Here is a 71774-nt window from a genome sequence, read left to right as displayed (position 1 = left end):
TTTAGACAACATAAGTATGATGGATTTATTCTACGAGTTTAGAATTTGTTAATGGGTCATTAATATTGGATCGAACTTTGTCCATTTATTTATATAACGTTCTTCTAAAAAAGGGTCGGTTGCACGTTCAAGAAATTGACAATATGTTTAGTGAGAAGGAATGTTACTCAATCTTGAATAGTGAGTATCCTTCAAAGGTTTTGGCAATATAATCGGCAAGATTTTCATTGTCTATTGAGTATTTTATCACATAATCAACTAAGTAAACCCTTCTTTGCTTATCTCATTAAGTGATGTCAAACTTAAAACGACCAATTTTTTCAGAAAGAAATTTAAACAATTATAAAATGAGAGAGTAATTCGATTTTGGGTAGTAAAATATTTGTAGAACTAGTTGAAAATCATAGTGATCATTTTAAAGAATGGTGTTTGTCAATTTTGCGATACCATCTCATTCAATACATCTCAATAACAGAAATGGAAATCTAATCAAGTGCAAAGAGATAGTGAAGAGGATAAATCAGAAATATAATAAAAGAGTATGTAGAGATTATGATCTGCCTTTTCCAATATAATTTTACTTGCTGTAAAAGTAAAGATAAGAGATTTATGGACTACTTGACAATTATTTAGAATTCAAATTTATTGAATAGGAAATCCATCGACTAATTATCAATTTATTATGAATTACAATTTTGTCCATCTATAGAATGTGTGGTCATATGACATAGGTTGTTTTAAACATATTCATGGGTTTTTCGGGTTAAAATGGCCGCTGAGTTTCCCAAATTAATGGAACTGAATTTGAACATTTCTTAGGGTGGTTGTTATGGGATAGAATCTATAAAAATTACCTTCTTAATTAAGGCTTTCGACCCAAAATGCGAGAGGAAAATTAACCAAACTCTACTTACTTCGGAGAAAATGGACCATTTAGAAAAATAATTCCTCTCAAAATGATCTATTAAAATAATCGGTCAGTGAAAAATGTTTGCATTACCGGCGATAATTTATTTCTAAATATTTTTATGGACGATGAGAATATTATTCCTTTATTAATTTCTGTTAGTCATACCATCGATCATTTTCTGAAAATTATCTTTTCAATCCTTCGTTATTCGCGAAACAAACGGAGCTTGCTCAGTTAGAACGGTACGACCTTAATGGTAACAATAAACCTTTTTTTCCAATTAGAAAGGGGAAAGTACCTTGCAAATTTTGGAATGGGATTCTTATTGAATTTATTGCCGATATAAGAAATAAGATTTTAGGTTTTGGGGGGAAAAGAAACTTTGGCGCCTCTATGCAAGAAAGTCCTAGAAGGTGACTGCTGCCTATATATATATACTCCCCTTAGGACGTCGATTCTCCTCACTGCAAATCCATGGCCTAACCTCAACGCGTGAGCCGTTTCGCCCTCAACAAAGAACCCGTCCATCGGAAGCGGTCGAGATCACCCCGTCGATCTCAAGCCTCGTCATTTTGCTCAAAACGGAGAATCCCGTATCTACTTTCTTCCCCGTAAACGGCGGACGTTCAGCGCAAAAGAAGATCCGAAGAGAACGGCCGAAATCTTTCCGGGTCAGCGTGCCATGTCTCGCTTTTGTGCCGAACGTTCTGTGGTCAGGCGAGGAGTAGATTGGGGATTCCCGTTTTGGGCAAAATGCCGGAGCTTTCTTCCCTTCTCGGGGATCCTGAGATCGATGGGGTGATCTTCGAACGTTTCGACGGGTGGGTCCTTTCTTTGGGGCGAAACTGCTCGAGCGTCGAGGTTAGTCCACGGGTTGCAGCGAAAAGGCCTCGGCGACCCACATTAGAAATTTCAGCAGAAAGGGATTTCGCATCCCCCAAAGAAAGCCGGAAGGCCATTGTCTCGTCAGATTTGTTTATCTTGCTATTTGAAGTGGACTTGTACGGTCGCCATTGTTGGTGTCTTTCCTTTTCGGCATTTTGCCTCTGGTTCAACCAAAGTTGCCGGTTCGGATGTTGTGGGTGTTCGATGGAATCGGTGTTTGCTTCGGCGGTGACAGATCTGCTGTTCGGGTAATTTGTAAATGAAATATGAGGGAATAAGATGAGGTGCAGCCTCTCTCGGTTTCCGTTTTGCCCTGTTGTTCTGCTGAACCTTTCTTGCACATCCCAAAAAACTCGCCTTCTCATATTCAAATTATTGTTTTTACTTTTAATTTTTTATAGGATTGATTGGTAGTGTAAAAGAATTGATTTTTATGTTTAATGCTGGATTGGCGTTTGAAGAATTCGATTAAATTATCTGAGGTGCCCATGTCAATCATGTGAAAGTTTTGCTACACCTTTAGCATACCTAGCAATGACCCTTTTTAATTTTTTGGTGAAACCCAATTCATATGAAGCCCGATAAATGAGAAGAGCTTGAAATTGGCGTTTTAAGGAGAGGGAATAGTTGTCCGAACAATTTCCAAATGAAGCTGTCTATATTCGTTTGAGGATGTAAGGAAACTTGACATAATTTTCATTCCACTTGGAAATTCAGAACTACATAACAACAAATCGCTAAGCATTATTTCCAAGAAATTTCTACAAGGAAATCTAATCTAATATCAAAAGGCGACATAAGATATAGGATAACTAAACTGGGAACTAGCTTCGTCTCCGAGGAGAATAAACTGGCAGGAATTGGATGAGGCGGTGACGGAGGCAGCCGTGATGAAATGGTCAGATAGAAGTAAAGTGGACCAAACCAGTGCCCCCCCCGTGATACGTCTACAGAGCAAAAGGCATTATAAACACAGTATGGTCATGCGACAACTTCGCCTCTAAGGCCATACTTTCCCAACTCATGCTTCGTCACGACATTTAAGCACTCACTGATCTTGGCAAAGCAAAAAGCCCCGCATCGGGGCAGCCAAATTGAGAGCACTATATATGTTCACCTAAAGGTAATTGAATTGAGAGCACTATCTGTAGACCTTGGAGAGTCGCCGCTAAAAAGAAACTCTAGCGCATGCAAAAGGGATCTCAAGCCCACCAAAGGTAGTCAACACAGATGAGCATGAACATTGAACCTATATAAGTTCATGTGGAAACATAAATAAAGGAACCGAAGAACACAGAAGGATCATTATGGTAACTAAAATCTGTACAAGATACCGCATAATGCTATTACCAGACAAGGTCGTATCAATCCAGCCAATCATAACATGTGGCATGTGTAGAAATTGCAAGGCGAATCCCTGATTCTAACATCTAGAGAAAATGAAAAATGTATTGACTCGTCTCAAGCAGGAGATGAATTGAAGAGCATTGTGGCTTAAGTGGGGAACTTCAGAATCTCAGATTAGCTCATGAATCCCCCGCCGGGAATGTTGGGTAGCCCTTGCGATGAAACAGGGCCCTGGGGCATCAACTGTGAACGCCCTGGACCTTGAACGTACCCTTGCCCCATTCCTGTTCCCATCAACTGCTGCGGTGCATGCTGTTGCAACTGCTGAAGTTGCTGCTGCTGTGGGTGTTGAGGCTGCAGCTGTTGGAGGTGTTGCTGTGGCTGCTGCTGCTGCTGCTGCTGCTGCATTTGTGGCATCTGCGGCTGGAGTTGCTGCATCTGCTGCTGTTGTTGGGGCAACATCTGCATCTGTTGGTGCTGGGGCTGCAGTTGTTGAGACATCTGCTGCTGCTGCATCTGGGAAAGCTGTTGCTGCTGCATCTGCGGATGCGGTGGTGCCTGCAATTGCTGCTGCATCTGTTGCTGTTGTTGCTGCATTTGTTGCTGTTGTTGCTGGCTTGTTATTTGCGGCTTGAACACAACCATATCCTGAACACATCCGGAATCTATGGTTCGGACACTTCGGAATATTTTAGGGAGGAAAAGGAGTAGTAGTTGCTTAAAAGAAGACCCCCTTCTTGAATTTTGAAACATTCCTTAAAATTGGGTAGGTAGCATTGTTTTGGTCTTTGTTTTTTCGTATACTTGGCACAAATCTAATATATCATACAAGATATATAGTTACAGATCCTTTTGTTTGAACAAAAAGAGTGTGATTGCTTAAAGTAGGAACCCCAGTCTCTTTGATAGATTAGTACAGCATAGATTATCATTATTAGTTAATTGTAGGAGCCTTGATATTTGCTATGCTATCAAAGACTTTTGGTGCAGGCACGATTTCACTGATATAGATTATGCAGGACCTGTATATGGGAGTGTTTGAAGATGAAATCATTTAGTTCTAACAAGTATGTATCTTTGCTTTTAGTCGTGGTACATTTTCATTGCACAAGAAATTATTATATCTATCTTAAATGTTGTGATAATAGATCTCTATCTCCTCCTATCCACTTCTTGAAGACTTTTTCAAGTCCTAATGCCTAGACGTAAATCCTCTTTCCGTTTTCTTATGATTTGTATATATTTGTAGCTCCAATCCTCCCCCTTCTCCAGCAACTGTATGATTCAACAACTAATCAAATCTTTGTATTTATCCCACATCTGACCCCTGTATTTTGCGGTAAGTTGTCATAAGGCTTTGCGGCTTTGCTTTGAACAATATTCACAAGTTAATTCTTTTAAGCACTTGAGCACATTGATTTAGATTCTTTGTTTTCTTCCGTCTCTTTCAATGACATGGGTAGGGCAGAGACTTTGCGTATTTATGGAAATTACATGTCCGATACATATTAGTTTGACAAATTTGTCTACAGAAATTAAAAATTACACTTGATATACCTCTCTGTTTATACAACAGTTTAATTCTACTCTGTTGTAGAAGTCAATAATATGATTCTTTAAGTATTCATCTAGATGCATATATATTCGACAAACACGACTCCACTGATAGCACTATTCTAAGCCAACTGTCTTCTTTAACTCTATGCTTTTGCTCTTTACAAAGTAAAGTCAAATGGCATTCTAGAATAACTGGAAGTGAATTGTTATTTTGTGACAGATATGTAATTTTCATTCTCCTGTTGCAAATAACACTCTAATCAATAAGTAAAATCTAATGATAGGCTTATTCTTAATTATTGTAATGTTCTCTTGTTATAGTATTTTGTCATAACTCCTGAGAATGAACATTTGGCATTAGAAAAAAGAGTGTTGCCTATAATTTTTTCTTCCATTAACCATATAGTAGAATAAGTACAAAAATATGAAAACATAGGATGGCAAAGAAAATGTCAACTATATAAGGAACTACTACCCTTTTTCTTCCTATAAAATTTACAAAGATGAATTCATTTAAAAGTCATTCCTTGATTATCCTTGCATTGTGCAGGCAATAAAACTAGTGTAGAGCAAAACAGTTTTTGTCCGGTCCCATTGATTTGAACCTGTTGGCAGAAGATGGATTCAAGTTCAGACATGACTCACCCCAGGGAAAAGCATCCCAATCAAGCGGCATGCCTTGTCTGACACAGAAAGCAGCAGCGTCTGAGACGGTAATTGAATGACTGCACACTACAGAGAGAGAGAGAGAGAGAGAGCCAGAAGCTCAAAGTCAGAATATTGGATCAGATTAACATTGGAGAGCCCGGTAGTAATTCTGCATTACACAATCAAACAGTAGTCAAGCAATATCTTTTGGGCATGTGCGTGTGTTGGAACTGCAAAGCCTGACCCATTTTTACTGGTTTCCTAGAAAAACCACCTCTTTAAGATGTTGCTTTAAATTTACATATCTAAAGTAATGGCCCAAAATAACCTAATTACACAGAAGAGCACCCTAAGACTATACGTATTTGCAACCAGTGAGGGCTCTGACACTGTCCATGTTCATGTAATTACACCACTTAGTTTTGTATCTATCAAATTTATGCATCTCTCAAAACTATCACATTGAAAGATAAAATAAAATCTCCTAAATTACTTTTTCAACCGGGCTCAAATTAGCTGCCGTCCGGGCTGCTGACCACTAGCTGTCACTCGCTTATTTGTTTGTCCCATTATGTATTTGGACCTACAGCCGCATACTAATATTTTCCAAATGAAAATAGCCTGGACCTAGTCAATCTAATCCCATCTCTCCTCTCAGGGTTAATGACTTAATCTTAGCAAGGCCAGCACCTCCTCACCAACACCTCAGTCCCAGACACCACCGCTCGCGGCCAGCGTTGCTCACGGCCGCTCCGGCCCTCCCTCTATCTAACAGTTGTGTCACTAACAAACGTGACCAGCACAGATTCATCGCCAACACGATGCCCTCAGCATGCAGCCATCCTTGTGGCCTCAAATTGCCACAACTCGCCCACCATCAATGTCACACATCTCTACAGTCTCCGAAGGTCCATGACCACAGATCGGGCTCTATCTGAGGTTATGGAGCTCAAATCACTCGATTATAGGACTCAAAGAGGCAACCGTGGGCATGGCGAGTGAGAGAGAGAGGGGTGGGCGTTGGTCGCATGGGGGCTGAGAGCAATCATCGTGGTGGTGAGGTGGCTGTGACGCTTTCCATAGTGGCAGTGTCAAGCCGTCTGCAGAGAAAAAGAGAATTGTGGCAGCTCTGCTCCTGCATGAGGGAAAGGGAGAGGTAGGGGAGGAAGCAGGAAGAGAGTAGGGTTTCTTGGTCTTTGTAATTTAAATCACATGTATGTAGGTTTAAGATAGTTCATTCCACCAATGAGAAAATGGGCAGCAGCCATGTCTGCAGCTAATTTGTGCCCAAATCCTCTGCAGTTTTCCGCTATTTTACTCTCCTTATCTAGCTTGACCCTCCTTTATCATTTTCTTTGTTAGCACCAGGTGAAGTGGGAATGGGGTTGGCATTGAGCATAGAAGTAAACATGTAACAAATTGAAGCATTACATACTCCAATTATCACCATATACTCCAATCATGGAGCAGGACAAGCAAAACTACCTTATGCATCGCTCCCTAGCGCTCCATGAATATAAGCACATTAAAGTTGCAGCAAAGAGCATCATACAGGACTTATAATCTGCATAAATATACTTCTGCCTATGCTTCCCATGCAAGACCAATGTGTGACACAGTAAAAAAAATAACACTTGCACTCTAATACTGACATAGTGGAAAGACAAAATACAAAGGAAATAGAGAATCGGTCGACTTACAAGTTTTTTCTCTTGGAGCTGCCCAAGAAAACCATGTTGATTCATTGCCCGAAAAACCAGGAAATCCGCCTTCCCAACGTATTGCCTGCATAAAGTTCTAATTGAGCAAAGTGCAGCAGTAACCTGCTCGATCCAGTATAAGCAGTGGCAATCAAAATTCCACACAAGGTTGGATTTCCATAAGAAGAATTACTTGTTATTCATGTGGTCCTGAGATATTAGACGAACAATCTGCATGGTAGGAGGCCAGTTTGCTGCAAGCCTGAAAGAAGCAAAAGAATGTTCAAGCAGTGAAAGATTAATCTTGAGACAAACTTAGTGAGATTCAAGATGCAGCCGACAAGAATGAATAAATATCCAGATTCCATCTAAATGGCCGAAAATTGAAAGGCAGATGTAACACAAAAGCAATTTCACAATTCTAGCATTTTCAAGAAAGGAGAATATAAATACAAGCTTTCTGAAAGTGACAATAAGATCATGATCAGCGATTCAGTAACTGATTTGACACTATATAAGAGAATTTTATAAGTGCTATCAAATAAACAGCCATCGGGAGAAACAATGTCACAGCAAATCTTTCATTTGCATTGCAACGCCCAGTAACTAAGACATGAATGATTAAACGAGAAGATAATAAGGCCAGAAAACTTAATGAAGGGCATCAGATAGATAATGACAACATAAAAAAAGGTTTCCACAAAAATTGTGCTATGTTTGGGAGAGCAAAGGGAAAGGAGAATGGAAAGTAAAACACCTATAACTATAAATTGTCCCTCATTTTCCAACACACAAAATTTCAAATTTTTGGAACTTTCCACTCAAACTTTATCCTCCCCACTTTCCCCACTTCGACAAACATAGCCTTGGTGATCTTCCCCGAACCACAAGCCCTTATTGCTAGTGCATCCACAATATTTTGCCATAATTGCACTGCCCCTAATACGCATGTCATCCTCCACCACTGCCCCTAGTGCACATGTCAACACAAAAGGAAAAAGGAAGAAGGAGCCATAATAGCATATCCACATTTTTCAGTGGAGAACTCCAGGGGGCAGAAGAAATGTACATAATCCCAAAATATAATATAGCAAAAGGAACATGAAATTGCTCTTCTATCTCTCCCTGGCTTATGACTAATGAGCATTTTCGGAGGTGGTAATCCATGTTGGATTGAAGTGGTCATTTACTAGCAATGCACAGGGCACAGAATGGCAGGAGTAAGGCTTCTGGAGGAACATAATGCAATGTACTTTTCTAACCTCCAGTATCTATCTTCATAATCTATCTTCTCTTATAACCTTCACTCTGTGATCTTGTCTTGATTTATCATGAAATCAATTTGGTGAAAGATTCCAGTTAAGTATTCAACCCCCCATCTAAATGAAGTTCATAACATCGTCTTAAGTTAGACAAAGGAGCTTCAGGATATCTAGGTTTCAACACAGAATTTCTTCTACCTTAAACTACCACATAATCAACCTTTAGATAAGTTCTATGCAAAATTTAAGATACTTCTCCCCTACAAATAACGGAAAAAATATGTCTACTCTTTTGAACAAAGAAAGAGCAAAAGATTAATTCCTTCCAAGGGGTTTATCTTGACCTAGAAAGAATGCCATCCATGTCTAATTCTCACAGAGACCCTTTACGTAATTGATTTGGACCAACTAAGAAAGTTAATGTTAGATATCTGTGCTTTGCAGGGAGACAGTGCTTTAATTGAAACAATGGACAAAAAAAAAAAGCCATCTATCCAGTCTCTGTCATTGTCATAGTAAACTCAGATTTGATGGAGCATAATTATAGCAGATATTTTTGTGGAAAAAACGAACACAAAAGCCAAAAGCATCAAATGGAGCAGTATTCTTTAGTTGTTGAAAAACGAAATGCCAGATCAAAACGGATACTGTCTATAATTCCACAATAAAGGCAAAATGGTTTGATACTTACGTCTCAGAAGCTGATGCACTCCTGTAACCCTGCCACAAAACAAGTCCAGCATTAAGGCTTGTAAAAGATAAATAAATAAACCTTGTAACAAGTAACGAGCAGGAAAAACCATAACATGGGTGCTCATTTTACAAAACCTCATCAGAGAATGAATACATACCTCCAATCTGGTGATTAAGACGGGCTGTCCTTGTCTTTGCCCAGATAAATTACCCTGCTCACATATTTTCAATGAAGACAAATCTCAGTCAGCAATCTTTGACTTTACAACAGTCAGCATTTTGCAGGCTAGAGAAATTATTATGGAAAACCAGGTAAATAATCAAACAAACAAAAAAGCAATCAATGACAACATTCTCTATTAGTAAACACTTGCGACAGAGTATTAGTTTCATTGCAAAGTTCATAGTTTTGGCACATTATTGATTGGCTATTGAGTTTTCTTTTGATTATGTGCCACAGTTATAGGAGAGAACGCTCGGAAAGTTCTGTAAATCTTACTCCACTTAGTTAAGACATTTTCAAGCACCCAAATGCCAGCAACCCAACCATTTTGGGACACAAGATTTGGAAAAGAATTTGGTTAAGAGCCTCCGATAGAACAGTAATCTAGGCTAAAGAGGCCAGATGATTTGCTTGGCGAGAGTTGGCCACCTTTCTAGAGCTTGTCAGCAGCAAGTATTAAGCTCAAACCTCATCTTCTGGAGAGAGTAATATCTATCTCACTTATGAAGAGAGCCCGCGTAGAACTTATATTCGTTCAATCTTAAAAGACAAAAGACACCATTAACAGATGATTCCCCCAGATAGAGGAGCAAATCATCATAACTACATATTAGACAACAAATGCAGAGCCAGACTTTGAATGATTCTTCCCATCTACGTTAAAGCGCACGCTCTGTGAAAATACACCATCATTTGAAACTACCAAAGAAGAGCCATTGTTGATTTGCAGTATGAAAGTTCAGAAACAGTCAGAATCACAGCAGACAACAGAAATGGTTAGGATCCTAATCGAATCGCAGTTGGTTTCTTTTCTAGAGACTAGTTTTAGGAGAAAGGCTTTTGGATCATATCTGGAGAGGAACAGTGAACCATGGTATAAGCTCCAGCCACATGTATATGACATTTATATGTGAACCATGGTATAAGCTCCAACCACATTGGACAGCAGAACACTAAAGTGGAACTGGGAACAAAAATAGAACAGCCAAGAAAGAGGACCATTGCCAAACCAAGACCCAACGCCTTATCGTGTTGTAAGCGGATAGAAGACAAAGTAAGATTACAGAGAAGGAATGACATAAAATTGCAGATAAATGATCTAAGTAAAATCGCTAACAAGACATACTCCATATAAAGAAAAAAAGAAAAGAGAAATCTCAGCAACATGCGATGGAAGTTGACCACATGAAATCCATAAACTTGTTGTGAACCAAACAAACTTAATCAAGAACCTGAGATCCTCCAGCAACAATCAATGAAGAATGCAAAATGCAAAAGGTTTGTAATCCTGTTGTCCATATATATTTTCCTAGAAAGAACATACTCTTGAGTTCATACCTCCCAAACTTTCACATATTTGGATTGTGCACTTTGCAAAGCACTTGATGATTGCTGTGACAATGGCATACTTGCTCCTGGATTGTTGTTACCATTAATTGATGGCATGCCAGATTGTCCTTGTGAAGGCATTCCTGGAGTAGGAATCATTGTGCCAGTTCCAGAAGAGGGAGCTGTTGGACCCAGGGCACTCATCATATTAGGATTCATGCCAACTCCATTCTGCACCATTTGCGATCCTGATAGGCTTCCTTGGCTCATGCCTGGAGTAGGTTGACCCATACCAGCACCAACTTGAAGATTGCCAGTTGGTTGGGATATTCCAATGTTTGAATTTCCAGTAATGCTGCTAGTTGCTGGAGCAAATGAACCAAGGCCTTGGTTTTGTCCAGTTGGTATGGTCCCTGTGAGAGAGCCAGGACCTGTCACTGAGGTCATGCCCGATTGGGCTGAAGAATACCCTGTCTGAGCTGCAGGGACAGTAGACTGCATCCCACTAGAAATCATATTTGACATATGCATGGCCATTGGATTTTGACCAATCGATTGAAGCCCTATTGAAGTCCCTCCAGTCAATGCTGCGGAATTGACCGCTTGCCTTACTTGAGAGAGGTGGTTTAGTATGTTTGAATTTGCAGGACCTCCAGGTCGCATTGATTGTGGAATGCCACCACTCACCACCGGCTTCAAATCCGGTACGCTTTCATTGTTCGTTACCATGTCTTGAGATGCAGAAGAAGGAGAGGAAGTCTGCAAGGCAGAGACTCCTTGAGTAGTAGGACGCGGTACGGATGGAATGTGAGGAAAGGTGGGGCCAGCTACCATAGAAGTCACCGTAGTTGGTTCCTGGAAAAGCAATATCTAAGTTCATGCGGCAAAAAAGAAAAAGAATCCTTCATTTTGTAGAGGCATTAGCCCCTAGCATTTAACTGGAAAGAGATAGAAGACTCACAACTTTGACAGTGGCAGGAGGGCCATTTCCCGCAGAAACTGCTTGTCTGTTCAGTAAGGGTCCATTTACTACAAAAAGATTGTTGGGAAAAATCAAATTACCATTGTGAACTAACTGTCCTGCGCTTATAATGCAAAACACAACCTCATGCAGGATAAACTGCATTCCTAGCATAAAGATATACTACAGACATTGCCCCCGGTGACATTGAGTTCCTTTCATCAACTGAAAATCAAGAGCTTCAGACTCACTCACTGATAGCGACTCCTTCCTCGCTACTACATTTTGTGCAGCGACAAATATCACCAGAATTACAGTCTAATTACTGAATATTATGACTGAACAATCCTATAATCTGAGAGAGAAAGAGAGAGGGATATATTATAGAATTAGCAACTTCCAGCCTCCAGAAACATAGGAATATTTTCAAGAGATTCAGGCTCCTTCATAGACCAATAGTATTTTTACTACAGTTGCCATGATTCAGGAGCATGTCCCAAAACATGCAAGCTCTACAAGTGGCTAGATGACACCTCAATTAGGACAGATGGTAATAAAAAGCTACAGAAAGAAGAACGTGTAAAATAACTAAATCTTTGGCTAATCCAGCAATAAGGCCTCCTAGATGCAAGATAGTATATCTATTCACAATTTACCATTTACTGAACAGACAGCAGTGAATTGTATTACCATAACTTTCATTCTGCAACAAATCCAGTTAAATACTGTCCAAAGAAAAACAGTTTGAAAAGGATACTGGGATGGCAACTAAGGTTCATAAGATTATATCACAAACAAGGGAAAAAACTAATTAAGTAGTGCTAGTGCATAACAAACCAGGTGGAACAGAAGTAGGAGGTTGTGCCGTGACTGAATTAACTGGAGGTGGAGCTGTGTCCATCTTGACAGGACTCTGATTTGAAGGCAAACTAGATGTTCCAGGACGACTCAAAGCTGCCCGTGCCTCAAGGAAATTCTCCGCAATTAATACAAGAAAATGGGGATTCTTTACATTATCAACCGGTGGATCTACTGCACGCGGATTGTGTTTTCCCTACATTTTTTAGTAACTCGTGAGCACCACGAACAAATTCAAATGGGTGGTACAAGCTATAAAGTCAGCAAATCTTCTCAACTTCCATAGAGAATGCATGCACTGTAGTGAACATACATTTTGTAACCTGTGAGACATCACAATTTTCATTGTTGTATGTTCTTGGGTATCTAACTTAGTCACTGTTCATTTCATGGCTAAAGGTGACTTAATTCGAAGTCTATAGACTACACTAAAGTCCAGGGTCCTTGTCTGGAATCCCATTTTAGCAGCAAACTATATCCTTCCCAGAACTCGAAAGAGCACCAGTTGAACAAGGAAGAGCTCAGTTGAGATGCTAAACAAACAACTATAGCAAATCAAATAATAGAAGCAAAGCAACTTCCTTACAGCATTGTAGATTGCCCGAAGTTTTGGAAGCTGCTTTGGACAAATAACTGAGAGAGAAACACGGCACTGCATCACAGAAAAAGGCCAGTCACATGGGAGTGTAAAGTTCTCAGAAGACAACACAAACCCAACCACCAACTACTGAACTACAAAAATACCTGAGGGAAAAATTTCGCAACACCCTCAGCATCACATAAAGGTCCTCCAGTGTAAGTTTCAACATGCTCCTCTTCCAGCTGAAAAGTTGGTCGATAAACTGGAGTTGACAAGGGATAAGGATTGGTTGCAGCAACAAGAACACAGTGCCTTTTTCCATCTAGACTTTGCGGAGGTAGGTTTCCGTTCAGAGGTAGGGGGAACATCTGAAGAAGAAGAAGAAGACCAGAGTCAACATGAGTCCCCTGGAACCAAAGTTAATTCACTCATTGCTTCAAGTATAGCAGATTATATGAGTTGTCACTTGAAGAAAACCATAATTACCACATATATGACTAAAACATTTGTGGCAAAAGTAATTACAGATGAACTAATTCATTTCAGGATCAAATGGACAACAATGGAACAAAAGTTCGCTAACCATGTTTGCCCCCATGTTTGTGGCCCCCTTAAAAAAGGGATAGAGAGAGAGCACATAGAGCTGAATGAGTAAAAGTGAAAAAACATAATATCTTCGATCAAATGTACATCGACACAGATAAAGCCGAGATGAGGCATTTTATCCAAATTGTGTTGATGCACAACGCTTAGAAAACCTTTTTTTTTTCCAAGAACACAATGGGGGTAGTAGAAAAAGAGCACCAACTACTGAAGGTATAGGTGATAAACAGGAGATAAAGAACCAACTCTATGGACATATCTTACGGAGAAAAAACTGTACACAAATTGCATCAGTAGTGTCATTTAGCAGCTAAATATAAATCAATAGATTGCCATAGGCTTTGTAAAGAATCGATGGCCAGTAAAATGAGGCCTCAAAAGTTGTTTCATTCCAGTCAGTGCACAACTAGACCATTCACAAGCTCTCCGAACACACTACATCAGGCTAATATTTGAATGCCCGTGCTTAAACCAAACTGATAATATATCAGCTACATAGCCAGCTTGGGCTCACATATTGAATCAGCTAGTGAACTAAATAATTCAAATTCGGTGTACACAAGTAGTGCAATATACCATCAAAGCTTCAGAAAGACCTTCTGCAATAGCAGCATCATTAAAACCACCACCACTAAAAGACATTGCTGAGAGCCAATCCAGGAAACGGCTGACATCTTTTGTCCAGGCACTTCGCTGAACCATGCAAGCTGTAAAAGGATCACAGACAGAAATCCTCATTTATTTAACTGCACCGAAGGAAAATGAAAAACCATCGTAAATCACAATAGCAATCACTGAAGTTACTACAAGAACTTTCTAGCATTATAATAGCTCCAAAAAATACATTTTACCTTGACTTCATAGCCATAATCTACACTCTCTAAAGACTAACATATTTTTTGTTGACAAGCCAAGGTTGTCACAAGAATGCAACGCAATGATAAAACAAGCCAGTTGAAATTATTGCTTTAACTCCTGCTTATTTTCTTCAATTTTTCACAATCTGCAGCAGTTTTGACAATAAACTTAATAGTTACTGCAGGTCCACCAAGCATATCTTTTCAGGGGAAGGCAATGCAATTTGGTCAACGTAGCATGCGAAAGAACATACCAGACAAATTGCCATGAGAATTGAACATGACCAGAGAGAGATCACATGATTTCTGCAGGGAAACAAAGCCGAGAAAACAGCTCAGACATTCTGAAAAATTATGCGACTGTGATTTGCAAGCAAAACAGAAGGACTCAGCAAAAGTCACATACCTGTGCAGTCACCTCATTCCCCACGAAAGCCCTGCGCAAATACCCATCTTGTCAAATTAAGCGCCCACAATATAGCAATCGACACAACATTTCTCTCTGTCACAAAACAAATGACGCATTTCTTTCAAGTAATGTGGACTCGATTCATTATATAACAAGGAGGATAGAGAAATTATCATAGTCAGTGCAAAAAGAGAGCGCAAATGGACCTGACGATCTTCTCGAGGTAATCGGAAACAATGGTTTTCCAGTAGGACCCCATGGCTGCAGTGCCGTCGACAGCCACGATCAGCGATCTCTCCGTAGACATCGGGACACTCGATCCTTTGGCGATGTCGCCGAGCGCCATATCAGGGCTCAATGACTGCACAACCATTTCTCGGGAGTAGGGAAAAGGCTAAAAACGAACTACCCGGGGACCAGATGCGACGATCGAGAGGTGCGAGTCCAACAGGTGAAGCGCTCGAATTCGACTGGACAGACAGCGAAGAGATTGCGCGATTCGTTCAACCGGGAATCAAGAGAAGGCGCACGACCCTTCAGAATCGAGCCCGTTTCGCCAGGTCGGAATCGGAGAAACGGGACTTCCGGGCTGGCGGAGAGAGAGATGTGGGGGGGGTTGGTTGGGGGGGACTTGTGCCACCGCCGCTGAGACGCCGTGTGCGGACGACTGTGCAAGCGAGTGAGTCGCCGAGCTGATCGTCCGACCGCGTGCGACGGTTTACAGGGGTTTCCGGCTTGTGAATCCTTGCGCCATCGACCATATAGGCATAGATACGTCCGTGATTTGACCCGTGCAGCTGACTCTCACGTGTGAAAACACTCAAGGCGAAAATCATAAAAGGGTATGATTTTTCAAGAAAATGTTTTCTCATCTTCAGGTTAAAATATATATACGCCAGTATTGACAAGGTTACATAGGCCGTCCGGTCTCCACGTCAACAATATTTAGACAAAATTAGCCGAAAAAACTGAATTAGCTCTAGGTCGATTGATTTATGATTAAATTGACATTATTAAAAAGTTTAAGATTAAATTAGCGCTAATATTATAGGTTTATGATTTTTTTAACACATTTTCTGCTATGGAAACCATAATTATAAAAGCACAGGCGAATTTGTGAAAGCATTGGTCCACGCATTCCTATTAGTCTCGACTATAGTACATGAACCATAAAGACTATACAAAAATTGCTTCATCTATCGGACTTATGCGTAGCACGAACATGGTGATTGGTATAACTAAAATGTACGAGCTTAAATGAACTAACAGTAAAGCACGGCATGCTCCTAGTCTTATAAAGTAAAGAACGCTCAACAAAAGGGTCTTTCGATGTGATAGGTCAAGACCAACATTTTGATGATGTTTAGACTGAGACCGATAAATAGTAGCAAATTGATTTAGTAGCGATAAGAAATAGATTTATCTTCTCTAAAGAATTAAGACCGGCACCTTCATTGTTAATTGATCGATTTTTTATCCTGAAGTATGGGGCGAGTAATGTGCCGGTCCTATTGAAATTAGTCATTGAATTGATACATCATGAGGGTTGGGTTACTGTTTGTTATTAAATGAAGGTTTTTGAGTTAGACCCGCCCAATAGATGAGTATGGTTGAAAATGAACCAACCCAAATTGACCCGTCTTGACATATTTATATGCAATATAAATTTGACGACTAATATTCGATCATACTAGAATTCGTAAACATTTTTTTTCCTTCGTAAATTGTTACCTTCAGAGAATAGACAGCCCCATGAACTAGCTCGTCAAGCTAGTAAGGGAGCTCGAGTGTCAATTGTGGGCTGGAGCGTGAAAGTGATGAAGAAAGTTCGGCCCGACCAATGCAAAATTCATGAAACGGGTTCGGGTTTTGCACTCATTTCCACTTATTTGTAAAACTTTGAGTAACCCATGTTCAATCCCGACTCGTAGAAAGTGAGTTTTTTTTTGGGCTGCCATAGAAAGTGAGTTGAAAGAAAGGGTTTTGCACTCATTTCCACTTGTTGTTTCAGAATGTCTTGCTCCAATGCAACTTAGGGTGCGCATGGTAACCATTCTATTCCGGAAAACCGATTCTAATTAAAATGACTTTTTCCGATTCCGTTTCCGGATGAATTTTAGAGAATTAGAACGCGTTTGATAACTGCCCAAAATTTCTGTTCCTAGAATAGAAACGCATTTGATAACTGCACAAAATTTTTGTTTCAAAAAACTGTTTCTCTTCCTAATTTTTTTCATTTAAGTCAAATAACTATGTAATTACTTTGTAAAATTTCATTCTAAATTGAAGACTAATTTTCAATACACACTAAAATAATTTAAAATACATTATTTTTTTAACATGTCATAAATGAAACACAAATTTTAATACATTAAGTTTGAAGTTCGATTGAAGCATGGGAAAGTTCCCATATTAAGAACTCATTTTTTCTTTAAATGTTGCGTTATCCAAAATACATACAAACATAGCAGCCGAATAATCAAATTATTCACTAAAAACAAAAAAAAAAACAAATTATCCTCCTTGATACGAAGTACAAGTTCTTCACTATCATTTGGCGCCTTCTATCCTAAATCCAAGCGGGTGTTTAGCTTGAGCTCTACGTACAAATGTTTACATTTTGTGACACACGACCACGAGTATATATGTTATCATCCACATGTTTGATGCCATCATCTTCCGTGACATTTTTTGCAGAAGAGTGAAATCTATGAAATCTCGGAAATTTAGGCCCAAATTTATGAAAATGAGGTCAAACTAGCCTATTATAAGCTTATTCTATTTCTAGGGATTTTCTAAATTTTGGTGATTTTTTTTGAAATTTTTTATTTTTTATTTTATTTTTATTAGGTTGAGAAAAAAGTGACGAGAGAAATGAAAGGGAAAAGTGAGAGATGTGAGATTTCATTTTGTTTTGTGATTCTCAAAAGTGATTCTTTTTCCAAAACCAACTTTTTTTTAGTTCCGGATTTTGCTTTAAAACCGATTCTGATTCTCTAAAATTGATTAGGGGAACGTAATCAGAATCAAATTTATTTGCGTTACCAAACGCGATTTTCATCCTTTTTTGTTCCCGGAATCGGAATCAGAGAATGAGAATGGTTACCATGCGGGCCTTTACCATCTCAATGGCCGAATTAAACTCCCAAAATTTTCGGTTGATAGGTAAGATTTTCTCCAAGTCATGTAGAATGAATTACACATCTCAATAGTTGATGACCATTTTAAGCTTTTCTCTTCCTCACGTCATGTATAAGCTACTCCAAATAGACCGGGTTACTGTTAGGGCTTGGCACACAAACCACAAACGAAGTAAAGAGTAAAAGCGAAAAGAGAAAATCGAGACACAAGATTTATTTCAGTTCACCTTTAAACTATGCTACATCTAATAGAAGATTCTATTATAATTAGCATATTATACCTCTCGGTTACATTCCTTAATTATAAGAGACAAATAATACATAATAGTGTTTATTCATTGCGCAAGCTTAAACTATCAATGAAAAAATTTGGGTTCAAATTATAAAAGTTTTTAGCGGCTCAGAGAGCGAGATCTCGTGCCTTCCTATCAATGAGAAGTATGAATCACACTCAACAATTACAACACTAGTTGTGATTCAACTAGCCAAACCAATTAATACTAGTCACCCTTGCTCAAGATTCTCGGGCAACTAATGGGGAAATCAAAACCGAAAATTCACATAGATATTTCATCAAGCATGTGGGCGACAATGTGCATCCTCCACTAGAAAAAGAACCCGTCACTCATCGGGTCGAGCCATTTCATCATAATGATAGAAGACCGAGCAGCAAAAACAAACTTTCCGAATTGAATTGATCACGAGAACTCGAGAGGCATAGAATCGGGAGATGTCACACGTCATGCGCAAATATTCCAAAAAGAATCAAAACATAAAGAAAACATACGAGAATCAGAGCCTACGATGGAGATGAGAAATTAGATCTTTCTACGAAATTAAGTATTACCAAGAGAATTTCTTCTATTGAGAATTTCTTCTATCGAATGATTTATGGGTCCAAAGAAGTTCGTGCTCTATAGGAGGTTCAATGGAGGCAGACGGTGAATGACTTTGAAGGGAGTGATGCACAGTGTCTGTCAATAGATTGTTTGGTGAAGGAGAAGAAAATGCTAGTTTCCAAGATCAATATCAAGGTAAATTACGTAATACCCCCAAATTTTTTAGGTTTGCTACAAATGCCTCCTTCCCCCCGTCCCCACTTTTTGTTATTTGAAATTTGGCCCAATGCACATCGATATAAAGTTTTGAAATATTTTTTGGAGTATATCTTTTCTCGCAAATATAGCTAATATATGTATGACTTGAATTTCATAACTAATCACGTGTAGCCACGAGGTCAAATATGTGAAAAGAATTTTGCTGAGTCAACTCTAAGGGGGATTCGACCCAAAAAAAAAAAAAAACTCTAAGGGGGCACATTGCCGCCAATTTCAAAGAGGTGGGGGAACAAATGCAAAGATTGAAACGTAGGGGGAGCTTTCTATAATCCCAAAAAATTTGGGGGGCCAAAATGTAATTCTCCCTCGCTATCAAATACGCGCGGCAGGAGGGAAACTAAAAACACGCAGCGAGGCTGCCACCTGAAACGGGTCGAACTCGGGGTCTCATGTCCTTGTCCACCGCAAGATGCGGACTCCCCGCCCGAGAAATTCTGTATTCTTCCATCTCGAATGCCTTGTCTTCAATCCGAAACTCCGCAGAACTGCACAAAGTGCACGCACTGGTGATCACCGCGGGGCTCGACCGATCCGCCTTCCTCACTGGCAAGCTCATAAGCAAGTACGCACGTTTTCGAGAGCCCACCTCCTCTATCTCCGTCTTCGACCGTGTTTCACCCACCAACAATGTCTACCCGTGGAATTCCATCATCAGAGCGCTCGCCCACAACGCCCTTTTCTCGGAAGCCCTTGGCTTCTACTCCAGGATGCGAGATGTTGGTGTTCGACCTGATGCTTATACGTACCCTTCGGTCATCAATGCCTGTGCGGGCTTGGGTGATGCCGAGATGGGTAAGGTCGTGCACCAACATGTTTCGGAAGCGGGGTTTGGCTCGGACCTGTACATTGGGAATGCTCTGATTGACATGTACGCTAGGCTTGATGACATGGGGAAAGCATGCCACGTGTTCGGGGAAATGTCTCAGAGGGATGTTGTGTCTTGGAATAGTCTGATATCAGGGTACAGTTCAAATCAGTACTGGGAGGAGGCTTTGTGGTATTATAGCGAGTTGAAATTGGATGGAATTCTACCGGACTTGTATACCGTGTCCAGCATTTTACCTGCTTGTGGAGGTTTGGTAGCGGTGAGAGAGGGTCGAATACTTCATGGTTTGGTTGAGAAGATCGGGGTAGATGGAGATATCATTGTGAGGAATGGACTCCTCTCCATGTACTTCAAGTTTGGCAATGTCACGGATGCTCAGAAAGTTTTTGATGAGATGGTATTTAGAGATATTGTCAGTTGGAACACCCTGGTCTGTGGGTATTGTCAACTGAGATTGTTTGAAGACTCGATCCAATTGTTTAGGGACATGATCACCACATGTACACCTGATTTATTGACTGTCACCTCTGTCCTCCGTGCTTGTGGACACTTAGGTGACTTAGAATTAGGAACATTTGTTCATGATTACTCGGAAAGGAAAGGAATGGAGTTTGATACTAGGGCTAACAATATTCTTCTAGATATGTATGCTAAAGGTGGCAATCTACTTGCTGCTCGTCAACTATTTAATAAGATGAAAGATAAGGATTCTGTATCATGGAATTCCTTGTTAAATGGTTATATCCTACATGGGTCATATGGGGAAGCAATGCAGCTTTTTAAGATGATGAAGATGGAAACTGAACCTGATTCTATTACTCATGTGATGCTCCTGTCTGTATCTACTCAGTTTGCAGATATTTACCTGGGGGGAGAAGTCCATTGCCACATAGTAAAGTTAGGATTTACTATAGATTTACGTGTTTGCAATGCTCTCATAGATATGTACGCCAAATGTAGCAAGTTGGAGGATTCTCTGAGAATTTTTGGGCTCATGGATATATGTGATATAGTTACTTGGAACACGATTATCTCTGCATGCAACCATCATCAGGATTGTTGTTTAGGATTTCAAATGATCAATGCTATGAGAAATGAGGGGCTGGTGCCAGATGAGGCCTCGTTGTTGGGCATATTGCCAATATGTTCCTTACTTGCTGCTAAACAGCAGGGGAAAGAGATACATGGATATATTTTCAGATTGGGGTTTGAATCAAATGTACCAGTAGGAAACGCACTGATTGAGATGTATTCAAAATGTGGCAATCTAAAGGGTGCTGTCGGAGTATTTGAGCTTATGAAAGTAAAAGATGTGGTGACCTGGACTGCATTAATCTCTGCTTATGGGATGTATGGTGAGGGGCAGAAAGCATTGAAAGCTTTCGCACAGATGGAAGTTGCTGGCATCCTTCCTGATCATGTTGCTTTCATTGCTATAATTTTTGCTTGTAGCCATTCGGGTATGGTGGAGGAGGGACTAAATCTTTTTGACTGCATGAAGAATAAGTACAATATAGAACCTAGAATGGAACACTATGCTTGCACTGTGGATCTTCTTTCTAGATCAGGGCATTTAACTAAGGCAGAGGATTTTATCCTCTCAATGCCGTTGAAGCCGGATGCAAGCATATGGGGAGCTCTACTTAGTGCTTGTCGTGCAAATGGTAACATGAAAATTGCTGAAAGGGTCTCCAAGAGGATTATTGAATTGGATACAGACATGACCGGGTATAATGTTTTAGTTTCAAACGTGTATGCCTCAATGGGGAAGTGGGAACAAGTAAGATCGGTGCGGAAATCAATAAGATCTAAAGGACTCAAAAAAAGTGCCGGCTGTAGCTGGATGGAGATAAAGAAAAGGGTTTATATATTTGGTACAGGGGATAGATCCTTCGAACAGTTTGAGGAGGTTTATCAGTTGCTAGATATACTTGGCAGTCTGATGGCTAAACAAGGCTATGTTCCTGATTTGCAATGTGTCCTGCATGATGTTGACGATGATGAGAAGGAGGACATGCTTTGTGGGCACAGCGAAAGGCTAGCGATAGCATTTGGTTTGCTAAATACAGAACCTGGAAGTCCCTTACAGATAATGAAGAACCTTAGGGTTTGTGCCGATTGCCATACTGTCTCCAAGTATATATCTTCTATTGTACAAAGAGAAATTTTAGTGAGAGATGCAAATCGCTTCCATCTCTTCAAAAATGGAGCTTGTAGCTGTGGTGATCGATGGTGAGAGATCTGCTCATTTGATCAGTTATTTTGCTTGTGCGAGTGAGGATCAATATTTGTTGCCATGAATTTTTAACACAAATTCTCCAGCTGGAGTTTGCTGCTAAGTTTTATTTTATCATAAGAGAAGGCTTGTATAGTTGGAGGATTGGAGGCAGATAAGAAGAAAAGGTTGGGAGGACTTCCTTTGGCAGATTGCTTATCAAGTTTATCAAGGAGAATATATCCTTAAAAAAGACAGGTGTAGGGAATGCTCATTGAAGACGCAGTGCAGAGACTTTGGGTACAGCATAGGGCATGCAGATAGACATGAGAAATGTGCCAGCCTTTGAGTTGGAGATTCTTTTCAGTCCCTATGAGATGCAGGCCATGGCAGAGTCCAAAGAGATAGAAATATGGAAAGGAGGGTGGGCCAAAGGCTGGAATCTATTAGGTGAAACAGTTTGTAGCATTGCCAATGTGGATGAGCATTTTGAGCAGTGAATTTGCAGCAAGAGCATCCCCTGGAGAAGAGTTAGGACTACTACATCTTATTCACAGTACTTGCATTTTAACTTGAATGTTTTTTCACGTAAATCTGGATTGGCATTTGCAAAATTTCTTATGCAAAACCTTACACAATTAGTGAAAAGTGGGGTAACATAGGGATGGATGGATCGTTCTACAAACTGTAAAGTAATAAACAGGTTGGGTGAGTGATTATCCAGTTAAATACTTATCTCTCATGGAGGAGAAAGTGGTTTTCTTTAGTTTACAGTTTGACGAAGCATTCCTCCGAGATTACTAGACGAACAAAACAGCTATCATAGGAGTATTTGGACGGACATTACGACCAGCAAAGAGAAATGACAAAACAATATGTAAGAAAACAGACTATCTTTGTTTTCTCTGTTTACTCAATATGATTTGTAAATTTACCGAGAAGTGCTGTTTGCTTTATCTTCTCCCTTCTTCCTATGTGATTTCTTATGTATAATTGATATAATTAGTCTTTTTCACAAATCTTTTTATCCCTTCTGCAGCAAGTCTATATTCATGAGAAGCAGTCAGACAAAACTAGGCATGTGAATTCACGCATATGCAACCATTGGGAAACAGTCCAATGATGTGGTCTGCTCTAACACAGTAACTGATGACAGGAGTTTTGTGGATGATGTATCGAAGACAGATGAGTCAGGTGACATTAAAATCATGCTTATTCAATATTAGTGCACATTATATTTGAATATCATATGATGTTTGTGCAATCCAAATATGGATTGTAGGTTCACTTTGCACTTTACATGGGAAAGTTACTAGGACAGCTTGTTCGAGGCCAATAAATCTGACCCTGAAGAAGTATAGTTAAGCTGTGTGTAAATGAACAAAAATTGTGATTTGAAATCTATATCATAGGATTAAACTCTAGTGTGTTTTCTGCTGCAGTAATAACTCAATTTCTCTGTAGTTTTAGTAAGGAGAAATTTGTGATGACTACCCCAGTTTTCTGGGGCAAAATTTAAACTCAGAGAACTGACAACCACACCAAAACAATCAGTTATCTGTACCAGAAACCTAGTTAAATTGCTGAAGCAGAGAACTTAGTTATCCAGTGCTGTGCTGAAAACTGAGTCTAATGCTCAGACTTTTCAGGTCTCTAGGGGCTTTTTACAGCAGAATTATGAACTTGTTGAGATAATGCACACGAGATCTAACACTTTCATTTTGTGCATTTAAGTCCTAAAACTTGTCACATCTTCCACTTTAATCCTTCCTAAGTTCCGTTGGGTTTTATGGAAGGAAAATCTACGTGGTCTTTTTTTTATTACCTAAGGTAGAGGTGGCCAAATGGACCCGTGGGCCCGGAACCGGCCCGTTGACCGGGCCTACGGTTCAAGGGCCGGTTCCGACACGGTTTTAAAAAAAAAAAAAAAAAAGAAGGAAGGAGGCCGGGTGAAAAGAGCAATTGGGCCTTGGAACCGGCGGTTCCACCTTTTTTAGGAACCGGAACCGCTGGTTCTTGAATCGGAACTGGCGGTTCCGTGGAACCGGCCACCTCTAACCCAAGGTGTGCTTGCCAAACTGGTTTGATGCACGTTTAGGGTCAGGTTTGAATAAGAAGATCAGCCTAATGGAGATGAAGGAGCTCTACTTGGTATTTTTGTGGCTCTTTTGCTTGAAATGCTGAGTTAGCACCACTGAATTTTAAATTATGGAAATAGATGCCTAAATTAATGAAAAGAGGACATTAGGTGAATTATGGAGGTGATCTATCATTTTGAATATGAAGGTATTCATGTCTGGTAATGAATGCATATTATAGAAATGAAGTTATATTATTTTCTCTCTCATTTTCTTAGTTTGATTCCACCCATACATGATCTATGAAGAAGTGGTTCACAACATCCATAAATCCGAATGGAGAATTTACAAGTGATCTAAAAGTAGCACATTACAATCGCTCTCAATCACTGTCATTGGGCATGTTACTCTTTAAAATGTAGAACTTTTCCGCTAGGTCCACTCTATGATATGTCAAGTTGTTATAAATTTGTCCTTGGAATCATTGCTTCTGCTCATGGAGACTCAGTGAGACAGATAAGGCTAACGGAGCAAGCTAGATATGCGCCACCGGGAAAAAGAGCTCTGTGAAGATGGCTGCAGAGAAGATGATCTCCATTTCGTTTAAAAAATACACTGGAGAACTTAAGTTGGCGCAAAAAAAAAACTGATTTGTTGATTTAATCATGCTGCAGCAAACTCGTCTTGATTTTTCACTGTCATTCAGAAGTCATTGGGCTTGACAATGACAAGAATCGACCACCAAAGAGTCAAGTTGGGATGAACTGCGACATCTGTTCGATGCAGTCATGCTCACCAAGGATAAGATGCTGGTTGATGAAGCTGCTGGAGAAGCAATTGTATGCATTCTCTACCTAGGGAATTAAGGAGATCTTGAGCGATTATCCAGAACGTGGGAGAAGTGATGCTCCAACGAATGAAGATTGTAACTGTGGCCTTGGGAAAAGAGTTACCTGAACTGCTGTGATATTCATATTATGGCTTAGGAAGGGACATTTGCAAGGAATTTTGCAGCCTCTGTGTCAATGAATTTTGAACTCCGAGAGTGAAAACGGAAGGAGGAACTTTGATGACAAGGGGGCAATTACCGGCAACATGGCCACTGAAGATGTTGAGAAGTTACAAGATCAATTGAAAATCATCTCTGGCATGTTTGAGGAGTCGTCAGCTTTCAACCAGGATGATTTTGGAAAGGCACCACCAAGCACAGCAACAGTAATTGATAGCATTCTTTGCTGGGACGAAGTTAGTCGATGGGTTTGTGTCTGGGGGGTGTGATAAGGGGTAATCTCTGTGGTTCTATGTTATTAATAGAACTTGATGGACTCTTACTATTCAGAAAAAGAAACTAAGTGGACTCTTGCTAGTTCACTGCCTCCCTTTGACTTATTTTTATTAGACTCAGCTTAATCTCAACAGGCTGGAATTGTTGTTCCATTGTCTCCTGTCATTGAGTTACACTTGTTTTTAATCACCTGACGGAAGGGCAACATACAATGGCACTTAAAAAATGGTGTCAATTAGCCAAAAAAAAACACACAATTTTTACCTTTATTGCAAATTTTACACGAACTTTTAAATGATTCAAAAAATTAAAAATTTACTCAACATTGTTTCAAATTTAACCTCCGTTCGCATCCCATCCATCCTCGTCTCTTCGAAATGTCAGACTGATGCGGTTGTTATTGAGAAACACTATATTTTGTCCATTAAGCTAAAAGAACTTATGTTTGTTAAATTCGTGTCAATTCGTATCTAACACATGGAAGAGATGATGATGAGACTAGACGGACTATTACCAGATGCTAAATTTACAACATCGTAAAAGGTTGTTTAATCTTTAAAGATGGCAGCAATAGTCGGAAAATTATTCAAAAAGTCCTAAATCTATTGCTTTTTTACCAATTTATTCTTAAATATTTTAATTTTGTGAAAAAAAGGTTTACCAATAATTTTGTCAATTGAGTCTTAAGCTTTTTCAAGTCTTTCCTTATTGAGTCCATTTGGCCAATTTTAATTAAAAGTCACTAACGTGGACACCGACCGTCATACATGCATGGTCGGCCCTAATGCCAATAATTTTTAATAATATTTACTATTTTTAGGTCAAAATTGATTTATTTATTTTCTTTCTTCCTTCTTTTTATTTTTTTCAATTTTTTGGTTCAAAGGGCCAATGAGGTAGACGTTCGCTGGTTGAGGGCCAGCAACCTCCGCCGACCACTAACCGAGGGTCAACGGCCCCCACCAACCCCTAGACAAGGGCCGCAACGCCATTGCCAAATTCAGCAAGGGCTGCGCCCTCGCTCCCGGCCAACGAGGGTCATCAGCCCTCATGAGCCAAAAAGAAAAGAAAACAAAGAGAAACAAAACAAAAAAATTATTAAAAATTGTCCACGGTTACCAATTTTCGATTAAAAAAAATTAACCGGATGGACTCGATCCGTAAAATGTGAAAAATTTTAGGATTCAATTGGCAAAATTAAAAAGTTTAGGATTGAATTAGTAAAAGAACAATAGATTTAAGGCCTTTTGAACAATTTTACTTAGCAACACCTGTTGTGTCAATTTTGAAAAGTTCGATTATTCAGGTTAATTTCGCCGCAACAGCAAAAGGTTGTGTATTTTTTTGCTGTTTGACCTAAATTGAATGTTCTCCCACTTTTCTAAATGTATGATATATGAATTAGTGGACTTCACTAAGTGGATTTAGTCGCCACTTGTGGCAAATGTCAAAATTGTTGTCTCCTTTGTTACGCGAAAAACGTGATACTTTTGAAAAATATTTTTCAGGAAGTCGTATTTCAGAAAAATGACAATAATTTTTTTTTGTATTTGGTTGAAACTTAAAAATGAACTAGAAAATATTTACTGTCGTTTGGTATGAAAAATTCGATTTGATTTTCTGCATCATCATTTAGTCGAAAATTGCTGACTCGAACCCGACCGTCTTACGAAGCACAGTGGGCTTTATTGTGGATTTTTTTGTAATGCAAAAAAAATCCAAATGTTTTTCAATAAATATTTTACTATTATTTTATTTTATATATTTTTATGTCCTTTTTTTTTCCTTTTTACCTCTACTAGTCGTCGACCACGGGTGAGGCGCTGGCGAGGCTCATCCCTCTTTTGTGGCTGGTGATCGCCAGAAGAAGAAGAAGAAAGAAAAGAAGAAATTGGAAAAACTAAAAAATCGAAAATTAAGAATATTAAAAAATTCTGAATTTATTAAAAAAATAGCTAAAAAGAAAAGGAATGCGAAGGAGTGAAGGGAAAAAAGATGACAGAAAATGTTTTCCTCCCTCACTTTTGAAGGTGTTTTTTTTCTATGGGTGAAAAATATTTTCCTTGACTAGTTTATTTTCCGTGAACCAAACGCCTACAAATTGGAAAAAAATATTTGTCTAAAAATTATTTTTCGCGAAATAAACGTAGCATGACATATCAAATAATGTCTTCAGGGGACGCCCAATCATTTAACCGTAATCGATTCGACTTGGGAATGTCCGGGGCCCCGAAATTAGCATGGGTAATTGCTAGGACCGATCATAAGCCAGCTATAATTTTAGACAAACGGATTGAAAATCATTACAACATAATCACACCTTCATTTCACTCAGGCGCTGGAGAGCTTATCCGGGGTCTTTTGCCGGACTTTTCCCCGGCCATTTCTCTCTTCCGGGCACCGGCGGAGGAAGCCAAGGTTCTCTCTCGAGGGCAGGCAAGAAAGCACGGTTAACATTATCCAAAGTATGAACCGAAAAAAAAACTCAAAGCACGGTGAGCACTGATCCTTCTGACCAGCAGGAAAATTACATTTTAGATCCTTCAGCTGGCTAACAGAAGGCCAAAACCTTATTGCCTACACCTTTCAAGCAAGACCTTTTTCACCACACGATAGAAGTAGGGTACCGTTCCATGAGCTGAACCCATCTCATGTCTCTAATTAATAAAATCGTCGGGTTCGCTCCACATGACTATCTAGTACCGATGAATGAAATAAAACCACAACCACTCTTTCTATCTATCCCCACCGCCATTACTCCGCCTTGGCCGGGGAAGGGCTTGCTCTCGTAACCTTATCTCCCGGTGTATGTGAAAAAAGAGTGATGAACCTTCCCAAAATTAAGCCGGTTCTTCTAATTTTTCGGCTCACTCGGTTTGACATTGTCATGGTCGTAATTGGGTTGATTTTTTCGTAACCCAATGAGATATGTCAAAATGCGTTTCCACTAAATGGGTCATAGCAAGTTGTAACACACTTGAGATTATTTTACCACATTCTATTATGCTAATAAGACTAATAAGTTCAATATCAAATATCGGCCAACCGATTCATATATAATCATCCCCCACTTGCTTTTGAATCGTTGAGGCTCACGAGAGTTAGGCTTGAAAATACTCACATAATATTTGATGTTCTAATATGCTAGGAAGCACAGACACTCTCCGGAGCTACCGTGTTGTGTCGGACGCCCAAGTCCTCCGATATGCATCCGACACACGGCCGACACGTGGTCAACAGGTGTCAAACATCCGACATGTCATCGGCGCTCCGGACATGCCAACGACATGCGAATCCAGCATCCCGATACACCATTCCGACATGCACGTGATCAATTTTAAACATTTTCAACAAATTAAGGGTCAAAATATAAATCTGTCAAAAATTTATATACTTAAGTCATGTACCTAACCACCCCAAAATAAATATATTCAGCCAGCCCCAAAAAAATTCTAATCGTGAATTCCTAACAGAAGAAGGAAAAGAAGAAGAAGTAACTCATCACTGTCGGAATGTATATATAAATATATACATTTTATATACAACATGTTGGAATTCTCTAGTTTTTGATAAATGAAGTGTCCATGTGTCGTGCTGTGTCGTTTGTTGTGCGTCGATGTCGGCATACTTAGGTAATATGTTGTCATTAGGTTCAATTTTTTGTAACTTGTTTTGTTTGTATACCTTCATAGTTGATAATTTTTCTTGTTCATTTACAATGTTTCCGTCTCCATCACAACTGGTGATAATTTGTTTTCGTACTAAAGCAGCTTTTATGAACACTAAGAATGTGAGGTGCTTAAACATATATTAAACGACTCATATGACTAGTTCTAGTATGAAAATTTTATTTCTACTTTTAACTGTCCAATCGTATCTTTTGTATATTAAGCCCAAACTAGAGTTTGTATAAAAGTCCAAAGCTTCCCTAAAGAAATAACTCTATTTTTAGTAAGAATACTTATTTTTAAGGGAGGTTAGGTGGTTTAGGGTAAGTTGTCCGAAAAATTCTAAACATATTGTATGACAGTCAATTCAATCATAAACCCGTTAGTTGTGTCAATTTAATCATAAACGTTTTGACGGCTTACCAATTTAGTAATAAATCTTTTGAAAATTTGTTAATTTAGACTTTTTTGCTACTTTTGGCCCGAAATCGCTAACATTGATGCTAGCCATGTCATGTAAGACGGTCGGCATTAACATGGACAATATTTTGCATTTTCTTTAGTTTTTTTTTATTTTTTTTTTGTAAATTTTTATGATTTTTTTGAGTTTCTTTTTTTTCTTATTCATTTCCTTTCTTTCTTTCCTTTCCTTGTTTTTCCTTTTTCCTCTGCTTGTCGCTGGATGTTAGCGATGATCGACAACCGGCCATAGGTGAGGGCGACGCCTCACTAGTCACCTCACAAGTGGTTGGGCGAGGTTGCCTGGCTAATGGCCGACGAGGGCTCGCCCGTAGTCCATCACCAAGGTTTATCGACCGGCGGAGGAAGAACGAAGAAAAAGAAAGAAAGAGAATAAACATAAAATAAAAATAGAAAAATTTCAAAATTTTATAATACAAATTAGAAATTTTTAAAAAAAGTGTAATGGACTGTCCACATCAATGTCGATTGTGTTATGTTAGACGACCAACATCCATGTTAACGATTTCCAATCAAAATTGACAAGGATAACTAAATTGGTAAATCGTCTAAAAGGTTTAGAAGTAAATTGACAAATCGTCTAATAGTTTGAGATTAAATTGACACAATTAAAATGTTTAGAAATAAATTGATAAATCATTAAAACGTTTAGAATTACATTGGTACAACTAAAAAAGTTTAGGATTGAATTAACTGTCATATAATAAGTTTAGGAATTTTTGGAAAAACTTTCACGTGCTTTTAAGTGCTTATCTATATAATCTATGTATAGAGTCGACTTTCGAATTTTAGTGTCCACCTCTTAAATTACCATCATACGATTACAATAAAGTTATGGGTAATTTAGTGAAAGCAGTAGATAGCCGAATGGTGACTTCAGCAATTTCACGATTACAATCCTATAATTTTATTAGTCTCGCTCTTTCAGCGTTTCAAAATGTCCCGTATGAAATAATGAAAAAACTTACTAATTACACCACCCTGTTGAGCCCACTCCACCCATGAAATAACTACCCTCACTTTTTTCCACCATTAAAAATGATAGGTATCATTTTTCTTTTTAGGGTAACTTTCAATTTATTATTGAAAAATTCCAAAGAAAGCCCCGAAGCACCACCGTTTTCTTATTTCAAATAAGTGCACAAAGTATCATCATTATTTTTGGCTCGACGAAGGGCATTTTCATCATTTATTTTTTATTTTAATTTTTTTTTTCCGTTCTTCTTTTTTTTTTAGATTTTATTTTTTGTTGCGGTCGGCGAGGGCCCCAAATGACCTTCATTGGCCATTGGGCGAGGGCTCGGTGGCAAGGGACGCCTTACCCAGGCCCTTGGCGATTGGGCGAGGGCTGGCCTCACGTGTGGTAGGCAAGAGCAGCCCTCACCAGATCGGGCGAGAGCTCGCCTCGCCCGGGCAAGGCTGTCCTTGTGGCCGTCAAGGGCGGCCTCGCCTCGACGGTCGCAAGCGAGGGTCGGCCTCACCTGGGCAGGGCAACCCTCCCTTGTGACCTTTAAGGATGGCGTTGCCGGTGGCCGGACATCACCTAAGGCTGGCCATCGATGAAAAGGAAGGGAAAAAAACAAAGGAAAAAAGTAAAAAAATAAACAATAAAAAAATAAATGACAAAAATGTCCTTAGTCAGACCCTTCTTTGAAATAATGGAGCCACTTTGGGCTCTTATTTGAAGAAATATCTACATTAGATCCTTATTTGAGAAAATAAGAGCATTTTAGGCCCTTATTTGAATTTTTTTCATTTATTATCATATATATTCACTTTTGTGCAAGCGCCTAATGCATATTCAACCCTAGTCCTAATAACCGCATTTTTTTTTTATTATCTTTCTTGCTTTTTGGTTAAGTATTAAAAGAACTCTTTTCAGTCTGTATATATTGTTTATAATAAAATCATTCACAATACTTGTCTTTGATTATATCTATTCCCTAGATAATCAGTTTTTAACAAATATATATATCAACTGAAATGATTAATCTAGAAACTTATTGCAAGAGGTTGGAATGAGCCAGGCGATGCCCCGAGTCAAATGGAATATTTACGAGTAGATATTTGTACGTTAACAAAGAATTTTCGGTGCTTCACGATAAAAGATATTATAGGATATCTGCACGTTCCAAAAAAAGCTGAAAAAGTAATAAACATTCTAAACACAAAAATAATAGCGATTATTTAGTTTAGAGAGAAATTCCATAGTCGATGGAGCTCAATGTCCACATCACTATAAGTGTTCATATATGTAGAATAACGTTGATGGACAAACCTGAAACCAAACGCAAATGAGTAGTCTAAATGTAGAGGAATGATCCGAGCCCAACGAAATGACGTTGTGTCCTTAAGATAAATTTGTCCCCTCAATCGGTACCCAAGGGTTTTGGACAATTGCCTCCCAAGATAGAACAAATCGCCTTTCCTCTAAAGCGGTACTTCTTCAGAGGAAACCTTCGAATGCACTTCGTAGAATAATCGCACAAATGATAAATGACGAAGTAAAAATGACAGTTGTTTTTTCATGCGATGGTCAATGCTTTATTTATAGACAATGATGCGAAGAGTCACAAACTAAAGGTTGAGAACGAAGAATTACTAATTCGAACAGTTTTCTTTCAAACGAATGAAGAGTTACGAAATCGAATTGACATCTTCCAACAGAATGAAGAGTCACGAAATCGAATAGACATATTCCAAAAGAATGAAGAGTCACGAAATCGAATAGACATCTTTCAAAAGAATGAACAGTCATGAAATCGAATAGACATCTTTTCAAAAGAACATGTTTGTTCAAAGAAAAAATCAGACAAACATGTTTGTTCAGATTTTGTTCTATCATTCACTTCTCATTTATCTTTTTATGGGATTTGGATACCAAAGTCCCAACATATATAAATATATACATTTAATATACAATATGTCGGAATTCTCTATTTTGAGAAATGAAGTGTTCATGTGTTGTGTCGTGTCGTTTGTTGCATGTTGATGTCGGTGTACTTTGGTAATATGTCATCATCATTAGGTTCAATTTTTTGTAACTTGTTTTGTTTGTATACCTTCATAGTCGATAATTTTTCTTGTTCATTTACAATGTTTCCGTCTCCATCACGACTGGTGATAATTTGTTTTCGTACTAAAGCAGCTTTTATGAACACTAAGAATGTGAGGTGCTTAAACATATATTAAACGACTCATATGACTAGTTCTAGTATGAAAATTTTATTTCTACTTTTAACTGTCCAATCGTATCTTTTGTATATTAAGCCCAAAGAGTTTGTATAAATGTCCAAAGCTTCCCTAAAGAAATAACTCTTTTTTAGTAAGAATACTTATTTTTAAGGGAGGTTAGGTGGTTTAGGGTAAGTTGTCCGAAAAATTCTAACCCTATTATATGGCAGCTAATTCAATCATAAACCCGTTAGTTGTGTTAATTTAGTCATAAACATTTTGACGACTTACCAATTTAGTATTAAATCTTTTGAAAATTTGTTAATTTAGTCTTTTTTGCTACTTTTGGCTCGAAATTGCTGACATTGATGCTAGCCATGCCATGTAAGACGGTCGGCATTAACATGGACAATATTTTGCATTTTCTTTAGTTTTTATGATTTTTTTGAGTTTCTTTTTTTTCTTATTCATTTCCTTCTTTTCTTTCCTTGATTTTCCCTTTTCCTTTGCCCATCGCCGGATGTTAGCGTTGATCGGCAACGTGCCACGAGCGAGGGCGACCCCTCACTAGTCACCTCACAAGCGGTTGGGCGAGGTTGCTTGGCTAATGGCCGATGAGGGCTCGTCCGTAGTCCATCACCAAGGTTTATCGGCCGGCGGAGGAAGAAGGAAGAAAAAGAAAGAAAGAGAAGAAACATAAAATAAAAATAGAAAAATTTCAAAATTTTATAATACAAATTAGAAAAATTTTAAAAAAAGTGTAACAAACTGTCCACATCAATGTCGATTTTGTTATGTTAGGCGACCGACATCCATGTTAACAATTTCCAATTAAAATTGACAAGGATAACTAATTTGGTAAATCATCTAAAAGGTTTAGAAGTAAATTGACAAATTGTCTAATAGTTTGAGACTAAATTGACACAATTAAAAGGTTTAGAAATAAATTGATAAATCATCAAAAAGTTTAGGATTATATTGGTACAACTTAAAAAGTTTAGAATTGAATTGACTGTCATACAATAAGTTTAGGAATTTTTGGAAAAATTTTCACGTGCTTTTAAGTGCTTATCTATATAATCTATATGTAGAGCCGACTTTTGAATTTTAGTGTCCACCTCTTAATTTACCATCATACGATTACAATAAAATTATGGGTAATTTAGTGAAAGCAGTAGATGGCCGAATGGTGACTTCAGCAATTTCACGATTACAACCCTATAATTTTTGTTGGTGGAAGATGAGGAAAACTAGAACATGGAGGAAATGAATTTTAAAAGACGCACAGTCGATTACATGAAGGCTGGTATAGTTAAAGCCAATACGACTTTTAGTCTCGCCCTTACAGTGTTTCAAAATATCCTGTATGAAACAATGAAAAAACTTAATAACTACACCACCCTATTGAGTCCACTCCACCCATGAAATATAAGTCCCCTCACTTTTTTCCTCCATTAAAAATAATAGCTATCAATTTTCTTTTTAGGGTAACTTTCAATTCATTATTGAAACATTCCAAATAAAACCCTGAAGTGCCATCATTTTTTTATTTTAAATAAGTGCAAAAAGTATCATCATTATTTTGGCCTGACGAAGGGCATTTTCGTCATTTACTTATTATTTTTTTTTCCTACTCTTCTTTTTTCGATTTTATTCTTTGTTACCGTTGGCGAGAGCCCGATGACCTTCATTGGCCATTGGGTGGGGGCTCGCTGGCGAGGGACGTCTCGCCCAGGCCCTTGTCGATTGGGTGAGGGCCGGCCTCGTGTGTGGTAGGCAATAGCAGCCCTCACTAGATCGGGCAAGAGCTGGCCTCGCCTAGGCAAGGCCGTCCTTGTGGCTGTCAAGGGCGGCCTCGCCTCGACGGCCACAAGCTAGGGTTGGCCTCACCTAGGTAGGGCGACCCTCCCTTGTGACCTTCAAGGATGGCTTCACCGGTGGCTGGACATTACCTAAGACTTGCCCACTATGAAAAGGAAGGAAAAAAAAAAACAAAGTAAAAAAAGGAAAAAAAAAATAAACAATAAAAAATTAAATGACAAAAATGTCCTTAGTCAAGCCCTTTTTTGAAATAATGAGGGCATTTCGGGCTCTTATTTGAAGAAGTGTCCACTTTAGATCCTTATTTGAGAAAATGAGAGCATTTGAGGTCCTTATTTGAATTTTTTTCATTTATTATCTTGTTATCATGTATATACACTTTTGTGCAAGCGCCTAATGCGTATTCAACCCTAGTCCTAATAACCACATTACTTTTTTTTAAATTTGTCTTGCTTTTTGGTTAAGTATTAAAAGAACTCTTTTCAGTCTGTATATATTGTTTATAATAAAATCATTCACAATACTTGTCTTTGATTATATCTATTCCCTAGATAATCAGTTTTTAACAAATTACATATATATATATATATATATATATATATATATATATATCAACCGAAACGATTAATCTAGAAATTTATTGCAAGAGGTTGGAATGTGCCGGGCGATGCCCCGAGTCAAATGGAATATTTACGAGTAGATATTTGTACGCTAACAAAGAATTTTCGATGCTTTGCGGTGAAAGATATTATAGGGTATTTGCACGTTCCAAAAAAAAGCTGAAAAAGTAATAAACATCCGAAACACAAAACATACTAGCGATTAATTAGTTTAGAGAGAAATTCCATAGTCAATGGGCGGAAAGAAAATTGACATACTTTGAATAGTTGGGGAGATTATAAAAAGGGTTAATACTAAGAAGAAAACCCGACTAGTAAGCCTGTGACAAATTTACTCCAAACTAATTTTTTTGATTACTAATACGCCCAAACTGATAAATACGTGATAAATTTACTTCAGATTAATTTTTTGACCACCAAAAACATCAAACTATTATACCTATGTCAAAGTGGGTTAATACCACAAAAAATTTCAAACTAATACGCATATGACAAACGGAGAGTAAAGAGCTAAACTGGTAAACTTGTGTTATCCAACACATTAATTTGACGGTAAGATTTAACGGAAATTAACGAAGGTTAAATTTGTTATAAGTGTATTGATTTGAGATTTTTGGTTGTCAAAAAATTAATTTGAAGTAAATACGTTACATGCCTACTAGTTTGAAGTTTTTCGTGGTATTGAGTCTTTTTTCTTTAGTTGGTTTTACTCAAATAAAAGCATAAAATGTCATTATTTTTTCAAATAAGACATTGTTTCAAATAAAGGCCTAAAAGAAGTTTAGGATAAATGTGTTACAATGGGTATATTTTAGGATTTTTGATGACTTTTTCACTAAAAAAATTCTTTTTAGTCCGTACATATTGTTTATAATAAAATCATTCATAACATTGAAATTCTATTTAACTATATTTAATCCGCATGCAATCAATTTTTAAGAAATTATATAATACCAATCGAAACGATTCATATAAGAAAATTGTGACTGAGAGGTGTTGAAAGTGCCAAGCGGCAGCAAGCTTGTGTATTTAGTCAAATGACAATTCTTTTTTTTTTTTTTTATGTGGCCAAATGATAATTTACGAGTTGATATTCGTACGTTAAAATAGATTTTCGGATATTTCGCAGCAAAAGATATTATAAGATATCTGCTAGATCCAAAAAAGAAAAAAAGCTGAAAAACGTAATAAATGTTCGAAAGAGGAAAAAAAAAAAAGCGGGTATTTAGTTTAGATCCAAAAGGTCCAATTTCTTGTTCGGATAAACTTTTATTTTACGCTTTTTTCTTAAAATCTTGCTATGAATTTGACTTCTCCTTACGCCTAAACTTTCTTAATATACAAGTCCTCCTTCTTCTTTTTTTTCATAATGCCGGAACTATTTTTCACATTTTGGTGGAAAGCGATATTTTACTTTTTAAAAAAGATTAAACAAAAAAAAGTTTCGAGATTCTCTGTCGGTCTCCGCGTTTCTTGCTTTCGGGCCAGAACGAACAACCCGCCCCGAACCCGCCTCCCGCTCCGTCGTGGCTGGACGAAAAACCAAGACACGCTCTCTCTCTCTCTCTCTCTCTCAAGGCAGTAAGCACTGCTTCTGCTGGAAAAAAAGACGAGATTTTTTCCTTTTCCTTCTCTTGGCTCTGTAGCTCTGTTCGTCTTCTGGCCCGGCGAAGAGCACCGATCACGCTCGTCCGCCGTGAACGAAGCAGCAGTTGCCGAATCGGAACCACCCCCAGAAGAAGAAGAGGACGGCATCTCCATAAGCGAGGAGACGACATCTCCGCTCTCCTTGCAGAAGTTTTCGCCCTTCTTCTCCTTCTCCTTCTCCTTCTCCCTCTCTCTCTCTCTCTCTCTCTCTCTCAGGACCTCGAAGTCGCTTTCATGGGGCCCTTTATTATGTTCAGAAGCTCTCTCTCGTAGGCGAATGAGCTTGGAAGTCTGTACCAACCGGTATTTAATGTTTGACAGAGACTGGGTGTTGACTGTCGTGTTGCTTCGGTTTCAGAAGGGCAAAATTGGGGGTAAGAAAAAAAAAGAGGGTTTTCCACCGTCCCGCTGTAAAAACCATCAACCGGCTCTCCAGGTTACCGGGTGGGGGAAAGAAAAGGATCGACGGACGAGATCATCTTACGGCTGCTAGGGGTGGGCCCCACCGGGGAACTCATCCCCCGAAGGGGTTGTGGAAAGTCTGGTGATTCTCTGTGTCATCCATAGAGCACTCACTCGGTCAGCTCTGACTCTCTCTCTCTCCCTCTATCTCTCGCTCTCTTCGTCGCCATCGCGGGGTAAAGCTCTCTCTGAACTCGGCAATTCTTCTCCCAATCGCGAGTTAGGGTTTTCTCTGCTCTGTTTCTTGCCTCGGCTTCGGCCGGCGGTCTCCGCGAGTCCTTCGATTTCTCTGGTGCTTCTCTGCTCTTTGCTCGATGCTTTCGCCTTCGGGGCAATCGCGCGGAATTTCGCGACTCGCATCCCCACGGCGAGTTTGGCGATGGCTCGGTCTTAGTTGTCTCTTAATCTATTGGTAGTGTCGGATTGGAGCTAGCTTTGATGGGACTCGTGCTCTTTGGATTTCTAGTGCTTTTCTTCGTCTGGTTTTTTCCTTGAGGCTGTTGTTGTGTTTTTGTCGTAGATTCGATTTCCGATTTTTGGCTTTTGTCGCTTCCTGTTCTTCTCGTAGTTTGGTCGAGCTCTTTAGGTCTTTTGTCGAGTGCAGAACAAGAATTTTGCAATGGCTATGATTTTCGTTCCATTGATTCTTTACCGCTTTTGAGTGGCACTTTCTACTTCTAGACTACCTCGAATAGCTTTTTACTATGCTAGAGAACCTTGGTGACCAGGTGGTTTGTGTGTTTCCATGGCTTAATGTGGAGTTTATTACCATGATTTAACATAGAACTTTTGGTTGAATATGGCTGCTGTGAAGGCTTTATTAAACGAAATTGAGGCATGCTTTGGAGGAGAGGGGGGTGTCCTGCTGAGTAGGAAGCGACCTGCGGCTGTACAAAACACAGCTTCCCAGACAGTGCCTGAATTTACATTTAACCAACTGCAGGTAAAGTCCTTTCTCAACGACAAAAACCGCAATAATAGCCAATGAAACTGCGGCTACATGAATTTTTGTTTTAGTGTTAAAAGTCACCATGTATCACTCTGGGATAGTCCATTTATCGTTTCTGTGTTGTTAGTCAGGGCAGCCTCGTTCACCTCAGTGCGCTTTTTCAAGTCAGAGTGAAAAGATGGTGGCGAGAATACAATATCTGCAAATAATAACTTGGAAATTCTGATATTTTCTTTTGTTTTTCCTCTGTTTTGTCCTTCTTGCGCTCTCTTACGGTGATCAGTTCTTGAATTTTGCTTTCTAATAGCATAGTATTTTATGGAATAGGGTTCTTATTAGCCCAGGACTCGAGTTTAGGCTCTTGGCTATTTTGAAAGAAGTACAAAGAGTCCGAAGATACCGATGCTGATTTAAATAGTGTATTCTCTGTATATATATGTATAAGGTGAAGTCTTTCCATATTGAATTAACTATTAAAATTGATTTTAAGATTCTTAAGCACTGAAGAAAGAAGATGAGAGATCACATTGTATACATAACAAGGCATGTATAATTGCTTTGTGCTTATATAATCTTAGCATTCACATATCTGTTTTGTATGCACAAAAGTAATGTCTCATTTTGTGCTGATAATACTGGTGTAGTGATACTAGCTACCGTTTTATGAATGCACGATGATATTGAACTCTGAGGATAAGGTCATAATTAGATTAGCTTAGTGGCTTTCTTTGTGTCTGTTTGGCATCTTAGGCAGTGACTCTCCTTGTTCTGGAAGATGGTTGGGTTCTGTTAGAGTTGTTTTTTGATGTCCTTATGTCGAATACTCCTCTTGCTCCTGGCTGTCGTAGATACTCCTGCTTATACATCTTAAGTGAAAAGTTCATATGCATCATATTTGTTTCGAATGACTTCCTCTGGAGTAGAACTTCCTCTTGTCTTATGTGGCGACATGCCCTTATGCAAAGCTTACTAGCATAGAGGCTGCGCTAGTTCTTCCGCTGATCTCCAGGTGACATTATGGAGATCTGTCTCATGTGAGCAAAGTTTGGAATTTCTCTCTGAATTCTGTTTGTTCAATTCTGATGATTAACCATGTTGTTAGTTCAGTCTACTTCTGAGTCTCTCTTCTTTCTATTTTTTGGTTCAAGTACTGATCTTATGACAGTGTTTCTTACCAGAAATTAGCGGCATTTTCTTTGACTGCCTTTGAGAGCTTATAAGCTTGGCTTGGTGCTTGTTTCATCAGGTTCTGTTGACTGATGTAGCTTGGTTTATCGTTAGAACCACTGTTTTGGCATGAACGGCATTTTTGGCGTGGGCCATCATTATCCCCTTGTAAAATGGGAATGGAAGAAACAGTGGAAGGTACAAATTCAAAAAGCCATCCAGTGCAAATCACATTTTCACGTAGTATTTGCTGTGTTTAATTATTAGTGATATCCTTTATAATACAGGAAAAATGGGTGGTGTTGAATGTGGGGTTCTTTTTTCCTGGACATTTTTTCACGCTTTCCCTACTTCTTACAGTAATTATCTCCAAGACTGGGTTTGCAATTTCCATCATGTCTGTTTTCATATATCGAGGGATGTCCGTGTGGGTGGTGTCCATGCTGTTAATCTTTTAGTAGACTCTTGTTCTTCCCAGTTTTGCAACACATTAACAGTTTCTGCTTTCCATTTTGAGATATGGAGCCTGCTGCCTCTGAAGCTATTTAGATTAAGTTGATTGACCGACTGGACTTGGGGCTGGGCTGCTGGAGTATTCCTTTAACTTGTCGATAAACCTGAGTCTGACATGGATGATGGTGGGCATCGCGAAAATGGAAGACACAAAACAGATCAGTATAAAAGTGCTCAGAGCCAGGTATTCAAAACAAACCTTCATGACGCCTCTTTTATAATGAATAGGGTCCTCTACCCAAAAAAAAAAAAAAAAAAAAGAACCGGCCTTTGCATGTCTAATAACAGTTATCCCCTCTGCATTGCAGTGGTTGATGCAACATCAGCCTTCAATGAAGCAGATAATGGGTATTATGGCTGAGAGAGATGCAGCTATTCAAGAAAGGAATTTAGCCCTTTCTGAAAAGAAGGCAGCAATTGCAGAGCGGGACATAGCGATTCATCAAAGAGATATTGCTATTGCTGAAAGAAATAATGCTTTTTTGGAACGAGACAACGCCATTGCAACTCTTCAGTATCGAGAAAACTCCTTAACTAGTGGTAACATTTCCTCATGTCCCCCAGGATGTCAGATTTCTCGAGGTGTGAAGCACATGCACCATACACAGCAGCAAGTGCATCATGTGTCCAGCATGGGCGAAGCTGCTTACAGCACCAGAGATATGCACACAAGTGATGCCCTCCCTATATCCCCGGTTGCATCTGAGGCAACAAGATCACGGCAGACGAAACGGACGAAAGAGGCCAAGGCAATGTCAACTAGTAAGAAAGCTCCAAAAACTCCTAAGAAGGTTAAGAGGGAAACCGATGACCTGAATAAGCTCTTGAATGGAGATGATGGTTATAACAAGCCATTTGGAGTGCCTAAGTCTGACTGGAAGGGTCAGGACCTAGGGCTGAACCAGGTAGCTTTTGACGATTCGACCATGCCTTCCCCTGTGTGCTCATGCACTGGAATTGCAAGGCAATGCTATAAATGGGGCAATGGGGGTTGGCAGTCTTCGTGTTGCACAACCACCATCTCTATGTATCCCCTGCCAGCTGTGCCAAACAAGCGCCATGCTCGAGTTGGTGGCAGGAAAATGAGCGGAAGTGCTTTTGGCAAGCTGCTGAGCCGCCTTGCAGCAGAAGGCTATGACCTCTCAAGTCCAGTGGATCTAAAGGACAATTGGGCCAAGCACGGAACGAACCGTTACATCACCATTAAGTAGCTGTTAGTAAAGTCTCCAATTTGCAGGAGGAATAAAATGGTGGCACAACTGGTGAATAGGAGGTACAATCCCTTGGTCTTTCTCGTAATGTTATGTCAGCATTCAGTAATTATTGGTAGCCACCAGCGTGAAGCGCAACAATGGTTAGGGGACCGCAGAGATAGGAAATAGTTGATTGTGTAACAAGTTAGAAGGAGTCTCTGTGGGGGCACTGTATGATTGTAAAGCTTCTCTTCACTTCTCTTGCCCTTCATGAAACAGGATCCTTGTAATGACGGCTGAAGAGGCGGTGTGTCCCCTTGTGCCCCCAAATATTTCTTAGGCATGCAAAATTTGCTCTGTAGTTGTAAAATTTGCTCTGTAGTTGTAAGATAACTATAAAGAGTTGAATTATGGTTTTGCTGTAACTTTGGAATAGAAAGTGTTGGACTGCAATCTGTCAAACCATCTGACGAATTTGGTTTTGGCGGTTTTGGTTGCTTTTTAGTTAAGGGTATGAGCGGCGACTCGACTATCTGCACAATCAGACAGTGGAATTACCCGCGACTTAAACCTTGAAAAGGCGGTTATTCCATGTTCCAAATTGGCTCAGCTTATGTGCTAGCCCCGAGACTGGATGCAGTCATCCGTGTAGGAGCTCTCCTTGAGCCAGAGACACCTTTGGATGTCCGTCTTTGCCTTGACATGAGGACTAGCAGGACATGAGGGCCATTTTTTGCTTTGTTGTTTTGGAGGTGCCAAAGAAAATGAACTTAGAAGGACGATTTTCGCAATAAGCAGAGATATGCCTTTTGCGCATCACATTCTTAGTGGATGTAGAATTTTCCATTTCACAAATCAACTAATCGTATACGTAATATCTATAATTATATATGTCTCATGTACATTATAGAGGGTTTTTTGCATTAATGTGTTGTGTTAATTAATGGGAAAAATGACACAAATAATCCATGAACTTTTTATTTGTTGAATATAGTCCCAAATTTTTTTTTATAAATGTTCAATCTAGTTGATGTATTCTACGAAAATGTACAAAGTTGTTCCCGAACTTGAATTAATATAAGGATAACATTAAATATTTTCATATAACCTACGGATTATATTAAACATTTACCAGAATTCTAGAGATCACATTGAAAATATTAAAAGTAGAATGAAAACATTACACATCGGGCCAAAAGTTAGAGACCATTATGTAATTATCTCTAGTTACTAATCTTTTCTCCTATTAACTAGAGGCGACAAATGAGTGGGTTTGGGTGGGGTCTTGAGTGGGTCAATAATGGGTTAGACCGAAATCCACCCATGTAACTTACATTGGCCCATTTGTTTGCCAAACAATTTGGATGGCCTAGACCCAACCCAAACCCACGGAAAGAAAAAAGCACGAGAAATGGCCGAACAGTTGTCCGAAATAAATAAACGAAAAAGAACAGATGTTTGCAAAATTACCTTCGATAGATGGCCAAGGTCGTTGCTTAATTGCTCCTCACGTCATCACCAGGCCGCTCTGTTGATTGCTGACGATGTTGGTCTTGCTCGATCGAACCACGCAGCCACCGGCGTCCCATCGCATGTATGGAGAGCACCGACAAATAATCATCTATCGAGCTGGGAACTTGAGAATCGAGAAGCGATGGAGAGTTTGAACTCGAAGAGCAACTCATGGGAACAAATCTCGTCCCAACAACATTACGAAGCGATCTCTCATTATTTGTTCACTCCCCTAATGCCTGATTATAAGTAAGAATTTCGAGTAAAAAATATCGTTATTCTCATCGTTATGAATAACATTTACTGTTTGTCTCTTCGTTTTTCTTTCTGTTGTCGGAATGATTGATAATGAAAGGTCATAAAACTCAAGTTGAACAACATAGTGTTTTTTTCCCCGGCTACGACGCAGATGGATTAAGTGGAAACACTGTCCCTAAGATACAATGCCTCACAACTCACAAGAGCACGTGGTTTACTTCAATACGTTCTTCAACTATGGAACTCAAATCTAGAGAACGATGCGTGAAAGTAGCATGATTTTGAAGAAGAAGAAAATGTGACGCAAGAGGAATTTTGGCGCAACCCTTTCTCTATCTTCCTCGAATCTATTGTAGACTGAAATTAAACTATAAGAAAGTTTACATTAACAAGAGATTAAACTCGTCCAGCCGTTGTACCCTTCTTTGGCACCGCCGAATTGCAATCAAAACGCCGCCGTCTCTTCAAATTCCACCGTCTAGAAAAGGACCATTTTCTTGGGTCAAACCTGGTCAATTTGACCGGTCAATGGTCATGTGAGCACCCCTCGCCAATATATATATATATATAATTTGCTTTTCTTCCTTCTTTCAGTATATACATATCAAAGTATATACTACATATCAAATACAACGAAAACCTATCACAAATAATATCATTAATGAATATATAACGCCTATATATATACTTACATTTTTATGTATCCACATAACTCGATGTACAAGCATCCGTACGTTGAGTATAACATTTCAACTTCCATGTGAGTAAATTGGGAAAAATTATCAAAAAAATCATAAACCTACTGTACTAATGCCAATTTAGTTTTCAACTTTTTTTACAATTTGCCAATATAGTCCTTTCGGTTATTACTGACAAATGTTGTGATGGTCAAGTCAACACCGGCCGTTCTACGTGGTGTATCGACGCTAACGTGGATAATTTTTTTTTAAAACTTTCTCTAAATTGTTTGTCTATTTTGTTCCTTTTTGCCGGTTTTGGAGAGGGCTGAGTCCTCAGCCTCACCTAGATCTAGCAAGGGTCGTAGCCCTTGCCCATGGTCGGTGAGGGCCATGACCCTCACTAGCTGGTAGGGAGGGCTTGCGGGCTCTCGACTAATGGCCTGTGAAGGTCGTCGGGCCCTAGGCAGCCCTTGCATGCCGTAATAAAAAAGGAAAAAAATTTAAAAGTTAATTTTTTTTAAAGAATTACAAAAATTGTCCACGTCACGAATGGCGGTGCGATGTTAGACGATCGGGATCCACGTCAATGATCTCTTGCCAAAATTGGCTGGATAGACGATGTTGACAAATTGTCAAAAGGTTTATGACTAAATTAATCAAATTAAAAGGAGTATGACCGAAGTGGCGAAAATGCAAGGTCCATGTTTTTTTCGGTAATTTTTTCTGAGTAATTGACGTCCTTATTCCAAGTTTATTAGATTATTAATTCTTTAGGGGTCTTCACTTTGCATTTCATATTAACATGCACTGTTCTTTTACGTTTGTTTTGGCCCTGTTTGGTTTAGTATTTGGCGAAGGGACTTTGAGAAAATGCAAATATCTTTAGGCTAAAGGCCTTTTTCAAAATGCAAATAGTGTTTGGTAAAGTGTATTTTAAAAACACATTTGGAAAGCAATTTTGACGTAAATGTTGTTTGGTGAAAAATGAACTTTGTAAAGTATTTTTACATTTTGAAAAAAAGCGGCGGTCAAGGGCGGGGGGTGGGTGGTGGTGGCGGGCGACGGGAGGCCGGGCCGGTTGCGGCGGGGGGGTGGGCGGCCGAGGCCGGCGGGCGACAGGGGGCGGCCGGCGAGCGGGCGATGGCTGGGGGGCCCGGCTCTTGGAGGGGTCCAGCGGGCGGGTGGCGAGTGGCTGCAAGCGAAGGTGACAAAGTTAAAATAAAAAAAAATAGTTGTATTTTCCAAAAGTCCTTTAACTCAAAGTACCTCTAAGGACTTTGGAAAGCATTTGAGATGTAATTGCATCCCCCAAAGTGAGTTAAAAAAGTAGCCAAACACCATTTGCATTTGGCCAAGGAATTTTAAAGTCTCAATGCTCATTTCTAATGCTGAACCAAAAGGGGCCTTTGTGCAAGAACATCCCAAATCTTGGCAAAACTTACGAAGTGGCACATTTCTTCTGGTTTCCTTGGTCAAGTCCTTATCCACCAAAAGTCAACCTTACTGTTTGGGTCAAAAAAGGAATCAACTCTCACTTTTGGGAAAGAATCCGGCCGACGTCCCTTAACATCGTCAAAAATCGGGAATATTTTGTTAGATACCCTCGCAATTTCCAGTTTTGCCCATTCCTGTATCTGTATTTGTATTTGTATTTGTATTTGTAATTGTATTTGTGTGGTTCTGTCTTTCTCTTTTTTTATCTAATGGGAACCGATGTATTCCTAGGAAATCAATTTTCTTCTGCTTGTGATCGAATTATCTTAAATGAAGGTATGAATATGCCAATCTAAGTTCATGGAAAAGAAGGAAAATATTTTATTCCGTGGAATACCGGAAATGATAACACAGCTTGAAGGATATATTCACGAGACTGACTGGCTAAATCATTCTAATCGTCACGGTTTCACCGAGTTACTTCCTAATTATTATCAAACTATTTCCTCTTAGGAAAAGATCGACTTAAAGATCAATGAAAGTAAAACCTTTGTGGGATTTTCCGCTTTTCCTCTCTAGACAAGCAGTTAGGTACACTAAGCTTATGCTTCTGTGTTCCTTACCCGTCACTTCTTCTTGGACTTCTTCTGTGCTTCTGAAATGCCTCTACTTCTTGTTAAGGTCTTAAACCGACTCTTTATATGTCTCATCTTAATCCTACGCGCCTCGAATTATAATATATTTACTAGAAAAGTCAAACATCGTAGCTAGCTTTGTCTTGACTTATGTCGTTAGCAAGGCGTAAGCTACTCTGTTGCTTGCTTCATAAAGCTCCACTCGTCGCTTTTCATCCTTTAGTACTAAGTTTTAAAAGTGATTACTGATACTCAAGTGAGAGTCTTAAACCAGACACAGAAGTAACTTTATTTCAATGATGAAGGGCTGCCCAAGTTACGCATGAACCACGTCTCCAAATGGTAACAGACGGAGACTCTTCCACAAATCAACAGAGGGGAGGGCAACAAAACCGGCAGGGCCTATTTGTGGCGGCGTTAGCTGTAGTGGCAACTTCCTCAACATGGATCGCCATCTTCATGCCTTTTTTGCAAAGGCCGGACGACGGGCACATGAAGTAGATCGTGCCCGGCATGCTCAGAGCAATGGTTGTCTCGCCTCCGACGGAGGATGTCAGAGCATTGCCTCTCCTGCAGCTCTCGTAATCTTCTCTGTTCACCATGTCCACCTTGTGCCCTTCCTCGTTCTCGAACACTAAAACAAGTGGATCGTAGTCAGGTTTGTGTATGCGGTCAGTGCTTAACATACTAGCATGAAAGTTAAAGACAGGTTGACTAAGAAAGTTTTTCAGCATATATTCTTTCTATTTCTTCTTTCCATATTCGCCTTTTTATTCATTCAAAACGTCAGTCTAAACCACCGCCACATTCATGTATGATAGTGACATGAAGACACGGTATCATGCACAATCAATCCAATACGATGCTCTAATTTTAAGACATCGGTGGGTCAGGTCGTGCACGTGCTAATTGCGCAACTCTGTCGTCGACCGACGAGGATTATCTGGTCTTAGGAGATGAAAAACTTCCCGGTTAAGAATTAGATTAGGCAATGATGTTCTGATGGACGACTGTATAAGCTCATTACCGAGGGTATTGTTGACGAGGAACTTTTCGCCATCAGCCCAGATCTGATGGTCGCCCCGAGTGCACCAACCTGTGAGGGTGTGCACCGCACCATAGGCCACCGGAGTGGCCACAAGCAGAAGAACAAGTAGAGCACCAGTGGCCATCTTCATGTTTGAAGCAAATTTCGATGGAGCAGAAACAGAGAGAGGGAGAGAGAGAGAGATGTGCATGAGTTGAGTTGCCAACTAGTCCCCCACTTATATAGAGATTGCCATGGCCGGGGGTAGTTTAGGAAATCTCCGCTCCCGGAGGAGCAATGACCGGATATTCATATGGACTTTACTAGCATAGCAGCCTTTTCTACAACTGTGAGAATAACAATGTGTTGAGGATCGCAAATTCTTGAAAGAGTAGACTCTACAATATTTTTTTTAACTATTTGTTATCTGTTTTTTATGGCTCACAACATGCTGTTAATATCAAGTATATAAAAAACTGTTACATAAACATATTCCTATCATATCCCCATCTTTTCTTCTCTATTAAGGGACATAAAAAAATGGAAAAAAAGGATTTAAGTAAGAAAACCTCTAGTCCGACAAGATTGTTATTATTTTTTACCCTAGATTTTTCAATTAATAAGTATTTTATGCAAAACATGTATTGATGATGCGTAAATTTATAGTTAGAAATAACCGATATTACTCACAAACTGTCAGGGAAGCATTTCCCTTTGAGTAATCCTAGTTTGAAAGGAGTTCCATACTCAAGTTGTTTCAAAATAGGAAACTTTTTTTTTCCTACAACTCCAGTCGTCGCTTTTCTTTGAAGTCAGCAATTGAGGGCTAGTTGACGAAAAAAGGCTATTGTACTGAAGGTTTTACAGCCGACCAAATAAATCAGGGTACACTAAAGAAGACTTGAGTATCGACAATGGAGGATGCTCATTCTGCGCGATTAAGATTCTAAGGTTCTTAGTTAATATGCCAACGACCGATTGTCATATAATCTCACAATCACATTTTGACAGAATAGTTCATCACATCTCCCCATTTTCCATATGAGTAAAGACAACTCGTGCCCATACTTGTCGACGTTCTGGTCTCCAAGCCGACGGACTGATTCGGGGACAACGAAAGACTTTCTCTATTAAAATGTTGGTGCGGACAATTTTCATGCTTGTTGGGAAAAAGGGACGATAGAGTTATTGACAAACGAAACCCTACGATGTCGACGTGTTGAATGTTAGAATATGAGGCAAGTAGTGCCGGCATAGATATAATACGCTGAAGCCACGCAACCATTTGTTCCCACGCAAGCTTCCACCAATTGATGGCTTTGCTCGCTTAAACGGTTCTATGGAGATGCCTCCATCGTAGCCAAGAACCTTATCTTATCCGAATTTTTTTTCGCAGCCTCCTAAAATTGACCAAAATAGATAATAAGGTCATTTTGATAAAGATATTGGTTTTGCGAAGCATCGACCATATTAAGCAAGATATTGTATCACTCGAAAGATTTCATGGTTATGCCAACCAAGTTATGATTGGCGTAGGTTTGGTTAGGAATGTCAACAATATCGATTTGGTTTAGTTGGGATTTCCTGAAAACCCAAATCAAAAGGTTAGAGTGAGTGCATGATCCGTTCCAAATCTCAAATAGCGAACCGAACCGAATATGACTCGAACCGAAAAGCCGGTTCTGTTTGGCTTGGCTTGGTGTGGATTTTTTCTTTCTTTTTTAATCGTTGCGCCCCTGGTCACAAGATAAAGTTAGAAAGATCAGTCAAATGATGCATTCGCCAATAAGGAAACCCCCCAAAATGGAGCATTCTGAGTTTCTGAATTTGATCGTTCCCATTCTCAGCCAAACAAAAGCTGGACGAGCGCTAGCCTACAGTCAAACTCGCGTATAGCCTCAAAAACCCAGAATCCTGACACAACTACCCTTGTCGCACATCGCTGTAAACACCAAAACAAACCCCAATAAGCAAAATACAAAGCAACATAAAGAATAAAACAGAAAGGAAAATGCAGATTAGGGTATGGAATGGCAAACAAAAGGCCATAGACCAGAAATGCCATCATCGAGATGGGACTCACAGTGTCTTCTCTTTGGATGCAGACTTTCATGAGAGGAGCCGAAGCAGTGGCATAGTCGGCCATTGAGCAGTAGTGAGCGTGCAATTTGGGAGGAGATCGAGCGATTCCAGAACAAGGCGCGGTAATGGAACAGAGAAGAGAGACTAAGATTAGGGTTTCTCAATGGCTATTTGACTCGGTGATGAGATGATCATGACCTGTCGACCCTTCCAGGAGGGGGATCACAGAACTCTTTACCCAATCCACTGGGAACGATATCCTTTACATTGAAATAAGGTCTTGGGGCTGCACAGCAGACGTAATAGTCAAATTTGCCACTAGATTCACCAAGCATGCCTATGGTAGGATCTCTGCTTCATGTTTGCTTTGGATGATTTCTTCTTCGTAGGTTGCTCCCTAGGGGAAGACAACTCGATCTAACACTTTAGGACGATTCGTCTGATCAATGGAGCTGTACCTTTTCTTTAGGTCGGGTGTAAGAGTTTTGACCCACTTCATGTTTACATCGAGCACACAATTTCAGCTATTGCGGTTTCTTCCCTTTTAAATCAAGCTGATATCATCCCCTGTCATTTGAGAAAATCGGCATCTATCTCCCCAAGAGTTTTCCCTCGGCAAACTTGATTTTACTTTGATGAATCGCTTCTTGTACATTTTTTTTTAGATAACGGTACATTGGACAATATTATGGCTCCATGAGCGGTGCCATTTACAATATTTTTTTTATTCGCCAATTCTTACTAGCTTAGTATAGTTTGGCATCCGGTTAATTTTATTAGGCCATCTTTCAAGAGCAAGTCAAAAATTCCATCCATTGTGTTTACATCGAATGAGAAAAACTGAGTATCCTTTGCTTTAGCCGTGAGGGTTTTTTGTAAACTTTTCTTTAACCCTGGCTGGCTTTAACGCTTGACAAACATATGGTTTATCGATGGCCATCTTAGCCACAACAATCTCAGCATTTTCCCATTGATCTAACTCTTCCTCAGATTTGTAACTCTCCACCTAAGCCATATCATGTTTATAGCCTTTATATGACCTTTTATCTCCTTCTTTTTAGAGATTCTCATGTCTAGTCGCCCTTGTCATTAACTGGAAAAAAATAATAATTATTGGACGGTTAATTCGGTAAAACTTTTTCCAGAAGAGAAACAAGACACCGATTTCTCGATTTCTGGAATCAAGCGATATACTTGTCCGCCTGCTCATAATTGCATTGTTTGATACTGGTCAAATCTTCAATAATCACATCAAGAGCTGATCTAGAGAATTGGACATGAAATTTCGTTTCCAATTCGCTCCATATTCTGAATCAAATTGGCCCGTGGAGTGGCATATCAAGCTACGACAGTCTTTAATAACTGTAAAGGAAGTAACCTAAACTCCAAATGTCTATATGAGCTACATCGCCGCGTTGAGCAGGAAGTCGACTAATATGTTTTATTGTCGACATCTTCGCCAGTAAAGAGAGTGAAGTCTGGAATTTTATAACCGCTTGAATAAGGTATTGTATCAACCCACTCTGAATGTGACTTTCTATACGCGGGCCTAACGACTCTCCCGTCGTACCCCCACGCGTTGTACAACAAGATCAACTATCAGTTGGACATCATGGGGATCTTGCTAAGTGACTGCTCGACCATGTTGTCCCCAAGGTGGGCATGGTGGTATATCTTGATTGTTTTGATTAGGCCTTAGGGGAATGTACCCTGGATTATCTAGGCTGAATAACAGCTTCTTCTGCGGGCCTTGACCGCCCTGCCCCGTAGGTGGAGATGGCGGTCTAGATTGATTGTCGATTATAACGTCGGGTCTGTAAGGGATGTATCCTATACATTAGGTTAGAGTACCATCCCGACAGGCCTTTCGCTATCGCCTTAAGGTATTGGTCCAACTGGCTGCGCATTCTCTATGTCTGGCAAGGTTATATTTTGTTGGACATTTTGATTCAAGGGCGTTAGAATAGGATTAACCAAGTTATTCACATTGACAAGCGCATCCTCATTATTTTGGGTCGAACTAATGACCTCACGCCTTTGCAAAATCCTCACCGGTGGTGGGGAAGAAATTCATCACCTCGACGGTTGTACTACGATGTCCTTAAAGCCTATATGTGATTCCTACTGTCTAAAAGTATATTGAGCAAAAATGGATGGAGGAACGTACCCGATAATTGCAGGATTTCCTTGCGTCAGAAACGAGTGGCTTGATTATCCAGACTTTGGTATATATCATTAAGAGCGTTAATAAGCATTGGCCAGACATCGTCAGGCAGATGCTTCGCCATGTGATAAGTCAGGTCACTCTGTTATTCCTCAAATATCCTTCTCATAGTGGCTAATTGCACCGGACTCGGCTCTAACTGCCTTCTCTGCTCTCTGGTAAGTTGTCTTGAGTCAGTCCTCGACTTCAGTGATTCTACTAATTTTGGTCCCCATGAGCCTTGGTACAATCTTCATCTACTACTTTTGATCCTTTGGTATCGTTTCAGTACACACCCGCTAACTCCTCGTCTTCACTGAATGGTTGAGTTAGTATCCAAAGATGTTCAAAGACATCAACGTCACTACTGATTCATTATCTTCGTTGAACTCACATGATCATCAGCATTGTCACTGTCTTCCACCTCATCTGAATAGAACTGCTTCGGCCAACAATCTGTTGTCCCGATATCGATCCGTTCTTCCAACTTTTAGTCCTTCCAAGTATATTGACAATTGTGACTCTACCAAGTTGTTCATTTTCACAAGGCGGTCCTTCCAAGCTTCAAAGAACATAACACTTCTAGGCTTGTTCACCATCACCAAGCTCTATCCAACTGTTCACTTTATCTCAATCCTTCCAAACCATCACGAACATCCCCATTCTTCTCAACTTGTTCATCCTCGATCAAGGTCCTCACAGCTTGTCCACCTTTGTAGAGATCCTTTCATCTTGTAGACATCTCTTTACCTAATACATTATTCACCTCGGATATCGATAGTGATCCTTCCATATCGGTAGAGCATTCCTGATTGTAACAGAGCACTCAACATAACAGTATCATACCTCATAGTACACCTTCTGCATAGTGGCTTGTGTATATATTGGCCAGTATTAACTCAACCAATACTTGCATTAATAGCCTTTCATTGTCTTTGTCATTTTCAAAACAACATAGCGGATTTTCCCAACAAAGTGGAGCAATCGAAATTGAAGGTTGCTGAGTTTTATGTCGGGTTCATCGAGTCATACGTGCTGATCGCGAGTGGAGGTGGCAATATGGAAAACCCATTTTTGCCCTCATATTTCATGGGTCGGGTTATCAATGGGTTACTTTTTTGAAACAGATTCAAATGGCCCAATAAATAAATACCTGGCTACATATGGATATTAATGGGTCGGGCACGTTCCCAATACGGGTTCTAACCCATTTCGGGACCTGGCCTTTCCTGTCCTCTCTTTTATTTTGAAAAGTGTATTTATTACTTTCCACATTAGGGGAGATTTATGTATTTGTCTTGAATGGGAAGCAAAATCAGATCCTTATGTTGAATTGAAAGCATCATAATCAATTTCCATAGCCTTGTCTTCTAAGAAAATATGTGTACTACTTATAAGTAACCATGGTCTTAGCCCCTGGAAAGGCACTCGACTCGGATGCAATCAAGAATTGTGGTCCAAGAAGGAAGCCATGAGTCAACCCTCGACTTCAGTGTTTCTACTATTTCTGGTCCTCATGACCATCGGTATAATTTTCATCATTTGGTGTCGTTTCGGGGTAGAATGATTTTGGCAATCTCCATAGCCCATCCTATCTACACACGACACCTCTCTCTCTCTCTCTCTCTCTCTCTCTCTCTCTAATTTGCCATAGCATCACCCAAGAATGGGTTAATACTATGAAAAGCCCGAAACTGGTACACCCATGCTCCGTTAATTTTCGTCAAATGTTACCCTTTAAATTGCTGAGTTAAATGACATGTGACAGGTTGACGGGTATACCGGTTCAATTTTTACCCTTCACTTATCACGGGTGTACCGATTTTGGATTTTTTGTGATATTAACAGAATTTAACAAAAATTGACAAAGGGTAAACTTGTCACAAGAATACCGATTTAAGATTTGTTGTTGTGAAAAAATTAGTTTGGGGTAAATTTGTCACAAGTGTAACAGTTTGATATTTTTATAGCTAAAAAAATAGTTTGTGGTAAATTTGTCATATGTATGTCAACTTGAGGTTTTTTATAGTATTAACCCCCCAAAAATTGAATGAAGAAAATTCGTCGTCTCTAATACGATCAAGAGCATCTATTTTGAGAATATACTAGTGGTTTTTTTTGTATTAGCCCAATTTTTGCCAAATTGTCTGATAGGATTTTTCCTGACATGACCAACTACTATGCCGGTCTATCCATGTGTGTATCAGAAGAAAACCAAAACTCCAACATTATTTTTCGAAATATTTGAAAATGCATTTGGAGGTACGGTGAAGCTAAATTAGATTGTCTCCCCTATAATATGGAGTTGCCGAAAAAGTTATCAATGTTTTCTTGTACTCAAGTATACGCCTTGCGAGGAAGATATGTATGGGTTGATGTGACGCAGGGAATGAGGTGGTGAATGCGGATATATTTACTCACTGGTGGCACAACGTATTTGCAAGTATGAATGAATTCTAAGGTAGACGGTATAAATTGTCTTATATTATTGATAGAGGATTATCAAGCCCTTCATGTCCGAGTGGAAAATGTTATAGTACGTACATGAAGAGGTGTATTTGAAAGGGCCCCACGAAGAGGTGTCTTTCGAACGGCAGCCTTGTTATCTATAAAAGATATAGATAACATTTGAAGGGGCACGATGGTGATATCGAGCATTTGAATGACATTGGAAAACGTACAGAGGAACGTATGTTACTTCTCCCCTCTCTTTCTCCCTCAAAACACAAACAAATTCAGTAAAGGCATTGCATCGTTATTTTGAGAATTGATCGACATTTAAGTTGTGCCGTATGAATATTTTCCTATGCAATTATATTCGGACTATTATGGGTTTGAAGATTCATGGAGGATGCATAGGTGATTCGACCACATTTTTGGGTGATTCAGCGATCAAGCGTCGATAGAGGTTAGTCGAATTTCCCAATGTTAAATTCCAACAACACAGTTAATGGTACTTCAATAATATTGTTAGGAAGAAATTGTACCTAAAATTAAAACCCATTTCCACCGAAAGTATCCCCTCTAAGGATTTAAAGCCTCGATACATCAGCAATTCGGATAGCAATTCTTTCGGTGAAGATATGCTGGAAGCACGTTGGTACTAGACAACGTCGTACCAAAATTAGAAAATCCAACATCTCCGCGCCATCACAACGGCGAGTGGAGGCACAATATTAAACTTACCAACTATCCGTAAAATAAACCTACCAAAGCATGCAGGAATTGACTGTAGTGGATGGTGCAAGCTATGGTTAATATGAGGTAAATTCTCTTCTTGATTAGAAATTAAATTATTTAATTTTGATGGCAGTCGATGCATTACAATTTCAGAAGCGAATCTTTTGATGCATTACTGTACTGATGTGAGGCCTAATTCCTTAAAAAAAAACCTCATACTTTAGGTCCAGTCTCAAATCTATCATGAACTATTTTCTGTCTCAGAAAAAACCCCCCAATTTTAGGTATAGTCCCAAATTTGTTCCAAACTTTTTTTTTTTATCTTAGAAAAAATCCGAAACTTTAGTTTCAGTCCCAAATCTACCCTAAACTTTTTTTGTCTAAGAAAAAATCACCAATTTTTACGGTTTTACGGTAATCTCAAATTCTCTCCATTAGCTCTACGTCCAAAAATCATCGTTAGTCATCCATAATTTTAATATCCTAAAACAGATCCATTTTGGAGAATTCCGTTATTGAGGTGGATTTAATGTCTATGTGAAAATGTCACATTAGTCCGCACTTGTTGCCCATTACTTTGCTAATGTATCGACGTAGAATGCCGTGTCAAGTTGAGACTGGACCACTAGATAGATTTGAAAATACATTGAAAATTTGTGATTTTTTTTAAGACAAAACAAAATTTGGGGCGGATTTGGGACTGTACCTTTCGAGGAAAAAAAAAAAAAAAGGTTCCGGGTAGATTTAGAACTAGACCTAAAGTTGGGGTTTTTTTTTCTAAGATAAAAAAATTCAGGATAGATTTGGAATATAACCTAAAGATGGAGGTTTTTTAGGGAATTTGGCCACTAATGTGATGAATATATAGCGAATTTTTTAGATGACGTGACATTACCACGTGAGTCCCCCATCAAGATTTTGTCGGTAAATTGGCTGGGTTTCCAACAAGTGCATCAGCTCCAAAACAAAGAGAAAGTTCAATACATTTGGCGATCGAAATCAAAATTCATAAATGACATTGCAAAATATATTAAATGTTGTTGACCACGGATGAAACTTATTTGTTAATCTACTCTTTTGGATAACTTTCCATTTATTACTTCCCACATTAGGCGAGGTTTGTCTTGAATGGAAAGCAAAATCGGATCCTTTCATTGAATTCCAATCATCGCAGTGATTTTCCACCGACTAGTCTTCTAAGGAAAGATCTGTGCTATTTAACCACCGTCTTAGGCCCTGCAAAGGCATTCGACTCGATAACAAGCACGAATCCTGTCCTAGAAGAAGCCATGAATCATCCCTCAACTTCAGCGTTCCTGCTGCTTCTGGTCCTCATGAGCATTGGTATGATCTTCATCCTTTGTTGTCGTTTCAGGGTAGAATGACTCGTATTCTAATTTGCCACGGCATCATCCAAGGATCGAATGAATAAAATTCATCATCCCTAGTACAATCGAGAGCATCTACTTCGAGAATACATTAGTGATATGCTAGGTATTAGCCCAATTTTTGCCAGATTATCCGAAAGAGTTGTTCCTAACATGACCAACTGCTATGCCGGTCTCTCCACGCGTGTTATGAAAAAGGAAGTAAAAAAAAAAAAAAAAATCGAACTTTACATTTCGTAATACTTAGAAATTTATTTTACTAGAGGCATGATGAAACTAAGTTAAATTATCTGCTTTTGCAAATTGATCTTGATGCAATGCAGGCAACGAGGTGGTGAACGTGGATGCCCTTGGGCCATGTCTAATAACTTTGTGGACAGGCATCTGCAACTTCACCCCCGCCTGCAACGATGCTTGTGTGAAGAATTTCGGCAGCTTTGCTCCAACCGATGGATATTGCCAGGACGGCAGTTGTATTTGTCGTCAACCCTGCCAATAAATCCACGATCTATACATGTCAATGAAATAAACTCTCTCTCTCTCTCTCTCTCTCTCTCTCTCTCTCTCTCTCTCTCTCTGCGGTGTGCTTACCCAAGTTGACTGAGGGAATTAACAAGATTTTATGTTAATTACTGCGACTTAAATCCCCAATCAAAATATCTTTGGGTTTTTCGCAAAAGTTGATGAAAAAACCTTTTGAAAATGTGGAAGGATCGATGAGTGAATCGACAAAAGGTACGGGGATTGGAGGCCACGGTCGTGTAAATCGCCAAAAAGAAAAGATTAAAAGATAAGAACGTTGACTTCTTTGATCGAACATGAAGCGTTGACTTGTTTGATTGGAATGGGGATATTTGACAAAGGGTATGTGGTATTTATAGCCTTACGAACAAAAACTTTTGAATCTAAATAAACATAGCTTCTTAACCTTCTTTGTGGTCACGAGAAGTTATTCAGCGCAACACTTATCTACAAAGAATTCATTCAACAACACTTGTCCAAATGAAATGACAAAAATCCTAAAACAACGGCAATGAACATAACCACCCAGCAAATATGATTTTGTGTTCATTGTCCATTGTCGATGACTTTGTCGATCAACTTCCTAAGTCTTGATGAAGACTCCTGTCCATAACTTTCAGGATATTATTTATGTCTTTCTTGGCAAGTTGTCAAAATTGTTCTATTTATTCATTAACCAAACTTTATTCTCGTCGACAAAGTTTGATACTCATTGATAATAACCAAAAGTTGATATTTTTTAAGGTCAGCAACTTCCTTATCATTCTCAAACAAGATAGATATCACTTTTGATTTTTGATAATTAGTACGTGTGGTATTTTAATTCTCTAATGAGTTTGAGTTTCTATTCAATGGATTAGCAAAATTTGTTGTAGCTTTAGGATGCTTTTGTTTTTTAGAAAAGAATTTCTATGAGAACAATTTTTTAGACTTTCTAAGATTTGGAACGCAAGGATTTCACAGATTATCACAACCCTACTGCTTGCCCTTGTTGAGACCCCAACGAAGGAGGGACAGTAGTCTCTCCCCACAACCCCTCCATCCTGTGGTCTTCTGTTTTCTCCCCATCTCAAAAAATGGTTCTCTCTTCATTACAAAAGCAAAAGTGGGTCGTACGAGTACTAAATTTGCTGGATACAAAGAGTACAAGGACCGAACAAACATTAATCAAAGAGTCCGGAGATTATTTTCGACATTGCGAAGATAATTTATATTCTAATCATATATACAAGTCTGAAAGCAAGTTTCGACAAGGTAGATACCGACAATCACATGCACGTGCATATTATCGTTTCGCATGTAGCTATATAGAATTAGAATCCAAAAATCTCATTGAAAATCAGTGCTCGTGGAACCGACCGAGCCTTGACAAACACAGCAACAAGGACGGCAATTCTTAGAAAATCCGACATCTCAATATTAGCACAACAGGGTATAGCAGGACCATCGATGGCATTGGGTGATCCCGTCGGACCAAACTTTTGGAAACTGTAAGTAAAATGGAGTAAGCCTAATAGGAAGTTACGGATTCTCGAGCTGGATTCATTTATTCATTCATGTCTATTGCAAGTGTTTAATTATGTCTTGAGTTTGAGCCGTTATACGAAACCTCACCCGATTGGATAAATATAAAAAAATTTCGCACAAAGAGATTGGACTCTAATATGCTGCTGGTTTGTAATGACCCGATTTCTCAGTAGCATGCATTACAAACAGATAAGTAACTAGCAGATTTGAATAGTTAGAAAGGTTTGACGAGTTATAGCTGGTACGAAAGAGTATTCAAGCGTAATTTAGAGCACAATTCGAGCTGAAAATGTGCGAAACTAAGACAACCGGGCACATACCGCCAGTCGATGACAAGTGTCACCGATTGGGGTGACACGTGGCACCATGCAGTAGCTTGAAAGTGCCACTTGGCACTTCCGCGGCGCCACATAGCATCGAAGTGCCACGTGGCACCAAGACCGACACGTGGCACCTTGGGTGCTGACTCACCGACGCCTCCCTCTTCTTATAAATACGCATCTTCTCTCTTAGAATCTCCATCTCTAACCTAACGACAACTCCATCGGCCCTCTTCCCTCTCTCCTCTCCTTGTTTGACCGGCCCATACGGAGCTCAAACGACAACGCCGCCTTACCGTGTTCGGGTTCGAGAAGGCCGGTGCGGCTACAATTCGTAATGAGGATCGGTGGTAATTCGTTCGTATGCAAACTAAGGCAAGGAGATCCCTATTTCGTATTACTAGATTAACTATGGTTCGCCATTGTGAGCATTGAGCACGAATCTATCTTGACTTGTGGTGATTACAATTTGGTATGTTACGAGATTGTGGTGTTGTGTGCCTTGTGTTTCATCGTGGTGAACTTGTTCTCAATCTTACGATTACGTAGCTAGTTTAGTCGTTCGGACTAGATCCTACTTGTTGGGTTTAACACTCACTCCATTGATTTAAATGTTTTTCAGAATATTAGCATCCCGGACCCACCGACTCATGTGCAACAACGCTTTTATGGTGAACCCTTATGGATAAGTCGGTCTACGTAAGAGTATACAGAAGTTCGACCTAACAGTTCTTTACGAATTCGTTATAAGATTAAATGCTCTAGAGTTTATATGGACGAAGGACCACCGATCGGAAGAGTTCCATCCGAGTTCAAAGCAGTGTACCATCACCGCCTAACTGGGTGGATAGGTCCTATTGCACCTCACCGGTTTGATAGGGATAGTCATAATGAGAATATGGATGATAATACGGAGTTCAAGGCATACACTATTATGATATTTCCGTCTGCTCTTAGTACTCGAGAGTAGATTTACCTTCTTTGTAATCCTCCCAGACTAGTCAATGTAATTAAGGAATGATATACATGACTTAGATTAGTTATGAATAGGAAATAAATAATCAATTTGCTTAATGATCTTACTATTTGCAATGTGTTCTATCCGGTTAGAGAAACCTATCAAGGCCATACCCTATTATGCTTGCTTGTTATGTGTTTGACATGCACTTGTGCCTATATGGCCATCTAATTATTTTTAGTTAGTCTTTTGCATGCGCCAAGAATAGTTTGTATAATTAAATATTAAAGCAGAGTGCGAAGTAGTAAGCAAGTGGCGAACCGGGACGTCATATTACGGTATCGGAGCGGCTCATTGGAGTAACAAGGGCGCTAGTGGACGAAGTGTTTGTTAGGCACGTATGCGTTAAAACTTACAAGAGCATGTGTTTTGTGTTTGTCGGGGATTAACAATAGCTTATGCTACCTATTAGATAAAAGATTTTGTTGATCACCGGTTAAGTTTGATGACTATTAGTAGGGTGATCAATCGGGAATTGGACGGTAAGTTGCATTGGCAATGGTTTACCTTAAGCTTGAATTGTCGAAGTTGATGATTAGCCATGTGTGACTTATTGCGGATATGGAATTGCAACGAAGCGATTGACATTTGTGGATCATAGGACTGGATTGTGTAGTTGTGCATTCAATTTTAGCTATTGATCATTGGATGATGTGAAATATTTTGGATTCGATATGAAAAGCGACCAAGAACAAGTACCATTGATTTTAGGTAGTTAATCTTCAATAGTAATTGTCGCTTGATGGTTCCAGCTAAGTTTAAATTGTGAATCTATAATATGAAGCTGAGACATACCCAGTTCAAGTTCGAGAATGTACATGTATAGCATGGATTTATTGCATCAAAACTATTGAGTTTTGAAAACATAAATGCATGAACATTTCATTGTTTTACGTCGGACTTGATAAACCGTCAGCTTGGTATGGGACAAACAGTATGGGATACCTACAAACCGTAGTGAGACATGGTATAGAACATATTGAACGGGAGTCTCTTAGTAGATGCCTGACTTGGGAATGAACCAGGCGAAGGCTAGTGGACCTGTAATAACTCTATATGATGACGGCGGGGAATGATCGCCGAGGCAGAGTGGCTCGACAAGGTGCTGCTCTTGGTAGGCTTCTCAAATGACAATGGGGGCAGGAACGAACCAAGTCATGCATCAAAAAGTGAGTATAGGTGTTGTACTAAGTCCGACCAAATTTTGAAATCTAAAGTTTTTTCAAAATTCGAAATGTTTTAAGTTTTGAATCAAAGAGATTTAAAAAGCTTGAGTTGATTTGTGTCTTCAAACTAAATTATTCTCAAAAGTCGGGACATTTTGTGCTTTCGAAACGAAATGGTTTTCCAAAGCTAAGCTACATCGTTTTCGATGTTTGAGATGATTTCACAAGGTTTGAAGGGAAATCGATTAAAATTGCATGTGTATCACATTGCATTTGAGTAATGAGCGATAAATAGAGTGGATGATGCCATGGTCAGAAATGCCTAAAATGCCTGGTGGTGAGTTGGTGAAAGTCTATTAAATGTCTCCTGAGTAAGTCGAAGAGGATGTTTCCAATACCTCCTAGGGCAATGTTTTCGGAGAAGATCCCATCTGTGTGAAGGGTATTTGTGAAATGATTAAACACTATAACCAATGGAATCATAGGCAAGGCATATGGAACCGGCATCGTGATTGACATATATTATGTACGTCCTAAGTGGTAATGGACAATCTGCCCATAACATATGATGGACTGTAAGGTATTATGGTCGAGGATGACCACATGAAAGGTTAAGATTACGAGATGTGGCAATTAAGGATGATAAGTGATTAGAGTACGTAACAAAAGCGTAGTAAGGTCACCTAGTTAAATAAATTATAAGAGTCCCACATTTTGATAAGGAGGAAGTAAAGACAAAATTTTGGGGACGAAATTTTCCAAGGTGGGAAGGATTATCATGTCCTGATTTCTCACTAGTTTGCATTACAAACAGATTAGTAAATAGAAGATTTGACTAATTAGACACGTTTGACGAGTTATAACTGGTACGATAGAGTATCTAAGCTCAATTTGGAGCATAATTCATGCTGAAAACATGCGAAACTAGGACAACCGGAGAAATGATGCACGTACCGTCGGCCGATGATAAGTGTCACCCATCGGGGTGACACATGCCACGTGGCAACTCGGAATTGCCACGTAGCACTGTCGGGCTGCCGCCTGTTAGTTGGCACCTGCGGTGCCGACTCACCGGCACCTCCTTCTCCCTATAAATACGCCTCTTCTCTCTAGGAATCTCCATCTCTTGCCGGACGACAACTCCATCGACCCTCTTTCTCTCTTCTCTCCTTGTTCAACCAGCCCATACAGAGCTCAAACGACGACGCCACCTTATCGTGTTCCGGTTCGAAAAGGCCAATGTAGCTAAGATTCGTAGTGATTATCGGTGGTAATTCATTTGTACGCAAACTATAATAAGTAGATCCCTATTATGTATTACTAGATTAACTATGGTTCGCCATTGTGAGCATTGAGCATGGGTCAATCTTGACTTGTGGCAATTATAATTTGATATGATTCTAAAACTACGTGGAGTTGTGTGCCTTGTGTTTCATCATGGCGAACTTGTTCTCAATCTTTCAATTCTATAACTGGTTTATTCGTTCGGACTAGCGATCCTACTTGTTGGGTTTAACACTCACTCCGTTGATTGAAATGTTTTTGAGAATATTAGTATCCCGGACCCACCGATTTCCGTGCAACAATGCTTTTATGGTGAATCCTTATGAGCAAGTTGGTCTACGTAAGAGTATACAAAAATTCGACCCAAGTGTCATTTACAAATTCATTATAAGATTACCCATTCTAGAGTTTGTGGACGAAGGACCATCGATCGGAAGAGTTGCATTCGAGTTCAAGCCAGTGTACCATCGCCACCTAACTAGGTGGATAGGTCCTATTGCAACTCACCGGTTTGATAAGGATGGTCGGACCGAGAATATGGATGACAATACGAAGTCCAGGGTGTCTTGGGCAACAAGTAGTAATAAATTAAATAAAATAAATGAAAAATAGCATTATAAAAGGGGCTCAAGACAACTCCACCTCACTTTAGCCCCTCAAAAAATTCAGCCACTCCCTCTTCTCTCCCTCTCTCATGCCATTTCTCTCACTCTCTCATCCCTCTCGATCACTTTGAGCCATTGCCCTCACTACCGCAAGCCGACACCGCCGGACCGCCTTCAGGGACACCACACATGCACAAGACAACCGATCATTCCTTTTTATTTTCTACATTCATCTACTTGAAGTAAGTGATATCTAATCTTTACCTAGGATGTGAAGCTTTACGGTTCTAATGTATGAATGAAATGTTATATGATTGCATGCTCTCCTATTTCTTGCTACTTTAGTAGTGAAATTATATGAACATGATACGTTATATGCCTCATCCATGAGGGTGAGAGGGCCTTGCACCATATGATACGAAAAGTGGATCCACGTGATATGATATGTTACATGCCTCATTCGCAAGAGTGAAAGGGCCTTTAAATGTGCACAATATGAAAAGAATAGAGGAGATGCCATGCTGGAACAATTTGAAACCAGAAACAGTTCATACATTTTTATAGTGGAATGTGTTATGAACTTTGCTTGAGCTTGCTTCCTATGTTTAGCTTAGATATACACTTACTGAGATGATCATATCTCATTCCTTTAACTTTCAAATTCGTAGGTAATGGCTAATCCACTACCTCCTCTCTTTGGTGTCGTCATGTCCATTGATTTGTCATGGATTGATGTTGTAGACATAGAGATTGGCATAACATATAGGTGATATATTAGCACCGTATGGGTAAACGAAGGTTTGGAAAGTTGTGTTCCACACAAGTATCAAGCTTGGTACCTCATAATTGATGGTGACCTCATAGGACTGTTTTCCGATATCGATAGTCCCCCGGGTTTTTCGGGTGCCGAATGGCAACCTGTGGAGTAGGCGGCAATAAGAAGATGAAGTTCTTTTGTTGGGGGAAAGCATAGCATGAAGATAGATGGCAAGGACCCTAGGTGATCAAGATGCTTGGAGGATGCCTGGAGGAGTTTTGAGGCCCGTATGTACAGCTTTTTGGGGCATCATATAATACTGAAGTAGTCACCCAAACCTTCAATGTATATGTACTAGAAATGCTTGTAAGTCATACGTAAATATTATGCAAAGAAATGAAGTAGGGTATTACGTAGAGATGTCTTCCCTAGTTGACTAACCCAATGGATAGTTATATATCAATCGCTTCCGCATACGAATCGTTAACAAGAAATAAATTGAAAAAAAAGGGACATTTATGAGGATGGTGTACTTGGGACACCACATGTCCTCCCCCACAACGTCACAACTTTACGATCCTCATACGGTCTTGGGTTACAAACGACGCAAAGCCATAGTACTCTTGGAGGGATTTAAGGGACCGAGAGCCTTGCTTAACGGATACGAGGGTCGGGTCGGGGACGTCACAACAATTGTACCATCAAAAGTTGGTGTGGGTGTACCACCAAATCTTGGTGTAGAATTTGGAAATGCGATGCCATCCCAATGAATAACTGGGCTAGACCGCTTGCTTCTCCCATAGAGCAGAATGCCGGATCTAACAGGATCCACAATTTCAACGAATTCAAAACCCTCAAGAGAACGGGTTATGGGTTGAGCAGGCAGTAGGGATTATGTTGCGGTGAATGGGTATTGATGGGGTTATTCTTACGCCCATATATAGGAGATCATATCCCGAATGGGTCGATAACCATCCAATTTCAAGAGGCTTTGAAATTCTCAAATTTGCTATTTTTACTGGTGAAGATGAACAATTGACCATTGAAAATTTTTGTTGATTTATAGCCCAGTATGAAGAAGCAGAGAGAAATGATTTTTTAAGACTTAGATTATTTCCTTTGTCTTTGTCAAAAACTGCTTTTGCCTAATACATCAACTTACCACCTAATTTGGTATGTAATTGGGCAGAGATGGGGAAACAATTCCATTCTCAATTTTATCGAACGATGCCGGAGGTATTGATTTTTGATTTTGCTACATTATTACAATACAATAATGAGGTTGATCGGTTTGTTGCTCAATTTAAGAAGGTTAGAGATAAATGCTTTACTTCACTCTGAGAGCAAGAATTCACGAATTTGACTTTCCATGGATTGAAATTCAATACAAGAGAAAAGCTCAAAAGCCAAAAATTTTCTGATTTATTTGAATTGGCAATAAGGATGTCTAACTATGAGTAACTACTTAAGGACAAAGATGCAAGGCTCATGAATATTTTACACAAAATGTGGCTTTTGTGAAAAAACATATCAATGACGAATCTGACTAAGATAACATTCGACAAAGGAAAATAGAATTTGTCAATGAAAAAAAAAAAAACGAAGTTACCGGTGAAAATCTTGAAGTCTCTCGTACAGTCATCGATATCGGTAGTGAATGACCGACGTGACGATAACCGTTGGTCAATTATTTCTTATCCGTTTGTGAAGTAACTTTCGATTATGTCTTAAAAGGCAGTTTTTCAAAGATAACCGTTTGATTGGTTATGTCTTATCCATTCGTGTAATAACTTTCGATAACCACCGAAATGGAGTTATTTGTTCTTTCTAATTTGGTAACCGCTATGTGTAACAGCAATTGCAAGGGTTATAAATACTCAAGTGTACTCTTTGTAAAGCCCTTCAATCAATTACAGAACTTAATGTTCTTCACTTTTTGCAATTTATCGTTTTGTAACTTTACATTTTCGATCTTTCAACTCCCACACTTTAGACGTTGTTTTAGATACTTCATCATCGATTATATTCTGACGTGATATCTATCATCTCACTTTGTCGTTGATTAAATTCCAACAAAGTGTTATGTGCTTTGTCGCTGATTAAATTCCAACGAAGCATATCCGTTCTTTGTGATTCGTTTAGACTTCCTGTCCGAATTGACATAGAACCGATTCATTCCAAAGCTAAAGACCACAACCTTCGGTGAAAGATATTTCGTTGCGGACCATTTCCAGCGAAACAATATTTAATACTTACCATATTAGGGGAGATTTGTGTATTTGTCTTGAATGGAAATCATTTAACTACGTAAATCAGATCTTTTTGTTGCATTCCAAGCATCATAATCATTTTCCATCAACTACTCTTCTAAGAAAAGTATGTGTACTACTTACGAATAACCACCATCTTAGCCCCTACAAAGGCACTCCACTCGGTTTAAAGCAAGAATTGTGATCCAAAAAGGAGCCATATGTCATCGTCAAAACAGCATAAGGGATTTCTCCAAGAAAACGGAGCCATTTTCCCCCTCATATTTCATGGGTCGGGTTATATATGGGTTCACTAAACACTTTTAAAATGATTAAATTGGCCCAATAAACAAATACCTAACTACATATGGAAATTAATTGATCGGGCACGTTCCCAGTATAGGGCCTAACCCATTTCAGGACTTGGCCTTTCTCGTCCCCTCTTTTATTTTGACAAGTATATTTATTACTTCCCACATTAGGGGAGATTTATGTATTTGCCTTGAATGGGAAGCAAATTCATATCATATCCTTTTGTTGAATTCCAAACATCATAATGACTTTCCACCGACTAATCTTCTAGGAAAATATGTGTACTACTTATAAATAACCACCGTCTTAGTCCCCGCAAAGGCACTCGACTCGATTACAATTAAGAATTGTGGTCCAAAGAAGGAAGCCATGAGTCGGCCATCGACTTCGGTGTTTCTACTATTTTTGGTCCTCATGGGCATCGGTATGCTCTTCATCCTTTGGTGACGTTTCAGGGTAGAATGATTTTGACCATCTCCATTGTCCATCCTATTTGCGAGTGCACGTGAGAGCACACACACATCTCTCTCTCTCTCTCTCTCTCTCTCTCTCTCTCTCTCTCTCTCTCTCATATTCTAATTTGCCATGGCATCACCCAAGAATTGGTTGACATTATGAAAAACCTTAAACCGGTACATCTTTGACAAATTTATTCCAAACTAATTTTTTGACCATCAAAAACTCAAACTAGTACACCTACCCTCCATTAATTTTCATTAAATGTTATCCTTCAAATTGCTAAGTTAGATGACATGTGTCGGTTGACGAGTGTACCTATTTAGGATTTTTACCCTCCGTTTGTCACAGGTATATAAATTTTGGATTTTTTGTTGTATTAACCGAATTTAACTAAAATTAACGAAGGGAAAATTTGTAACAAATGTACCGGTCTGGGGTTTTTTGGTGATCAAAAGATTAATTTGGGGTAAAATTATCACAAGTGTACCGGTTTAAAAATTTTTTGCGGAAAAAAATTAATTTGGGGTAAAATTATCACATGTGTATTAGTTTTGGATTTTTCGTGATATTAACCCCCAAAGAATCGAAAGAAGAAAATTCGTCGTCCCTAATATGATGGAGAGCATCTACTTCAAGAATATACTAGTGTTTTTTTTTTTTTTTTTGTATTAGCCCAAGTTTTGCCAAATTGTCTGATAGGATTTGTCTTAACATGGCAAACTATTATGCCGGTCTATCCATATGTGTGTCACGAGAAAAAAAAAAGCAAACATTATTTTTCAAAATAGTTGAAAATGTATTTAGAGGTATGATGAAGCTAAATCATATTATCTCCCCCGTAATATCGCCTAACCGAATACAAGGTTTGCAACGATGCTTGTGCGAAGAAATTCGCCAAACTTCCTGGTAACCATGGATTTTGCAACAAGGACAGTTGTCTTTGTTGTTGCCCTTGCCTAGAGGTGGCCATTTGGAACCGTGGGCCCAGAACCGGCCCGTTGACAGGGCCCACGGTTCCACAATTTTGGGAACCGGCCCGGAACCGCCGGTTCCGGGCCGGTTCCGACTGTCATTTAGTATTATAAAAAAATATAAATTGTGGGGGTGGGGCAAAGAGCCCAACCGCTCTTTGCCCTCCCCCCGCCCCCCCCAAACCCACGTGCAGGCCACAACCGCTCTTTGGGCTGTTTGGTCCAAAGAGCTGTTGCACATGCAAGTGATGCAACAGCCAATTTGGCCGTTGCCTTAATAAAAAAAAATTATGAAATTTTTAATTCTTGCCTATAAATACATATCCTCTCCCTTTCATTTTACTTGCAAATTATCTCAACAATTCTCTCAAATCCTCTCAATTCACTCAATTCTCTCAATCTCGCCTCAATTCTCTCAATCGGATTTCCGATCAATTCTCTCAAAAATGGCAAGTGGAAGCGGAAATGCCGACAATGGCAAGATGACAATGAGAGATTCCGAGAATCTCATTCCCGAATATGATCCTCGTGAGTATGCATGTTGGGAAGACAACGACGATAATATCAACTATATCCCGATTCCAAATGTCGAGCACATCCCAACACAAGAAAGTCTTCATCCTCCCACCGGTGTCGAAGAAACGTCAACAGCAAATGAGCCGGAACGGAAGGGCCGAGATAATACATCCGACTTGTGACTACACTTCGACAAGGTACGTGATGAAGGCGAAGGTAAGTATAATATAAAATGTAAATATTGGTCGCAAACATATAAATTTACGAAAGGAGACGACTACGGAACATTCCGTCGGCATCTGACGAAAAAACATCCAACGCAAGCGAGGATCGACAATACACAACAACAAATTTCCGGGTACGCCACTTCTAATCCTCATCCTATATTCCATTACATTGATGCACTTTATAAACAAACATTAGCTGAATATGTTGCCCTTGATCATGTTCCGTTTAATATTGATGAAAATTTTAATATGAAATATTTGATAAATACTGCGTTGATTCCGCAAGCACCAACTATCCAAAAAATACTCTTAAACGCGAAGTTTTTTATCTTTATAAAAAAGGAAAAAAATATTTAGCAAAATTTTTGCAGAATTCAATAGACGTGTGCATATAGGTAGCGATATTTGGAGTGATCCTTGGCAAATTCATTCTTATATGGGTGTCACGTGTCATTGGATAGGTGACGATTGGACCATTCAAAAAAGACTTATCGCATTTCAAGTTTTTGATGAAAGACATTCGGCTCATAATATTTATAGAATAATTAGGCAAGTTTTGGAAGAATATAATTTGATAAATAAAGTATTTTCAATTGGTTTTGATAATGCCGCCGCAAATACCGCTTCTATTCCCGAATTAGAAAATATTTGCAAACCCACTTTTGGCAGACAATTTTTTCACATTAGATGTGATTGCCATGTTTTAAATTTATGTATACAAGATGGTTTACGAACTCTTGACACTTCTTTCGCCCCAATAAAAGGTGCAATTAAATTTTTATGGAGTCTTCCCCATTTTATAAAATCATGGAAAAAGTTTTGTAAACAACATGGGAGAAGGGCAAGAAGACTTCCAAAAGATATTCCGACTCGTTGGAATTCTACGTACGAGTTGCTTCGGCAAACTTTTGATTACAAAGATTTATTATGTATGTTTATTTCACAAAATATTCCCGAAATTACTTTACTTCCGCAACATTGGGACGTTTGCCAAAAAAATTTAGATTTTTTGAAAATTTTTAATGATGCTACTAAAACTTTATCTGGTATTTATTATCCTACTACACATTTATTTTTAATAGAGTGTGTTAATATTGGTAGTGTTTTTAGTGAATATGAAAATGATACTGAATTAGCTCGAACTATTTTAGTAATGCGAGAAAAATGGTTGCATTATTATTTGGAAATTCCTCTTGTCTATTTAGTTTGTATTATTTTTGATCCACGTATTAAATTAGACGGTTTACTAGATTATTTGAATGTGTATTATCATGATTGTTTATATTTGGAAGATTCGATAGATATTTCAAATATACAAAGAGATGTTAAAGAATCTATAGTAGTATTATATGGAGAATTTTGTAGTAGATATGGTATAAGTGATTCCGGATCTTTATAATCTACCGCTTCACGTAGCGAAGGTGGTAGTTCACTTAGTAGAGGGTATAATATGCTTAAGAGTAGGCAAAAAATAAAAATAAAAAGGGGCAACAGGTAGTATTTCTGAATTAGAAAAATATTTAACCACTCAATTTGAGTTTCATGATGCGGAACACGATACAGATTTCGAAATCCTAAAGTGGTGGAAGAGTCACCAAATCGATTACCCGGTTCTCGCCCTCATCGCTCGCCAGATATTAGCAACCCCTTCTTCAAGCATTTAACGCTGGAGGATTAGTTTTGAACTCTCGCCGTTCAAGATTAAGCCCGGAGTCTGTGGAAGCTCAAGCTTGTGTCGACGATTGGACGAGGGCGAAATTTCGACACTAAGAGCTGGATCGAGAACACGAATTTTTTAGCAAGGATTGTGGAGATACCACCACCACGGGTACCACAACGGGTAGAGACGATTGACGATGAGGTAAGTTGGGGTTAACAAAGGTAAAAGAACTACATGGGCTTTGATTCTTCTACCTCAAGAAGATATGTAGGCGCTTAATGATAATTCATTAAGTTCAAGCCCATTCATCCTCTCTCTCTTTTTTCCCCACATTTTATTACAATGTATGATTTGATTATATTTTATAATTTATAATTTATTATGTTTATTTTATTATTTATTATTTTAAAAATTAAAATTTAAAAAGGAACCGGAATGAATCGGCCGGGTAACCGGCCCGGAATCGGGATTTTCAACGGCCGGTTCCGATTCCAACTTTTCGTGGAATCGGAACCGGCGGTTCCACGGAACCGGCCATCTCTATGGCCTTGCCCAAAAATGCACAATCCACAAATATATGAAGTGAATTCATGGTCTCTCTCTACAAATAAATGAAATAAAATCATGGTCTCTCTCTCAATATACATAATCGAGTTTCTCATTATTTTTTATTATTAGTTCTCAAGATAGATATAATTTTTTTTCATTGTCTAAGATTAGCATGTGCCGTAAAATCAATCATCTTATAAGTTTAAGTGTCTATGTGTTGACACTCAAAAATAACCTAGCCCCGGATATGGCCATGGGCCGGTTTGGGCTCGGAACCACCCGTTGACCGGGGCCGCCGGGTTCCGAATAGGAACCAGCTCAGCCCCTCACAGGCCGATTATAGTTTAAAAAAATTTGGAACCAGCGGTTCCGGGCCGGTTCCGAACTGCAAAAAAAAATAATAATAATAAGGCAGCTCTTTTCCCCCCAACGGCCATTATACCCCCCCTCCCCTTTTTTTTTCTTCTTAAATTTTCAATAAATACCATTCTCCCCTTTCATTTTTTCTCACAATTTCTCACAATTTCTCTCAATTCTTTCAATTCTCTCAAATTCTTTCAAATTCTCTCAATCCCAGCTCAATTCTGTCAATTTTCTGAATAATCTTTCTGCTCAATTCTCCGACAAAAATGGTAAGTGGAAGCAGAGCTGGTGATAGGGGAAAGAGCTCGATGTCGATGGGGATGGGGGAATCCGATTATCCTCAACCTCATGATTAATTTAATCCTTGTGAGTTTACATGTTGGGTAGACGCTGATGATAATAACAACTATATTCCCAACGTCAAGCACATCCCAACGCAAGAAAGTCTTCATCCTCCTACCGACGTCGAAGAAACGTCGACAGCAAAGGAGCTGAAACAGCAGGCCCGAGAGAGTACATCCAACTTATGATAACACTTCAACAAGTTACATATAAGCAAAGACAAATACAAGATAACTGTAAATATTATACGAAATCATACAATTTTAATAAAGGAGACGGCTATGAAACATATTGTCGACATCCGACACAAAAACAAGCAACGCAAGCGGGGATCGACACCAAGCAAAAGAAAAATTTCGAGTATGTCAATCCTAACACTTCTCCTTTATTTCGTTATAGTGATGAATTTTATAAAGAAACATTAGCTCAATATGTTACCATTGAACATTTACCGTTTACTACTGGTGAAAAATTTAGTTTGAATTTTTTGATAAACATTGCATGTACTTTGTAAGCAAAAGATGTTCCGAGACTACTCTTAAATGTGAACTTTTTAGGGTTTATAAAAAATATAAAAAAAGCTTTGCAAAAAACAAATTACGGATTTCAATGGACGTATGCATATAGGTAGCGACATTTGAAGTGATCCTTGGCAAATCCATTCTTATATGGGTATCACATGTCATTAGATAGGTGACAATTGGAACATTCAAAAAAGAGCACTTGTATTTTGAGTGTTGTGAAAGGCATACCGCCAATAATATTTATAGAATAATTAGGCAAATTTTAGAAGAATATAATTTGATTAATAAAATTTTTTCAATTGATTTTGATAATGCCCTGTCAAATACCGCTTCCATTCCCCGAGTTAGAAAATATTTGTAAACCCTCTTTTGGCGGATAATTTTTTCACATTAGATGTGCTTGCTACGTTTTAAATTTATATGTACAAGACGGTTTACAAACTCTTGAGGCTTTTCTCACCCCAATAAAGAGAGCAATTAAATTTTTATGAAATCGTCCCAAAGTTATGAAAGAATGGGGCAGATTTTGTAAATCACATGGATAAAAATCAAAAAGATTTTCAAAAGATGTTCCGACTCGTTGGAATTCTACCTACGAGTTGCTTCATCAATCTTTTGCTTATAAAGATTTATTATGTGTATTTATTTCTAATATTGTTTCCGAAATTAGTTTACTCCCACAAGATTGAGTTGTTTGAAAAAAAATTAGATTTTTTGAAAGTTTTTTATGATGCAACTTATACTTTATCCGGTATTTATCATCCTACTATGCATTTATTTTTAATAGAGTATGTTAATATTGTTAGTGTTTTTTATGAATATAAAA

At 39.1% G+C, this 71774-nt stretch overlaps 4 protein-coding genes and 1 long non-coding RNA gene across 8 annotated transcripts; 2 read left to right on the top strand and 3 right to left on the bottom strand.

Moving 5' to 3' along the window:
- Positions 1-3081: 3081 nt before the first annotated feature.
- LOC115754887 (mediator of RNA polymerase II transcription subunit 25) lies at positions 3082-15455 on the bottom strand. The gene is made up of 15 exons (XM_030694058.2): positions 15029-15455; positions 14820-14850; positions 14668-14719; positions 14133-14263; positions 13118-13321; positions 12960-13025; positions 12353-12569; positions 11516-11583; positions 10564-11409; positions 9161-9214; positions 9001-9029; positions 7241-7309; positions 7048-7132; positions 5345-5431; positions 3082-3790 (listed from the first exon to the last, which is right to left on the bottom strand). Exons 1-15 carry the CDS (start codon positions 15193-15195, stop codon positions 3317-3319), a joined length of 2580 nt encoding a protein of 859 aa, XP_030549918.1. The 5' UTR covers positions 15196-15455; the 3' UTR covers positions 3082-3316.
- Positions 15456-19437: 3982 nt separating this feature from the next.
- Positions 19438-23312, top strand: LOC115754896 (pentatricopeptide repeat-containing protein At3g03580). Of its 2 annotated transcripts, none has more exons than XM_048285514.1 (2): positions 19438-22677; positions 23161-23312. In XM_048285514.1, the coding sequence occupies exon 1, from the start codon at positions 19470-19472 to the stop codon at positions 22140-22142; it is 2673 nt and encodes an 890-aa protein (XP_048141471.1). In that variant the 5' UTR covers positions 19438-19469; the 3' UTR covers positions 22143-22677; positions 23161-23312. The 2 variants fall into 2 exon arrangements, with proteins under 2 accessions (XP_048141471.1, XP_030549938.1); XM_030694078.2 differs by having other exon boundaries at positions 19438-22998.
- Positions 23313-23810: 498 nt separating this feature from the next.
- LOC125316655 lies at positions 23811-25631 on the bottom strand. Its single transcript, XR_007199753.1, has 3 exons — positions 25265-25631; positions 24181-24734; positions 23811-23946 (listed from the first exon to the last, which is right to left on the bottom strand). It is a non-coding gene; the product is annotated as an uncharacterized LOC125316655 (long non-coding RNA).
- Positions 25632-37531: 11900 nt separating this feature from the next.
- LOC115754888 (protein BASIC PENTACYSTEINE6) lies at positions 37532-41675 on the top strand. Of its 3 annotated transcripts, XM_030694059.2 has the most exons (5): positions 37532-37648; positions 38171-38299; positions 39552-39670; positions 39990-40169; positions 40294-41675. In XM_030694059.2, the coding sequence occupies exons 4-5, from the start codon at positions 40101-40103 to the stop codon at positions 41194-41196; spliced, it is 972 nt and encodes a 323-aa protein (XP_030549919.1). In that variant the 5' UTR covers positions 37532-37648; positions 38171-38299; positions 39552-39670; positions 39990-40100; the 3' UTR covers positions 41197-41675. The 3 variants fall into 3 exon arrangements, with proteins under 3 accessions (XP_030549919.1, XP_048141281.1, XP_030549920.1); XM_048285324.1 differs by having other exon boundaries at positions 37563-38299; positions 39998-40169; XM_030694060.2 differs by lacking the exons at positions 37532-37648; positions 38171-38299 and having other exon boundaries at positions 39530-39670.
- Positions 41676-46065: 4390 nt separating this feature from the next.
- LOC115726022 (uclacyanin-3-like) lies at positions 46066-46869 on the bottom strand. The gene is made up of 2 exons (XM_030655727.1): positions 46725-46869; positions 46066-46331 (listed from the first exon to the last, which is right to left on the bottom strand). Exons 1-2 carry the CDS (start codon positions 46867-46869, stop codon positions 46066-46068), a joined length of 411 nt encoding a protein of 136 aa, XP_030511587.1.
- Between the last annotated feature and the right edge of the window lie 24905 nt (positions 46870-71774).

This window comes from Rhodamnia argentea, chromosome 9 (assembly GCF_020921035.1).
Source record: "Rhodamnia argentea isolate NSW1041297 chromosome 9, ASM2092103v1, whole genome shotgun sequence".
Taxonomy (NCBI): Eukaryota; Viridiplantae; Streptophyta; class Magnoliopsida; order Myrtales; family Myrtaceae; genus Rhodamnia; species Rhodamnia argentea.
Note: the sequence above shows the minus strand (reverse complement) of the source record. Positions and strands in the feature narration are given on the sequence as shown.

What these genes read in the sequence shown, in the direction of transcription:
- LOC115754887 (XM_030694058.2), bottom strand. Translation starts at nt 15,195, where the DNA reads ATGGTTGTGCAGTCATTGAGCCCTGATATGGCGCTCGGCGACATCGCC. An exon ending in CTCCTGCCACTGTCAAAGTT is followed by an intron (nt 11,410 to 11,515) that starts GTGAGTCTTCTA and finishes TTGCTTTTCCAG; the next exon opens with GAACCAACTACGGTGACTTC. An exon ending in AATATGTGAAAGTTTGGGAG is followed by an intron (nt 9,215 to 10,563) that starts GTATGAACTCAA and finishes ATATGTGAGCAG; the next exon opens with GGTAATTTATCTGGGCAAAG.
- LOC115754896 (XM_048285514.1), top strand. Translation starts at nt 19,470, where the DNA reads ATGTCCTTGTCCACCGCAAGATGCGGACTCCCCGCCCGAGAAATTCTG.
- LOC115754888 (XM_030694059.2), top strand. Translation starts at nt 40,101, where the DNA reads ATGGATGATGGTGGGCATCGCGAAAATGGAAGACACAAAACAGATCAG. An exon ending in ATAAAAGTGCTCAGAGCCAG is followed by an intron (nt 40,170 to 40,293) that starts GTATTCAAAACA and finishes TCTGCATTGCAG; the next exon opens with TGGTTGATGCAACATCAGCC.
- LOC115726022 (XM_030655727.1), bottom strand. Translation starts at nt 46,869, where the DNA reads ATGGCCACTGGTGCTCTACTTGTTCTTCTGCTTGTGGCCACTCCGGTG. An exon ending in CCTCGTCAACAATACCCTCG is followed by an intron (nt 46,332 to 46,724) that starts GTAATGAGCTTA and finishes CACTTGTTTTAG; the next exon opens with TGTTCGAGAACGAGGAAGGG.